This window comes from Diadema antillarum, unplaced genomic scaffold (assembly GCF_040938485.1).
Source record: "Diadema antillarum isolate AM-2024a unplaced genomic scaffold, OU_Dant_1.0 scf00000007, whole genome shotgun sequence".
NCBI classification, from domain to species: domain Eukaryota; kingdom Metazoa; phylum Echinodermata; class Echinoidea; order Diadematoida; family Diadematidae; genus Diadema; species Diadema antillarum.
The window spans coordinates 5,361,522-5,433,610 of NW_027270896.1; the positions used below are offsets into that span (position 1 = coordinate 5,361,522).

General features: G+C 38.8%; 3 protein-coding genes across 3 annotated transcripts; 2 read left to right on the forward strand and 1 right to left on the reverse strand.

Annotated features, from left to right (window-relative positions):
• Positions 1–981: 981 nt before the first annotated feature.
• LOC139717587 (uncharacterized) lies at positions 982–27,088 on the forward strand. The gene is made up of 14 exons (XM_071629100.1): positions 982–1,102; positions 7,088–7,178; positions 7,995–8,095; positions 8,756–8,988; positions 9,773–9,920; positions 11,223–11,381; positions 12,200–12,385; positions 15,083–15,168; positions 18,953–19,175; positions 20,444–20,504; positions 21,557–21,630; positions 22,408–22,631; positions 23,941–24,032; positions 25,918–27,088. Exons 1-14 carry the CDS (start codon positions 1,013–1,015, stop codon positions 25,932–25,934), a joined length of 1,785 nt encoding a protein of 594 aa, XP_071485201.1. The 5' UTR covers positions 982–1,012; the 3' UTR covers positions 25,935–27,088.
• Positions 27,089–36,249: 9,161 nt separating this feature from the next.
• LOC139716946 (uncharacterized) lies at positions 36,250–38,342 on the reverse strand. Its single transcript, XM_071628476.1, has one exon. It carries the CDS (start codon positions 37,828–37,830, stop codon positions 36,250–36,252), a length of 1,581 nt encoding a protein of 526 aa, XP_071484577.1. The 5' UTR covers positions 37,831–38,342.
• A 16,440-nt stretch (positions 38,343–54,782) lies between these two features.
• On the forward strand, positions 54,783–58,198 carry LOC139716956 (uncharacterized; the record flags this gene model as incomplete). Its single annotated transcript, XM_071628483.1, has 2 exons — positions 54,783–54,804; positions 57,125–58,198. Coding segments are annotated over exons 1-2 (1,096 nt in total), but the record flags the coding sequence as incomplete, so codon positions are not given.
• Positions 58,199–72,089: the final 13,891 nt, after the last annotated feature.

Here is a 72,089-nt window from a genome sequence, read left to right on the forward strand (position 1 = left end):
TAATTACACAACCCAGTTTGCTAATGATCTGTGAACTCAATCTGTGTCAAGACAATAGGCCTTATAATCCTAGGCCTATAGTGTATCGCCAAATCCATCACAGATAGGATCCTATATAGTGTAAAATAAAAATAACTGTCAAAGGTATGAAAAATGCAAACAAAGCAAACTGGATAATAAATTCTTAGAGAAAAAAAAAACCACCTCATCTTCGTAATTTCCATTAGTGTTATTAAAATCACATGATTGGAGAGGCACGTATAGGTCTGCCATTAGGACCTATTTCAATTCAATTTCAATTCAATGTATTTTATCAACCTTCAACTGATTAAAACAAGGTAGGGCCTAACAATTATGAACACTGTTGATAATAACAATCGTGATATTGATACACTCATGTTTACATAACAATATAAGTGCATGAACGATAACCATGCATGGACACTGAGAAGCACATAGATGAGTCCATGGAATTAGTAGGCCCTTCTTGCCAAAAGGTTACGAAAAATAAATGAATAAAAATCCTTCACAAATTCATTAATCGGATCTCTACCAAATTCAGTCATCTGTTCCTTGTATATCATTATCTACTTTCCCGGTTAAAGTTTCATCCAGTTCCGTTCACAACTTTTTGAGTTATTTTGCAAAGATACAAGAAAAAACAAACAAACAAACAAACAAACAAATGCCGAAAAAACAACCTCCTTGATGATAGTAAATTATCCAAACAAAATGAGCAATCTGATCCATGCTGGATTATACATGAAGTCGATCTGTCTTCTGACAAGATAGTGTTATTACTAAATGATTATTTGAGCTTGTGACACAGGAGCACCTTCTAGAAACCGCGAGATGCACACAGTTCGTACGTGCGCAACCTCCGACCTTCGCTCTACCTGCTGTCAAGAGAAAACGTGTGCGCAAAAACGTACGCGCTCATCCGGGTACTCTATAGCTCTATTCCCATTTGAAACCCGTCAATTCACGAGATACCGGCGTAAATACAGACAAAATGGCGTCAACAAGTGATCAGTGTACGGCAGATGACTCTCTTTATCCAATTGCTGTGCTCATTGACGAGCTTAGGAACGAAGATGTTCAGGTAAAGTTGGACAAACCGTATCTGATGCCAGAACAAATAGATTTTGGGTATTTCTCCAACACCGAAAGGAATTTATGTGCCTTGTAACTTCATGTGCGTGCTGTATAGGATCCACAACACTGTGCACAACACTGTGCACTCTGTGTGGCATTAGCAATCAGCGCGGTGCCGTGACAACACGGTGCTTACTGCTGTCACTGAGCGTATGTTTCTATGTGATACTGAGTCTGAGTGATTTACTGATGGAGAGATGATTTGATACATGCCCATGCAATAATGTCCATGACCCCAACGTTGGGTTCTAAATCTACACCTCTAACAACGTTAGAACATTGATTATCTAGATCTAGATTTCTAGAAGTGACTCCTTAGGATGAGCCGAGTGTGAGCAGAACACGAACAGTCTAACACTCTAGTAGAATTACCGGTCAGCATTGACCGAAAGATTGGTCTGTATCTTGTCGTCGGGGAATGTTCTGCAGAGACTGCGTCTGGCTTCACTAGGGGACCCCTCCGTATACAGACCGAAGTCAATGATTCCGGCTCCTGTGTGGAGCAGCTTATTGCAGTCGCGCACAGATCAAACGTTGCGATAAACCAAATTTCAGACAGCTTTTTTACATTCAAACAAGTTTGACATGGCATGACACATTATGCAGCAATATTTGGGGTAAATTTCTCACATTGTGCAATCAAAATACAGTAACTACAGCACCTGTACCGGTAGGTTATAACGCAGAAATTTTATCCATATCGCAACATCGCCGTTCGCTAGCTGTAACTGTGTAAGTTGCCATTTTGAATAGAGGTGGGCTATAGAGGGTGACATTTTCAGAACATGCTCATCACACCTTAGTTTGATGACTTTGTGCCTACTGACACCATTTTTGAAAAAAAGAACGAAAAAAATGCGAAATCCAGGGTGCCCCGGCCGAAATCGTTAAAAATCCAAGATGGCCGCCGTTTCGGCTTAAAAAACACATTTTTGGCTATAACTCGGCTATATTTTGGTCAATTGTGATGGTTTTGGTGTCTAACCCCATGTTTTAGGGGTCAAGGAAATGGAATATAATGATAATTTTAGTGTAAAACTAGATCTTCCACATGATACTAACCTTTTTCCCATATTTAGTGTTAAATTTTCATTGTCCTTTACCCCTACCCCATCCGCCATTTTTTCACTTTTTTTCTGTATTTTTTCAAGTCATGTTATCTACCATACTCTTAATAACAAGCTATCAATCTGGTCTTTCTTCCAACGATACAACAAGAAATGTACAAATAACTTTTATTATACATGTGTGTGTCATGCAGGGACCGGTATGTGGCTGGTGCATTCGGGATGCATGCTAACTGTGCAACCAGTGCTAATACTGTTTCTGCTTTATAGTGCCCATTGACATTTGGTCATTAGACCTCTAACATTAGTCAAAGTGTACAATTCTACTGTAGGTGTACAATTTTGTAAAATGACTTGAATAAGCCTTCTATATGTCAATTGTCCAGCACCATACTTGACTGGATGATTACATTGTATCTGCCATCTTGCCTAGAAAACACATTTACCATAACTCAGTCATTTTTTCATCTTTTAGCCTAGTTTTGGTGTTTCACCATCACCACTTGGTCCCTTATTCCTCATGCCCGCTTTTCCCTACCACGTACGGTATATTGCTGTACTTTTATAAAGCAAGAGTCCTCATGTTTGATGGGAAATTTGATACCATTTTTGTGATTATCCAACCAGTTCTATGACAAACAAATGTTATGTAAAATGTATGTTCCTCACAAAGCATCATATGGTAAAGTCATCATCTTTGATACTCTCTGTGACTGAAAGTGCCTAAAGCTGAGGTAATTAATATCTGTTGACTATATATGTTATTTCCAGTCCCTAGGTTCTCTTTTCCATTTCCAAAATGTGACCCAAGCACAACAAGCATTTAGAATACCAGTATGTGCATCTACAGGCTGTCTGTTACAAAAACGTAAAACATGGGGAGGCCCATTAATTAACAAAGTTGACGAACTCAAGAAATGCCTGGATACCCGAGATCTCACCAAACTCAAAGCTATTTTACGTGGAGAACTGTCATACCGCAGACTCATATCCCATTGAGATTATTGTGCACCCACACGTGTATGAGGTCTTGATACCAAATCTCTGAGGTGGAAATGAAGGTGAAATTGACTCTTCTAGTGACTGGAGGAGAGTCTGATAATCTCCCTGCCCCTGATCTGCCTACTGAAGATGACATGGTGAATGCATTCAATCTTAAGTCAATCAATGGTATCATACAACCAACTGCCCATTCCAACCTTGAAGAAACTGTTGATAGTTAAATGGGCATCAATGATTCTGCATTGCGATATTGGATTACATACAAAGGTGCACGAAACTGGCACATTTGGTATGTGTTGAGACCAAGAGCATGAGGCACATGGAATTGCAAGCTGATGTACAGACAGTACTGCTGATGCAGATTCTTCCATAATGTACAATATATAGGCTCATGGGATGCATCATCCAGCCGAAACATGACCTTTGTGCTGGACAATATTGGCATATCATAGAAGGCTTATTCAAGTCATTTCACAAAATTGTACACCTACAGTAGAATTGTACACTTTGACTAAGGTCTAATGACCAAATGTCAATGGGCACTAAATTGCAGAAACAGTATTAGTACTGGTTGCACAGTTACCATGCATCCTGAATGCACCAGCCACATACCGGTATCTGCATGACACACGTATAACGTATGTAATTTGTATATTTCTTGCTGTACTATTGTTGGTAGAAAACACCAGATTGACAGCTACAACTTGTTATTAAGAGTATGGTAGTCAACACGACTTGAAAAAATACAGAAAAAAGTGTAAAAAATGGTGGTTGGGGTAGGGGTAAAGGACAAGGAAAATGTAACCCTGAATATGGGAAACAGGTTAGTATCATGTGGAAGATTAGGTTTTACACTAAAATTATCATTATAATCCATTTCCTTGACCCCTAAAACATGGGGTTAGACACCAAAACCATCACAATAGAACAAAAAATAGCCAAAAATGTGCTTTTTAAGCCGAAACGGCGGCCATCTTGGATTTTTAACGATTTCGGCCAGGGCACCCTGGATTTCGCATTTTTTTCGTTCTTTTTTTCAAAAATGGTGTCAGTAGGCACAAAGTCATCAAACTAAGGTGTGATGAGCATGTTCTGAAAATGTGACCTAAAATTGACCCTCTATAGCCCACCTCTATTTTGAATCTGTAGGTTGCGTGTTTCTACTTGCGAGGTTTCTACACACGTACTTGTTTTTTTAGTGAAAAAACATGTAGAAACTACTGTACCTCGCACGTGATTGGCTAACGGATTCATACTGTAGTATGTTTCTGCAGTTTGAACGTAACGACGCGATGGGCTAGTTGATGTGTGTTTTACGTTGAAAATTCTACCAAAATGTTGGATTATTCATTATTAATCTGGTGAGTGTAGTGCATTCTTGAAATGTTCATTTTGCTATACAAGCTTAAATTTGCTGACCTAGGTCCGTGAATTAGATGCAATCGAGAAGGGTGAGGTACCTCACTCAATTTTCCATAGAGACAGTGGTTAAGAACATCCACACAGCGATGGGTACTAATAATACAGTACCTTCCGTCTGTCTACGGAGGAGAGCGATAACGTCAAAAATATAAAAGACTCCTCCGGACAGACGGATCTTTCTGTCTACGGTCAGTAGTAAACACATAATAATTTAGAATCTACATGATCTAGGACCCTAACACTAACGTTACAGTTATTACAGGATAAAATATGAATAGTATGGTTGGACCTACTATAGTCTCCACATCGACCGCCTAATCTTTATTTGCTTGATAAGAATATTTAACACTGAAATTCACGTAAAAACTTAACCTACGTGATTGAGAAAATCCAGCACTATCAAATGCCGTTCCCTTTTCAATTCGAAGTTTCAGTGCAAAAATATCGCCATCGAACTTGCGTGGCCTCGTTTCAGCTCCTCGCGATGCCGCTCCTTTTTTAGATCGACCGCTGTTTTTCCATTGACAGTGCACACAAACCGAGTTGTATTGAACACCGTGTTGTACGAAGCTTTTTAGAAAATGCATTGATATTACATTACGATTTGGTGAAAATATTCATTCGAAATTTTGTCCTTGATTAAAACCATTAATGAACAGTGAATTTTCGCGTTTTCCCACACATCCTCATCAATGGTCAAAGCCAATACATTTTTATGTGCTCTGTGCGCAGTGCAGTGCGTACTAAGCGTTCTGTGCGCCAAAACTATGTGGTCGGTTTTGAAAAGGGTGGTGGATATGTACACGTAGTAGACCTACCATACATTGTAAGTTAAGGCCTAACGTTAACTGTTAGACCTATCGGTCAGTACAAATTGCTCTTGGCAAAAGAGTTTTGGCGCTAGTACAGTTTCGCACACTGCCTCACAGGATCAGGATGCCAACTTTAACTAAATTCCAGTTTTATGGTTTAGTCTGCAAGAATCTTCAGCGCTAGTGTACTGTACAGCTGTAGTGTAGGTCTACTTAGGCCTACCTCATACCTGTTTGTCAAATGATCTCCAATTTCCAAACATGCACAAACTTGCTCTAAATATCCAACATTCACAGCCTCGAATATTTGCATCTGAGTGAGATTCAAGTCCAGTACTTGCCGTAGAAAGCTCAACTTGGACAGTAACGTCAATAAAGAAATTTTCACTGTTTCGACACTTTTACACTTGTTGGAATCCATGTCGATCGCAGCTATCTCGCTCTGTGACAACTGCGTTGCACAGGAGCAGACAGTGCGGCACGGTGTGCAAAACAGTACCATACAAAGCATGTTCACAGCAACGAGTGCTGCTATTGATCTGAATGTAGCTATCTCACAGCGATAAGAGCAAGTTCTATGGTATCTTTAAAAAGATCATACTCTTTTCTGCCTTTCTCAGCTCGTACTGAGTCGAGGTAGCGATTAAGATTCAATTGTGTTTGTTCATGGTGTGTGTGTGTGTGTGTGTATGCATGTGCATGCTTATGAGCGAGGGTGTGTGTGTGCGTGAAAGAAGATTTTGACAAGGGTGAAAGAATATAAAGCCTTAAAAAACAAAAGACTAGGAAATGTCACCAGCACGTTGAAGCCTTTGCAGTGGTGAACCATGACTGTAATGACTGCAAATCAGTAAAATTTAGAAGTTTTAAACTATTTTTGTTAGAGTTGTTCTAACTGAAGAAAAAAGCAGCAACAAAAGAAAAGCAAACGAAAATTGCATTGAATCTCATGGGAACTGAGAAACGTGCAAACCAATCAGAAGCGACAATGCTCCCGAGGAATCCCACAGTGCATCTGTGACAGGACTCACACACACTCACACACTCACATACAATGTACACATCATCTGTTCCTGTGTAAAGTTCATTTTTGTGCAGAGGGTTCAAATTTGACCAAAATCTGGAACTTAACTTTAAAATTAACCATGGATTTAATGAAAATGATTCATGCTTTCTTATTCACATCACCTCCAAGTAAATTGTACACTATTAAGCTATCACTCATACTAATGACAACTTATTTGATATATAGTTTTCAACCTATTAAGGATCAAAAGTGGGAATTTTTTTGTTTTTTGTAACACCTAATACAAGTACATGTACTGTAGATCAGTATGTACACTTATGTGTATCTCTGTCTATATTTGCAGTTTCATAGTAAATTATACAACGTAAGATTGTAGATTCTGTGTAAATATTCTGTATGTCAGAATGTGAATGTGTATGTACACTTTGTACCACTGGTATGGCATTGGTTCTGTACTGTACATTGATGTACATGTAATGTGTGTACCGTGGGGAGTTCCAATCGACCATCCAATTGCAGTATTAAGTGAAATGCTGTGTGAGCTTTTATTGATGCCTTCTGTTCTTATTTTATTTTTGTTCATTAATGTTTGTCTTTTTCAGAGGAGGCTAAACAGTATAAAGAAGTTGTCAACTATTGCATTAGCACTTGGTGTAGAGAGAAGCCGTGGAGAACTTATACCATTCCTCACTGGTGAGTTTGTGTTAATGAAGAGATTTTCTGTACATGTGTTTATTGTGAGATAGTATTGATTCTCTCTTTTTAATTAGTGACTCTCCTTATCATGTGAAAAAGGAAAGACAAATGATGAATAATATTACATTTAAAATATGCATCAATATGCAGCAATATGAAGTGATGGAGCTTGATGGTTATGGATGAGTTACAGTGTATGGATTTTATGAAGTTTCATTGCCACCACATGCTGTATGAGAAGATGTCTACTACAGTACAGCTTGTGATGTCACATGCACAGAGTGGTACCTAAAGAAAAAATGAAGGAGATTCAACATACAAGTACATCATATGTTTACTTTTCTTGCATGATAACAGAGTACTTGCCTCTTTCAGAAGGCAGGAGAATTACATGGAATACTACCTTGTCAGTAAGGAGTGGAGGGAATGTGTTGTACTTTTACTACAGTGTAAAGTTGAGACTGCATAGCATGCCAATTACATTATTTTCTTTACACAGAATCATTTCTCCATCAACCAGTTTTTGATGTGATAGATTATTTTACTTATGGATGGACTCTGCATATTCTGTGGTGATGTGTGTGCTCATTACATAGATTGCATGTAGATTTTTGTATTGTACATATGTATGTACTAACATTTTATGTGTGGTAGAAAGTTAATGACAGCTGTATGGGTCTGTTTCTACATGTACATGCTTGTACAAAGTATACATTGTATGAATTGATTTTCAAGAACTCTTCTGTTCTGTGACACAGACCAATACTTATTTAGTAATCACTCCCTCATGTCAAATCTTTTCTCCATGAACAGATACTATTTATGACGAGGATGAAGTTCTTTTGGCACTTGCTGAGCAGTTGGGCACTTTTACTCCATTAGTTGGTGGCCAAGAACATGTACCTTGTTTATTGGTAAGTCAAGACAATGCATGTGATCACCAATGAATACAGACTTTAAAAAAAAAATCTATAGTCATAAAGATGAAATAATTGTATTTACATTGTACATACATGTTCAAAGTCCCTCACACTCCTAATGTGACATAACTCCACAACACAATGAAATGACATTAAGTACATGTATAAAGACCTACAATTAAAATTATGCTGTAGTACATACGATAATTTTTGTATTGTGAATTTTTTTGCTTTAGTATCACTTTTCACTACTAAACTTTAGCAGTCAGGATTTGTTAGACAGTGTCAAGAGTGATTAACATCATAATCCAGAACTCATACGTGTTGTGGTGGAATGACAAAAAGTATTGTCCAATACAAGGAAAGTTAACAGTTTTCCACCCTTGAGATGTGAAGTGTTACAGAAAAATAAATTTGAGATTAAGATACATTGTATATGTTATTGATTTTGATTTTGTGAGAATCAAGGTGTACAAGGTTCTCGCACACACACACACACACAAAAAAAAAACTGAAACCTTGGTGAAATGTTTTGGCATAAACTGTACTTTGTTTATTTTAGATAAGATGTGAATGTTTTTACGTGGTGATACAATTGTAGGTGTAACTTTTTCTGTGACTGACAAATTTTCTGAACAACTTCCCCTTTGCTAGGCTCCTCTTGAGAGCCTAGCCACAGTTGAGGAAACGGTTGTGCGAGACAAAGCAGTGGAGAGCCTCCGGAAGCTGTCGGAGGAGCACTCCCAGGCAGATCTTGAAACACACTTTGTACCCATGGTGAAGCGCCTGGCGGCGGGTGACTGGTTCACGTCGCGGACATCCGCGTGCGGCCTCTTCAGCGTCTGCTACACCAGGTGTAATGCGACAATAAAGGGGGAATTACGAGCGTGAGTTTGTTCTTCGTCAAGTTTTTGTCTCTCCCACACAAACTGCATGTACCTCCTCTGTCATGTGGGGTGTACAATTGTATGACCACTGCCTGTCCAAAGCAGTGCAATTTATTAAAGGCAATTGGTGTGACAGTTTGCATGCATAAGCTGGCTCCTACATGTACATCTGAAGAGACTTAATGTATTCATGGATATTTCACTTTGATGGGTTTATACCCCTTGAAAATGAGGGGGAAAAAGTACAACAATCTGCTCTGCCAGAATGTGGCATCGATTTGGTAATGGGGATTCTTCCATTGAACTGTACACAATCTGCACTAAATTTTCTTGGTTTTTGACCTGAAATCAGTTAAAATCAAATTTATGCTTTCTGGGACATTAAATTAGTGTAGTATTGTATTTAGCCTACCAACAATGACTTCAAGGGGGAAAATTGTTCCAGTTGCTACTGTACATCATCAAACAACACAATTCTATTAAATATTATTGCGTATATCAGTTGGCGTGTTGTGAGGTGACGACATTATCTAATTTTTTTTGTGTGTTCGGTGAAAATATGAAACATTCAATTTCACATTAAACTGAATATATGTAATGTATTAATCTGAATATCTAATTTTGATGAAACTTTCATCAACGCTTTTTGTCTGACGTTAATTCAATCATTGAGGTCAACATAAACACAATCTGGACTTATTGTAAGAAAAACTGTTTAAGAAAAAATTAAAAAGACTTAAAGGAAATGAACACGAGACAAAATGTGTGATCATTCCCATCCCAGGATGTTCAACTGTTTATGTGGCGATGATACCCCTATGGTAAGGAGAGCAGCAGCCAGCAAGCTGGGTGAATTTGCCAAGGTCGTGGAGCCTGAGTATATCAAGTCAGACCTCATTCCTATGTTCAACAGCTTGGCCAGTGATGAGCAGGTAATGATACATGGAGTGTAAGGCTAGCAAATACCAATACAGAGCTCACAATTACAACATTGTTATGATGTTTTATGGTGTTTTTGACACAAACATACTGTCTCTCTTGGCAGTTTTAATCAGCATGTTTACTATGTGCGCTTTTGTATTTTTTTAACCAATATGAGTTTTGTTGTTGTTGTTTTTTTGTCTTCAGCAGCAGAAATACCATCAGGATCAAACAGCATAAAAAAAGAAAAACTTTTATTTTTGCTTCAATATAGTTTTATTCTTATCTGCAGGTATTGGCAGCCACCTTGCTCTTGTATGAAATAACTTTGTTGTCAGGAAAGTGGCATACTTTAGGTGCAAACTGTTTATCCTCAACAGCTGGTAGGACACTGGCCACCTGTTAGCCGTATACAGTGCACTCCTGTTATAACAAACACGGTTAGAACAAAATTCCGGTTACAACGAAGAAAATTTTCAGGCCGCAGAAATATCTGCGCCATGTTTATTATTGTTTCTTTGTTCTGTTATAACAAAATTTCGATATAACGAAAGAAAACTGCCGGTCCCGAGGACTTCGTTGTAACGAGAGTCCACTGTATGCTGTGTTTAGGTAGAGATCCATGCGTCTGCATGTTGAGGGAACTAAGAATGTGAATTTTCTGTATTAACTGCTACGTTCCGTACACTTGTATGCATTCATTATATGTGAGTGACGACAGTCTGGTGTCAAGCAGATAACTAGGCACGCTAGTATGGTTGAAATTTCACCAAGATAGAAAACCGAGTAGGATTGAATCCGTGCTTGTCACCTTTACAGTTCATAGCCAATGCATACTGCCTCCCCATGTTCACTCACAAAAAGTCATGTAACAAATTGAAAATATTGCCATGATTTGATTTTTTTTTCTTACCCAAATTTTTTGTCATTGCAGAGTGGGCAGGAGCTTGCTCTGACATTGCTATCTTATCATTTGCTGTATCACTTTGTACACATATTTAGTTGGAAATCTCATCAGGCCAAATCTTCGTCCTTATTCTCAAAATGGACACTTCTTGAGACTGTAGGGCTCTGAGGTCTGCCTCAGTGGTACTATTCTACTTTCAAAGGTCTCGGGACATTGCTTCTTTAACCCGTTGAGGACGAGTCCCAAGTATACTCGGGCAAATGTCTATGGGAAATGTGTGTTGTAGCAAAATCGGTCCATCCTCAAAGGGTTAAGGGAAACCTGCGATTGCTACCAGAAACAAAAAGACAGCCCATTATTTTGGTGTGTTGGTTTTTACTTTGCTCCCTCCCTCTTCACTTCAAAGCAGGACTCAGTGAGACTGTTGGCCGTGGAGGCCTGTGTCAGCATCGCCTCCCTTCTCTCCAACGAGGACACCGAAAATCTCATCATGCCGACGATGCGATGCTGCGCAGAGGACAAATCCTGGCGGGTCCGCTACATGGTGGCAGACAAGTTCAACGAGGTGACAGCTTGTGCTTTAGTATACACCTAGTATACACCTAGTATACACCTAAAGTATACACCTTGTGCTTTAGTATATACCTAGTATACACCTAGTATACACCTAGTATACACCTTAAGTATACACTTGTGCTTTAGTATACACTAGTATACACTTAAGTATACACCTTGTGCTTTAGTATACACCTACCTTCTGTAAAACCAGAAATTTTCATGTACATGAAAATTTCATGTATTTCGCAAGGAGCTTAAAATCATAAAAGTAAAATGGATGTGAAAGTGTTTTTTTTTTTCTACATGATGCATTGAATGCCAGCAGTAGTTCATGAAAGTTTCATACAGCAAAAAAGGCCATCAACTCCCATTTGCGAGAGTTACATGCGGCAGATGCTTCTGGTTTTACAGTATGTTATGTATGTTGGATGGGGGTGGGACAGAAAGAAAATTACAATAATTTGCCATTGCGTGGCATACATGTGTATCCAACTAAACCATTGTGGTTGTTTTGTGATCACTTGAATGTTATCTCATTATCCGTACAGTTATGTGTATAATGAATATTACCTACACTTCCTTCATATTGTATAATTTCCCACTGATTATTGAATTTTTGAAAGTTCCTTTCTGTCTTTATTTTACATAATTTTTAGTTCCTCTGACTATCCCCCCCCACACACACACAGACATACAGTGTTAATGTTATTGTTATAGCAGTGCATTATTGATTTATAAATGCATTATGGGGTACGACTTTGACCTTTGCAATGATTTCCTCATGTGCTGCAATGCATTATTTTGTGGACCTCTATCATCCGACAGCTGCAAGATGCCGTGGGGCCGGAAATCACCAAGCAGGACCTGGTCCCGGCCTTCCAGAGCCTTCTGAAGGACTGCGAGGCCGAGGTGCGGGCCGCAGCTTCCCACAAAGTCAAGGCGTTCTGTGATAAGCTCTCTCCGGGCGCGAGGGAACAGATCATCATGACCAGCATACTCCCCTGTGTCAAGGTGAGAAGAACTGAAGGGCCACTCCTTGGTAGCAGGCAGGGAAATTAATATTGATGTTATCGCAGGTGGATGACACAAAATTCCCCATTCGAGTGCCTACTCTATGCCAACCCACATGTAATCACAGGATGCATGCCATGGCCATTGGGTGTTTATGTCCACGTTTTTATGCCTCCGCAATGAAGTGGCCAGAGGCATTATGTTTTCGGGTCGTCCGTCCGTCCGTCCGTCCGTCCGTCCGTCCCGTTTTGTTTTTGTCGATATCTCAAGAACCGTGTGGTGGTTTTACATCAAACTTGGTATGAGGGTGTATCCTTGGGGGATAATACTTTATGTGGATTTTAGGGTCACAGGGTCAAAGGTCAAAGGTCAAAGGTCACAGGTTATTTTGTGAAAAAAATTGAAATTTCATGTTTTTCTCCATATCTCGCAAATGGTTCAAGGTATCTTCATGCAACTTAGTATATATGCTTGTACCGATGGGCAGTGATTATCTAGTGAAGTTGGGGGTCATGGGTCAAAGGTCAAGGTCAACTCCTCAAAATATCACTTCTTTCCTTATATTTATGCAATGCCTGAAGGTTTTTTTTTTTCTTTTTAACTTGATGTATACATGTATTACCCAGTATATATTCTGTGGGAAGTTTCTTGCCAAAAGGTCAAAGGTCAGAAGGTCAAAGGTCAAGTGAAAGTGCTGAATTGCACTTTTTCCTCCATATCTCAAAAGTAACTCAAGGTATCATCATGAAACTTACATATTTATGCATGTTCAACCTTACAGCGATTCTCTTTGGAACTGTGAGGTCAAAGGTCAAAGGCCAGGTTTAGATAATGCTATTTTCCCATTTGATACTAAAATTATACTTTTTCTCAATACCTTGAAAATTACTCAATGCATAAACTTATAAAAGGGTCAAAAGTCAAGTAAAAATCATCAGTTCCCCAAATACCTGCATTCTGACATTTTAGTCATTCATCCAATTGAACTTAGTTCTAGGAAAGTGAACATTCGGCACATTTGTGGCAAACCTGTCATTTTAATATTTTGCCAATTGTGTGAAACTGTCATCACACATTGTCAGGACATTGTACTATAGACCTATTAGGAGAACCATGCATTATGGCGGAGGCATATCAGTCGCCATAGCGATATATCTAGTTTCTAATGTGATGCATAAAAGTATGCATGGACACCCTTGAAGAACTTGACAAAACAGTCGGCAATAACATTGATATGAAATTTATCGCGAATACAATGTTTTTCATGAGTATGCCCCATCTTATGATAATCTGATGATCCAATCATAGTTGTTGCTGTAATTTGCAATCCTTTTTTTGCCCCCTGGACATGGAGCGAGTTAGTGCATTACAATAGACTATTAGCTTGAAAGTTCATTCACCAGGCAGTATCTCCTACTGGTTAGACTTTCCCTTGCTTCAGGTGAAAAGGGTCATCCAGCTAGGATTAGATTGATATATCATTTTTTTTTTCTTAAAACATAGGCATTCCCAGCAGAATGGAGCATTTTGATGTCATTTTAGGTTTTCATCACGTTTCCACACGTATGAGTCTGCTTGAAGAGGAAAGATGCTCTAGCACCTTGACTATGAGCGTGTTTCTACTGAGCGACGAAAATTCGAGGTGATGCCAGCCGATGTGTGGTGATACCGGCCGATGACGGCCGATACCGGCCGATGCGTGGTGACACCTCGAATTTTTCCTCAGTAGAAACAGATCTGGTAGTGGCCGATGCCGGCTGATGCGAGGTGCTCCGTCGTCCATCTATTGAGGTGGTCGATGCGTGGTGACGCGAAGGACGATTCTCAGTAGAAACACACCGGGTAGCGAAATTCGTGGTGTATCGGACGTCTAGAATTTCTCCCCGCGCTTTTCAATCGGTTTATCGCACACATGTGTACAAAATACGTGTGTACACACAACGACCGTGTTCGCATCATGCTTTGTTGGTACCAACTCTCTTGTGTATGTGTTATAGGCCCTATACGTTACGTTACATGTGAATTGTGGCATTCATCGCCTATTGTTCGCGTGATTAACAGCCTAACTTATTGCATTACTAAGCCCTCATCACTTACTTGATTTTACACCGCGTTATTTCATTTTATATTGTCTCGAATCGCGAGAGTACCACATTAGTATGTCGCAGCCTTGAGAAAATCTCAACTGGACCCTCGATCTCCAAAGATTTCTCATCAGTCAGTGGCAGGATACCAGTATGTTAGCTCGGGGTATATTGGATGGGAAGACGAAGAGAAAATGGCTAATCAAAAAATAGCCGACGCAGTTGTAGCAAAGCAGGCAGGGTTCGGATCGTATTAACAGGCAGTGCGCGCGTGACCCAAATCTGTGACTTTAAAAATACCTGACTTCCGGAATCGCCGCATTTGCACGTCACCTTTGCATCACCTCGTATTTTATCGCTCAGTAGAAACAGCTCGAGTGGTCATAAAATACGAGGTGCTGCGTTGGACAAAATTCGTGGCGATGCCAGGGATGTGAGGTGCTCTCAGTAGAAACACGCTCAATGTGTAGTTAGTTCGTAATAGACATTAAACATCTGTAATGTTATTGTGCATTTGCATGCATTCTTCTGAGCTTCTGGATTCCAACAGTATCGTGGCAGGTCAAGTTATGAACTTATGATTGAGATGTTCTTGCTACATTTGTTCCAACAGGACTTGGTTTCAGATGCTAACCAACATGTGAAGAGCGCCCTCGCGTCTGTCATCATGGGTCTATCACCAATTCTCGGCAAAGACAAGTAAGACAACTGAAGTACATGTACTAATGAACCGAGAACACCACTAGAATATAACAGTTGAAGAAATTAATATAAACTTTCATGCTCGTGCCTAAATGGAATTTAGTTTCTCATAGTCAGGTGTTTTGGGCATTTCAGAGAGGTGTTGATAACTTGGCACTGTACTTTGAGCATTATATTAGATGCAGTTTTAACCCTAAAAAGACTGGGCTATTTTGGTAGCTCGAAAGACTGGGGGGGGGCCTCAAGGGCCCCCCCAAGATCTCGGCCGTGGATCGCGCGATCGCCGCGGAACTTTGCACAATGGTAGTGTGCGATGTAATCTACAAGATCGTGTTTTTAAATTTTCCTAAATAGACTTCTGTTATTTTATTTTGATTAATTATGATAATTTATGCAAGAAATCAGCATCTTTCATCTAAATCAGTAAATAAAGCTCCAAAAGTGCTCATTTTTGGTATAATTAATCTTTGTGGCATTCTTAGCAAATGTACTTGAAAAAAAATTCGGTATCAAAATTAATTTCTTATTTATTTTATTGTTTCATGAATTTCTTTTGTATTTCTTTGTTTTTTCGACCTTTTGTTTCTGTTGTTTTTTGTAACAAAATTTGTCACAGAAACTTTTTGAAGCATAATACTCCTAAAACAAACTAATTTTAGCCATTGAGAGTAAAAATAAGCATATTTATATGAACTATGTGAAAAAACTCAATTTGCATTGACTTTGTACACAAAATCACATTTTTTAGCCATTTTTGGCCTCACGTGCATGTACAAAAAGTCATGTAACTTCAGAACCGTACCCCCAGGCGTCACAAATTTGGTGTCAGAATGTGCGGGAAACTCAAAAGAAAAAAGTCATGGAGCATCGCGGCGAGAGCATTGCGTGTTGCAGAGTAATCGTGCGAAATGTCAAGGGGTGGGGGGGGGCTCCGAGGCCCCCCCCCCCCAAGAGCAGTTCGGGTTAATGTTATAGATTCTTGATGCTGGTGGTATTACTGCTATTGAGCGGTTTCATCAATATTACACATATAGAGAATACAAACATCTACAACCTATGTGTGACCCAACCAACCAAAAGTTGCCAAACATGGTTCCTTAGTAAAGGACAGATTCTAAAAAAGCAGATTCTGAGCTTTGAAATTATGTCTAACTCAATATGAATGGGCTTTCCTTTCCTTTTGTAATGATGGACAGAAAGTACACTCATTGGAAAAGTGTTTATTGAGAAAAGAAGCTTTGAAGTTTAGATTCTATTCAAGTGCTTAATCTCACCAAGCTGTGCTCTATACAGGGAACAGGACAAAAAAAAAAATAATAATAATAATAAAAAAGGATGTAAAACACCATAACAACCACAATAAAGGGATTATCAGATTGCATTGAAATTTTGCACACCCGAGAAATACATTCGATTCATGACTGATATTACCTTTCAAAGCAGTATCATCTTCTATAAAGTTATTAGAATTGAAAGTGAAGTGTTAAAGGGTTTGAGAAAAATGAAAAGGGGCCTGTAAGATATACCTTATCACACTCTTCTACAGCACCATGTTCTAAAAAAACCTGCAAAAATCACCATTTCCCATTTGTTCCCTGTTCCGAAACTTTATAACTTTGTCGATGAGTTGCTCTCATAGAAAGAATAGGAAAGTAAAGATTGTCTAGGTTGCCCATTTCACCTATTTTGAGTGCGAACATGAAATTGATTCATGCAACTTTTTGTTGGTTTTGTGATACATGGTCACATATCGTCGCTGGGGTGACAAGACCTTGTATCTGCATTTTTTGGTGAAAATGACTTTTTTGGATTAAAGGTCATATGATGGGTTAAGTGATGTCCTGTCCAAATCCCAACTGTCTTGCTCCAAAAATGAAGCCACCATGGCATGTCAAAGGAAAGGCTTTCCCATTTGCTCCAGTGCTTTGGCCGCCATGTTTTTTGGCTCTCCTGAACATTTGACATTTTGTAGATACGAGGTCTTGCCGCCCCAGCGACAATATAGTGGTGGTATTTCACATGCGACAACATAGATAGGTATTTAAAAATACTTAGTCATAGTATGGTTTTGAGTTTTACTATTGTTTATGCCAAGCCTCTGTGACCTTTAATAGCGTAATGACCCTGAACATTACTCAGATTATTTTGCACACCAGTATACATACGGGTACATGTGCCAGGTTTGCAACAGAGCATATTATTCCCATCAAAAAATACAGTCAAAACAAACTTGAAATTTGATTTTATTTTTTTTTGTATCAATACACTAGAGTATTCAGATGTACAATCAACAGAATGAATACAACTAGATCTGTAACAATCTGGCAAGCCTATTTCACTTTTCCTTTTTCTTTGTTTAACTCCAAATCTCACTGCAGACTGTAGTCATGCTGACACATTTCAAGCCACACATGCAACAAATGCCCCCCCCCCCCCCCCAAAAAAAAAAAGAAAAGAAAAGAAGAAGAAAATCAACTTGTTGGACTGACTGAAATTGATGTACAAATACTGCTAGATTTTAGGATGTGACTTTATTCCGAAAATCAAGCGTAACTCCCTGGATAGCACATAAAGGATGTTTTACATTCCTAAAATAGTTAACACATAAAACATAAAGAAATGAAGGTACAGGATATATGCCAGTAAAGTTTTACCATGATTCACAAAACATCACTATTAAAAGCTAGAAAATGTGAAAATATCTCATTTAGAAGTGACTCTTTAAGGACAAGTCCACCTTCATAGACACATGGATTGAGTGAATGTAGAAATATTAGTAGAACACATCAGTGAAAGTTTGAGGAAAATCGGACAATCTGTTCAAAAGTTATTCATATTCAAAGTTTCTGCGCAGTCACCGCTGGATGAAAAGACTACTATAGTGCATGTTGTCACATGCGTAGAACACACACAAAAAAGGAAAATGTGAAGAATTCCACTAAATTTCATATTTTGAAAAAAAGTACACATTACCTTGACTTGTTACTGTCATATGTTATGGATTATATTATTCCCCCTGCCTTTAGAAAGAGGCAAGTCAAGAGCTCTTTTACTATGCGAGAAAAATGAAAATAATGTTGAATTTTCTTTATATTTTCTTTATGCCATTCTACGCATATGACATCACAAGCTGTAGTAGTCTTCTCATACAACAGTGGCAGCTCTGAAACTTCAAAAATTCATAACTTTCACTGATGTGTTTTACTAATATTGCTGCAATCACTTGCCGGTAATCCGCACGTATATGAAAGTGGACTTGTCCTTCAAGGGAGTACTAGTCACAGCTGTGGAAAACCAAAACATCGATGAGTTTCAGTAGTATTTATATTAGCCTACAAATGACTTCATGAAACACCACTGTCAAGTCGCATGTTAGCTAAATGTGACTTTGGCAAGTTATGAACCAACGTTTCTGCAGTTACTCAAGGCTCTTCATGAAGCAGAGCCTAGAAAAGCCATGAGATCTTTCAGTTGTTAAGATGGAGGGGGAAGTAGTTGGGAAGAAAGAAAACCCAAGTTGAAACAAATACCTCCTCATCCATCCCCAACTACTGTAAAACATGGTATTTTCGTGGCATGACATTTTCGCGAATTGGAGCCGACGGCCTTATTCGCTGCATGAAATTTTCGCAAGTCGCCTCTAACATTCAATGCGTATAGTGTTGACAAGAACTTTCATGTGCATTTTGATTTCGCAAATCTTGGCTCTCACAAAATTCGCGAAATTGAAATGCGCGTGAACATTCCTCGTTTTTACAGTACCTCTTGTCTCTACCCCCAGCACCATCCAGCACCTCCTGCCCCTCTTCCTGGCCCAGCTGAAGGACGAGTGCCCCGAGGTAAGGCTGAACATCATCAGCAACCTGGACTGCGTCAACGAGGTCATCGGTATCCAGCAGCTCTCCCAGTCCCTCCTCCCCGCCATCGTCGAGCTCGCTGAGGACAACAAATGGCGGGTGCGCCTGGCCATCATCGAGTACATGCCCCTGCTCGCCGGCCAGCTGGTAAGTCAAATTGCAACAGGCCAGAGCAGCGTTTTGGCCCCACGTGGGCAGGCTGGGCAGACCACTTGCTGTCAGCGTGGAGTATGTTTTTTGGGGGAATTAGGTATTTTTGTGCAATGTAATAACAGTGGTACCTCAACATAGTAAGGTAAGGTATAGTGTGATACTTCATAGAACATGGTAGATTTGACAGTCCAATTCCTTTCGTTACTTTCTTGTCGTTATGCTGGAAATAATGAGATACCCGATACAATGAGGAAATGTCTGGTCCCAAGCAGCTTGGTTTGACACTTCCTTTAAACCAATGTTGCAAAAATACAAAATAAAAAATAGCACAATGTTTAGATAATTTGTTTACTCTGTTTTAATAACATTGAATCAAACTACTGCTGTTAGATCTAACAGATGACAGATTTGGGCATCAGATTTTAATAATTTCATCAAACATAAAGTCATGTCCATTGATCTTTGGTGAAATTTCAGATGTGAATGAATTTAGAGTTAACTCATCTTGATATTACTGCCTGTGCATGCGAACTCCTGTAATATCAAACACGGTTATATTAAACAAAATTTTAGTTGCAATGTAGTCAAAATTCAGACAGCAACATTGTCCACTCTGTGTGTTTTTATTGTTTATTTGGTCGGTCATAAAGAAATTTCGATATAACAAAAGAAAACTGCCAGACCCGAGGACTTCCCTGTAATGGGAGTGCACTGTATCTTGCGAGAACTTTCTCACGTTCATTCAAGCCAACGATAATAATAGTAGCAACCACATATACGCCAGTAAGATGGATATGAAGATAATGTTATTGTCACCCAATGTATCTCATAGACACATTCCTCATAAGTCTAAATTTGACATGAAGTTTGACATAAAATCAAAGTGCATCCTTCTTTTGTGTCAACAGTAATCTAGCAATTTGGATTTTATTGATGTATTTGAGGTTCCATCAATGTAGTTGATGAATTAAGTGAAAAGAAAAAATGTGTGTATATGTATTTTTGTCATAATGATTACATTTTGCACAAGACAATGTCTAGCACATCAGCAGCCGACGTATGCATGTATACATGTGTAGTTTCGACCATCTTCGGTACTTTATGAAAACATGAGAAAATTGAACTTTCCAAGATTTTCGAATCTCAACTCTGAGTGTGGGTTGGTAAAAGTTCCCCAATTCTCTTTGTCTGATTTTGCTGAACTTCTCAAAGTTGATTTGATCATTACACTTGTGATGTCACTTGTTATTTCTCACGTACAGGGTGTGGAGTTCTTTGATGAAAAGCTAAACTTGCTCTGCATGCAGTGGCTTGTAGACAATGGTGAGTGAAATACTCTGATTTGCCGAAGTTCAGGTGGGGGGGGGGTGGAGTTGTTATCGAGAAGACCCTATTTCCACTTTTGTTTTATTTTTTATTCCTTTCTCTTTACAAGTGAGGTGAAATAAACAGTCAGATGAACAGATGTGCCAAAATGACAAAAAAGGACAAATGTATGATATTCAGTTGATATGTGTTGTAGCAGAATGGTTCAGTACTGAAAATAGAAGTGTGGAAGAAGCATGGAAATTATGTGGCAAAAGCAGTAGGACCAAACAAGGAAAAAATTTGTTTTTATTTGCTTTTTTCTTCTTTTTTTTTGGCATAGATTTTGAGTGTATGACCATTGGCATTTGCCTGATGTAAGGAAGACTTTAAACTACCTCCTGAAATGAATGATGAAATAAGGTGATAGAAGAGTGATTCAAGGCACAGAACAAAAATAGATAAATGAATAAATGAATGAATGGATGGATTGATTGATGGGTTAGTAAATGATTATATGAATGAAATCATGAAGGAATGAATAAATACATAGATAAATAGATAAATACAGGTACCCATCTAGAGATAAAAGGGAAGGGCACAAATGGCAAAGTGAATTTATGATATTCTAAATTCATTTGCAAAGTGTCATCACTTTTACATAGGTGTGTGCATTGTACTAATGTGGAGAGAATCCCCGAACCCCCCCCCCCCCAAACACACACACACACACATATTGATATATACGTGTAAGCCAGAATACCTAATCAACCTAGGTGAACATATGGTGTGAGGGTATTGACAGGTGTCTGTACATACTTTGATGTTCCTGACATGTTTTCAGATTACTTTAGAAAAAGCTGGTTTGGTTTGTGCACTTTGATACTTTTGGATGGTACTATGAGTAGTGAAAGTCCACTTGAAGCCAACTTTTTTTTCCTGTCTTCTTTTTATGATGTATTTTTTCCTTCTTCTTCTTCTTAATCTTAAATGTTATTATAGAGAGAGTAAAATGCAAACAATTTAAATTTTGTTTATGTTGTTTCTGTCCTATTTTTCCAATTTTCCAGTGTTTGCAATCAGAGAGGCAGCAACAAACAACCTGAAGAAGTTGGTAGAGAAGTTTGGGGCATCATGGGCAAAGGTAAACACAGTTTTTGCTTCTGTGATGATGTAGGCAAAAAAGAAAAAAGAAAAAAAAAAGAAGCTCTTTCTTCCTTTTTCTATTGTGGAAAATTGGCAGACAAAATAAGCTGTTAAAAAAAAAAAAAAAAAAAAAAAAAACTAGAAAGGGAAATTGAAAGAAGGCATAGAAATATGGTATGTGAGAAATCTTTGAAAAACCCATGAATTACATCTCGTTCGTATTTGTATGAACCCTAATTTTTAGTCTCATTGCTGCCAGATGAAGTGCAGTTCTAGGGAAACAAAGTTTATAGTTGTTTAAAGCATAATCTCGCAATGTGTTCATATGTCTATATTTGCTTTGAGTGATGATTGCTGCAGGAGAAAACTCCATTACACACTGGTATAGATAAAGTAGATATGGTCCATGGCATCATTCTTATAATGGACTTCTCGTGATACTGTCATTTCTCAAAAAAAACCTCAAAGTGAGATATAAAAAGCTACACTGTACACTCAAATATACCTTCTACTGTAGTGAATGATTATGCAGTACCAGCTGCTTGCTATAAGGATTAGAACCAGTACTGCTATCAAGCGGAAGCTCAGTGGTCTAGGGGAGATGACGCCTGTCCAGTGATCAGGAGGTCATACATGTAGGTTTGAATCCTGCTTGAAAACGTATGCCCATGATTTCTTTTATCATGGATGGCTACGACTAAAACACTGATCAATTCAGTGCTTACTTTCATCATTGTACTAAAAATTTACCTGCATTTGAATGACTTCATTGCAGAGGACCGTAATTCCGCGCATTTTGGAGATGTCTCGAGACCAGAACTACCTACACCGCATGACTTGCCTCTTCTGCATCAACGTCCTGATCGACGTCGTCGAGTCTGAAGTACTGAGCAAGGACATGCTCCCCATTGTCACCGCACTGGCCACCGATGCCGTGGCCAATGTCCGCTTCAACGTGGCCAAGACCCTACAGAAACTTGGGCCAAAGGTTGATCAAAGGTATGCAGTCTTTGTATTGCAGGAGAATGTTCCTCTTTGTCCTGCTCTGCTTTCATTTGAAGTAACTGCTGCTACTGCAGATAAAGTTTTGTTTACTCATTTTTTTTATTTCTTGGTCTAGATATGGCATTATGATAGAGCTGGCAGGTCTTCCATAGTTCAGGACATTTCAAGGGAAATATATATGTCCCGGCAAGATAATATGTGACCCTGCACCTCAAAACAAACAAAAAGTCGCCAGACATGAATTTTTAGTTAAGACCATATTCTAAACGAGCAGACTTTAAGCTTTAAGATGATGTATAACTCAAATCAAATCTACTCTCCTAACCTATCTAAATATTGGAAAGAAAGCACAAACTCAGGAAAAGTGTGAACTGAGAAAAGAGGCTCTGAAGTACAGTGTCTATTCAAGCGCTTAATCTTTACCAAACCGTGCTGGCTGTGCGATGAATAGGACAAAAAACAGGAAGCAAACCACCAGAGTAGCAACAATTAAGGGATTATCAGATTAAACTGAAATTAAGCATGCCCCATTAACACATTCTGTCCATACTTAATGCCAACTTTCAAAGAAGCAGCGCTATCCTTTCAAAAGTTATTAGAGTTGAAAGTGAAGAGTGTGGACAAGGTTTTTCAGAAATGAAAAAGGGATTCTAAAGACACACCTAATCACACTACTCTACCAAAAATGTTCGAGATAAACTGCTAAAAAAATACACTTTCCTGCCCGTTTTATGATACAAAATTTTAGCATAATGTAAAAGAAGACCCGCTTTTTCAGAAAATATGAAAAAGTCAAGTTCGGCTAGGTTGACCCATTTCCCTTATTTTCAGTCCCCACGCAAAATCAGTGTGTGCGACTTTATGTTCGTTTTGAGGTGCACGGTCACATATAATACCCACCCCCATATCATACCGTGTACGCCAAATATTTCGTGAGGTTTTTATTTTCGTGAATTTCGTGAGTCAGTTGGTATTTGCAAAATTAAAGACATGCGAAAATATTGACTGTGATCAAGCTATGAATGTGACATACGCTTATACATTTCTCCATTCGGTACAGGACTCCACGATTGCGAATTTAACCACTCGCGAAATCGTCGGGAAGTTCCGATTTGCAAAAATTTAGACTTGCTAAATATATGGCGTATACAGTAGTTTGCTGTGTTTGTACATATGTTTATCATTTGAGTGGATTGTTCATCCTTGCAATTGAATTGCATGGTTTAATGATTCCCACACCCTGTTTAAAGGAATTGTCGAGTATAAGTCTGTATTTCCCCCTTTCATTTTCATCATTTTCTAGTCTCTGCGTGGCCCACGTCAAACCTGTGCTCGAGAAGCTGAGTGGCGATGGTGATGTTGACGTCAAGTTCTATGCTGAAGAGGCAATGGCAGGTAAGACTTTTCAAACATTCTCTACCAAATGGTGCAGTGGAACCTCAGTGTAGCGAGGTTGCATGCAGCAATTGCACATAAATATGCATATGAGTATGCAAGCTTTATCCTTTGTTTATTGTTTAACAATGTGTTGCTATATAGACAGCATACCTTAAATGGAAACTGTACAAAAATACCAAGAATTCTGCGAACTCCCTCAGTTTTTGATTACTTGACTTGAAATGTGGCACATGTGACTGCTATAGTATGCAAATTTGCAGTCTTTATTTTTCGTTGGAGGTTACTGTCAGAGAATGTGTTACCATTAGCAAGAGTATATTTTATATGAAAATCCAAAAAATAATTTGGATTCAGCAATTCCCTAATTTTTTGGCAATTGGCTTAAAATTTGGTACATGTGACTGCTAATGTACGTAGATTTGCAAATTTCATCTTTTGTCTTTGTCAAACATGTTGCCATGGTAACAGCATATTTTGAATGAAAATCGTAAAATCGGTTTATCAAAAAAATATGATTCTAGGTTACTTCCTCAGCTTTTCAACATTTGACCTGAAATTTGACACATGTGACCACTATGATTTGTAGTTATGCAAACTTCATCTTTTGTTTATGTCAAACATTTTGTTGCCATGACAACATTCTTTTGTTTAATGAAAATCATAGAAATTACCAGTATGTCCATCCAAATCACTCAGTTTTTGAGTATTTGACTTAGAGATATGGCTCATGTGACTGCATGACGTCATTAGCTCACTCATTCTACTATTCGTAAGGACTGGTAAAGAAATGTTTAAACAAAATTTACATTTCAAAATTATTTTATTTTTGTCTTATCTGATTTTTGTTGTTTTTGAAACATTTTTTAGGGTATTTTTTTAATCTTATTCTGTTGTGGTTTCTTTATTTTGGAGATGGATTTCCACTTTGACATTTTTATGCAGTAGTTGGTGAACACATGTTAAAAGAATTTCCAGGAAAGATCAGAAATGGGTGAAGGTACAAGTGATCAGCTTTAATATTAGTCACCCAGATTACTCATTGATGTGAGAAAGGAACACCATCTTTATTTGCTCTGTAACTCAGAAGGAAATGCGCAGGATGCTTTGTCAAAAAGGTGTGCTGTAGACATATAAGGAGTTGTGTGACATCATAACTTCTTATCTTGTTCCCGACACTTTATCTGGATACTGAGTTCTGGATCTAAAGCAGAATGGGGAAGTTTGTAGGTTTCATGACAAATTCACTAACTGCAGTTGTAAGATGTTTTGGTTTCTAAACCAACTAGAGCTGCCTTGCGGAGGGATGTGTTCAGTGAGCACTTTCTACCAGCTTTAGACAATTCTATAACTGATGAGAAAAAGTCATTGCACACTTTTATTTTTTTTTTCTCCATCGGCTGATGCAAATTAAAATCAAGCGCAACAGGGATCCAATTTGAAATTGATTTTTTTATATACCAGGGCCCCATTTCATAAAAAGTTGATATGATCGCAGCTCTTGCTGGGATGGCAATTGTCATGATAACGACAAGAATCCAGCTTCCTGATTGGCTGTTGCTATTGGAAGTTCCCATTCCAGCAAGAGTTGCTATCCTAACATCTTTTTTGAGATGGGGACCTGAACTACATGTACTGTAAAACCAGAAATTTTTGCTCGCATGAAACCTCAAATTTTGCGAGGAGCCAAGATTCTTGAAAATGATATTCACACAAAAGTTCTTATGTAACAAAACCAAATTCTTAGGTCAGCAAGTTGTGGCAGTTTCATGTAATCAACAGCAAAACATTTCTTTATTCGAATGTTTTCCGCATGAAACGAATGTTTGTAGTATATGTGAATTTCGATGTCTGTATGTCTACTTTTTTGTTCTCTCACTCACAGCACTGTCTATAAAATAGAAGTGCAAACCCATCAGAGAGAGTGGTGATCTACCCTTCCTCTGCTTTACCACAACGCATTCTCTCTTCATTCTCCCAATGCACACAGCCTGCTTCTAAAGAAGGAAGAAAGGATGGCCCACCTGTCTTCTATTCTACAGTGGTAAAATAATACACACAAAAAGGAGAAAAATAACAGTGTAAGAATGATAATCATAAAGTAAATAATACTGGTTAAAGAATTGGCTAGAATGCAAAAAGTACACCAAACTGAAGTGAGTTGATTTACTCTGACAAATTTTGATGTTCATGGTTTCTTAAGTGTTGGTTTTGAAAGCCATGTATTGGTATGCTGATGCTACAAACGAGAGATGTTCAGCACTGTGCTGATCAGCAGCATTTTATGTAACAGTATTGTATAAGCAATTTGATCTCATTTCCACTACTGGACGCATTTCATGTCAGATTCAAAACAGCTTAATATCTTGGATGCTGTAGTCACATATCCTTTCATGTGTTTTTTGTCATCAATGTTAGAGGGACTTGTATGCAGCTACATGCCGAATTATATTCAAGTCAAGAGTGCAAAGTAACTCTCTCAGTGATACTGTATGATGCCATTTGTAGCCATTGACGAGTCCATACTTATACAGTGTGAAGAGATCTTGATGGATGTTTATATTTAGTACTTTTTTCTTTTTTTTCGCGAGTCTTGAGCTTGTGTACACTGTCACATGGCATCATATTTCTCGTACAGATATATTTTCGTATGGCACTTCTTTGCACCAAGTGTTCTCCAAGTTTGGCAAGAATCGGTTTTGCCACTAGGGAATTGTGTAGAAGTGGCATGCTGTGTGCATTTTAAGATGTAATTAAGAAGCAGTGTGCTCTGTAAAGAGTAGAAACAAACCTACAGAGATGAATGAAGAAGAGAAGAAAATGTTCGACCCTATGTCACAAGATCTCACTAAACTATTATAGATAGATTGACTGAGGATGGAACACGGCATGAATGCTCGGAGAGATTTAACTGACAATAGATAACCAGTCAGAAGAAAGTCAAAGTTGGAAAAGATGAAGAATCGGTTTACGAGTAGATGTCTCGAGAATAGTGCATGCTGTTGGTGTTGATGAATTGCACGCAGTAATGTGATATGCACTCATGCAAAGTACCTCAAACCTGTCTTAGCGGCCACCTGCTTGTAGCGGCTACCTGCTGTATGTTAAGCCACTACATTTTCACTGGAGATGAATTATGTGTGTAAGGGGCAGCTAGGCCAATTATATACATGTAGGCAATACTTACCTGTTTACAGCCACCACAGTGACCAGATTTAGCCTCATCTGCTAGCACACCAAATTTTTTTTTTCTTCTTTTATTTTTTTTTTTCTTCCCAGCCAGCTACATTATTAGCTGAACATAAAACCAAAACAAAATGATGCACACTGTTGTTGGTTTTGTTTTCACTCATTAATGTCTTGAGATATGACAGTTTATCAAGCAGCATGGTTTGACGATTTGCATCCATGTGTGTATGAGAGACTTGTGACTGACATCACAGATATAATGTGATAAAATCAGATTGCCCACATGCCTGTATATCGTGGCCACGTGTCTTCAACTGCATATTACACATAGTCAGTAGTCCTTTAGAGTACTATACACTAGTTTGCAAAGGAACTGTCACTGTGTCAGTTAGCATAGAATGCATGCTACTGTGGGTGGGGGGGGGGGGGGGGGATTTGGGTTGTTGTGGAAGGAGACACAATAAGCCTTGTCAGTGCAGTTTGTGATGTAGGATTCGCTCTACCTTTGAAATAAAGTTAGACTTAGGGCTGGAGAGGTCTTGTTTTTTGATTGAATGTTAAAAAGTTATGCAGCAAAATATCATCTCACTAGCAATGATCTTAAACTGTTTGAGGAGTGTGATCATTTACACAAACTTAGTTTTGAGTACTTTGAGTGTTTTTTTTTTTTTTGGGGGGGGGTTATTGATGATTATACATTTTTCATCTTTGTTTCCATGTTTGTTTGTTGTTGTTTTTTTCTTGTCTTTTTTTTGTGTGTGTGTATATAACTTATTTTCTGTCCGGAGGACTGGAAGGATGTGGACAAAACAATTTGAGCAATTACTGTGAAGTAGAACATAGAAGCTTATCAATTTAGATATCATTAGCTATCAGTAGGGTAGAAACAGAGGCCGATTTGAACGTAAAAGCACCTGGGGGAGGGGGAGGGGGAGGGGAGGGGATGGCAGGGGGTCCCATCTTGCAGCTTCATTCTATATTTCCCCAATGACTGCAAAAAGACAACAACCTGACAGACACCTGGTGTTCAACTCTGTCCTGTAATGAAAGTGGTATTATCAGAAGCAACATCACATCAGTTTGGGTAAGTCAAGTATGGACCTTTGCTAGAAATTATCGAAGAATAGCTGCAACTTTGTTATAAGAGGTGGTGTGTGGAGACAGCCATGGAGAAACATGTTTTTATTTTAATCAAGACCCCTCAGAAGTATAAAGATTACTGGAGTATTTCAGTTCAATATCAAATACCACACTTGATTGTTGAACAGGGGAAGGTTGTGTATCTCTCCCTTTAATAGCAGGAGAGTGGTATTATCACACTATGGCTATCCATGCTGAATATAGCAATCCCTCAGTTGGTCTTTTATGCCACTGCTTTTCCTTCCTTAGGGTGATGACACCTTTAAAGTGTTGTTACTAAAGGCATTGGGATGACCACCAATGTAGCATTTGTAGTAAGAGTTGGTTGGCATCCCTGAAATGGTAAATGGCATTAGGACTTGCGTAGGTGCATCCAGTGAGTATGTTGCATTAAATGTGAAAAACAAAAACAACTTAACAAACCAACAAAACACAAACTTCTAGTCTGCATTTATATTTGCATGGCACGTTATACATAAGTTACAGTGGATTATGGGAGTAGCCAAATGAAGGCTCCATGATGGCGTGGTTGTTCAAGCATGAAGAAGAAAAATACTGTATGTAAAATTATTAGTACTACAGGTTCAGAGCAAATGAAGGAAGTCAACAGGAAACGAAAGACTGTAATTGAAGTGCCGTGTCTGATGAATGTTACAGTAGGAAAATCACGTATGTGGCGTGCCAGTTCCTACGAATTTTTGGCATAGCAGAATAACGTATATGGCATGCCAGCTCCTACAAATTTGTGGTACTGTTTTGAAACAAATTCATGGCATGTACGGGCTTACGTTTGATATTGCTGGTCAGAGTTATGTTATGCTAGACATGCAGGTACTCAAACTCTTTATGGTGGTATCGTAGTGATTACATGTCAAAGTGAGCATTCATCATCGTGTACAAACTATGAGGATTTCTCCTCAGTTCAGTGCTACAGCTGGATGTATTATAAATGCAACAACTGATGCACTGTTCAGCTTGTGTGTTAAGTGAAGTGCATATAGCACAGTGCCAGTTTAAACTGTTTGAAATGTGTAGCTTTGCTCTGATTTTGATTGTTTATCAGTATTAATATGTTGAGGAATTTGTAGCAGTTTTCTCTGTGTTTGGCTTCTTGTCTACCACACTGCAATTTACGTCAAGTTGTTCATTGTCACTGTCAACTGTAGAGGACTGCAAATTCACTAGCTTTGTACATTGCCGCGGTCCCACATAATCAGCTCCATCCAAATGCTCGTGAATGAGGTTTCATATTAAAGCAGGGTTACTTTGTAGTGTACTTCTTGGAAAATGCAGCTGAAGGCAGTTTGTTCACAGACCATTCCTGAGAGTATTGCTTCGTCTCTTTGGTGATTTAAGTAACAAAAAGTAACAAATGGGTCACAACAATAAATGGGTGTAGTACGTACACAGGCACACACGTGCACACACACACACACACACACACACGAAAGCAGTGCTTGTGTGCTCCAGTAGTTTTGCACCTAGAGAAGCAAATGAACTTTGGATAAACTTAGAAGCAGTGGCTGCAATGAGCCTCTTTTTATTTTTCATCTTCTGTAAATGCTATCCTTGTAGTAGTAAGCAGACAATGTTGAAACCAAGAAGTGGGGGGGGGGGGGGGAGGATTAGTGTGCTACAAAACAAGCAAGTGCATATTAAACCAGATTATGAAAGTGAGTTCTGAGCAGCAGTTTCCATCCTAACATGTTGTAAAGATATTGTGATCAATTTGAGTGAATATGTGCAGGGAAGATGAGGTTATTCTTTTATTTCTTTTTATTTCTGTTCTTTTTTTGTCCTTTGTGTAATCAATCAACAGTGATTTGATGAAGTTTTGACTATAGATGCAGGCAGTTTTGGAGACAAGCTAATAATTCTAGTCTTAAAAAGTTTTCAAGATGTGATATTTGAATTATTAAATGTTGGTATGTTTGACATTTAAGACCAGTTAAAATCCAGTCAGTATGACTACCGGTACTTGCACCTAAAGATTGCTAACACAGAAATGTATGTGTGGGTTCAGTGCTATTGTCTTGAGTGAGCACTTAGCATTTTTCTTCTTTTTTTCATTTATACTTGAGTGCCATTTTAATGCTAGTAGGAGAGGTGTTGAAGTGTGTGTCACCATTTAAAAAAAAGGACTTCATTTTTCAGCACTTTGCTTTATTGGCAGATAGACAGCTTTGCATTTGGCATCAGTAAAATAACAAAATGGGGGGGGGGGGGGCACTATCATGGAGTGTCATTCAGTGGAGTTACAATGTAGTGTGTTAATCATCAGGTCAAGCATTTTATACATTAATTCAGTTAGATGCCTGTGAATGCACTGCATGAACTCTACACTCTTTGTAGAGAAATATCAGAATACAAGTAATTGAGAGATTGGGAGAGCCAAGTTTGCAGCAGATTAGATGTCTTGTCAAGGGGTTTGCAGTGAAGTGTTTCAAGATTATTTATTGGCCTTCATCTTGGAAGGAGCGATGGGGAGGGGTTGGGGGAAGGTTGTCAATTGCTGTGCAGTATGGACATAATCATTATCTACCACAGAAGATACAGTATGCATTTGTTTTTAAAGCTTTGCCAAAGTTGCTACAAAATTCTCCATCGTAAACCCATTCATCAGTGGAGGAATACGTGCAAGAGTGAGGAATAAAAAGGATTCATGGCGTACATTGTAACTTGATGTGTAAAATGACTGTCCAGTGCTGCAAAGTGATTTTTTTCCCGAGGCAAATAGGCAACAGCTGCGCGGTTAAAAATTGTATGTATGGCGTATGAAGCAAGTGTGATCGTAGGGACGCGTACATACATGTCATGTACATGTTCTCCAAAGATATTTTCCCAGTGAGTAGTTGTCTAGAGTATCTTTAAGTATATCGAGGATTGGAATGCCAATCGATGTGAGATGGACGTTTCGGGAGTGTAGGTTTTGGACAGACAGCATTGCACTGTTGTATGATGAAGATGTGGTATTCTGATTGAAGTTGTCAGAATATTTTGTATGTGTAATATACTATCTGTAAGAATTCATGTTTTGTGTAAAACTCTTTGATTTGTGTTTGTTTTTTCTTTTGTATAAAGACTGGTTAATGAATTTGAGAACCCGCGTTGTAATTTAAAAAAGAAAAAGAAAAGATAACTTAACAAAGATTGAGACTTGTTGCAAGGCTAGTCATACATTGTATTGAAATTTGTGATATGCAAGCAAGTGCTGTAAATTACCAAAAGTTGTGAAAAAAAAACAAAGATTTTGCTCTCGATCCTAGACATGGTTCATAGTTAAGATTTTCTGTTCATATCAAAAAGAGCATCTGTGTATGTGTGGTAGTCGGCTGTTCATAGGCAAGCAAAACCACCCTGTTTCTGTGTAGCAAATGACATTGATTATCTATAATCTATCAATAAATATTCAGTCTACCACCACAGTACAAAGAAAGGTCCTTCATTGTCTCTGTGTTGTCTTTTTGTTTCTTGTGCATCTTTTATTGTGACTGTTGTTGCAAAGCAAAATTGCAATGTAGGGCTTTTCTTTAATGAAAGCAAGAGATTATCGAACAGAGGGGTGAAGGTGGAAGTGTGAGTTTTCTTCAGTTTGTCTCCCTCAGCAAATGGAATTTGTATGATTGCAACTCCTTATCTATAATTTTAACATACATGTGTGAAAAAAAGGAACCATGGGACTCAAGCCTGTCATCTATTGCTTTCTGGGCAGCGACACTACCACCAGGCTATCCCTGGTTGTCGGCAGTGACATGGTGAACTTGGAACAAATACCCAAGCCCCAAAATTCCGATATTGTTATGAGTGGTCCAAGGCGGACAAGGTATTAATGAAAGCAAGAGATTGTAAAGCAGAGGGATTTGTTAAAGATCAGCAGTTGCGATCTTGATACAAATTCTTTTATAGAGGGAGACAAATTGAAGAAACTCACACCTCAGTGCATATCTGTACAAACACTCTGCAAATTTGTCCTAAACATATCACACAAATCTTCATAAAGTTTGAGATTTCCTCATTATTTTTTTCTGACTGCTCATGCTCAGGGGTCAACCCTTGACCTTTGACCTAACTGAAAAATGTGGAGACTGACTGGACAGAGTGAGATGTCTCCACGTAGCAATACCACTGACTGACATAATTAAATGAGGTAAAATCAAAGTTTCATGAAATTATACAGAAAATACACAAAGTTCTGGAACTTAGAAGTTTTAGTGAGATGAGTAGGTGGATAAAACAATGAGATGAATGCAGGATGAAAAGAAAGGGAAAGATAAGAGACACAGTGAGAGTGTTGGTTGTGAGAAAGGTATAGAGATACAGTACATATATAAACTAAAACATATCCCTTATGTGCATTCAAAATTAAATCAAGTAAATTATACCCGATTTTAATACACAACGATCAAATTCAGGCAATTCAGCACATCAACACACACACACACACACACACACACACACACACACACACAAACAAACAAACAAACAAACAAAATAACAGGAACATGCCAAAGGCATACAAGTCTCACCGGAAATGTAATCTTGCACTGCAAAGTAGAATAACCATTTCAAAAAACAAAACAAAACAAAACCTTTAGACAAGGAGGTACATATATTCCCTCTTGGGACCAGCCAATTTTTTCATTGTACACATATTAATCATTTAATATGTATTTCTTAATCAGTATAGGAACCATAGGAAACTTGTTCCACTGTGATAACAAAAAAGCAACAACAACAAAAAGAAAAATACAAATTACTTTGTCCAAGACTTCGTGAATTAAATCTCTAAATTTTAACTACGTGTGTGTGCTATCATGAGAAATGACATAGTCAGCGTCTTGTACACTGTATTAATGTGGCCTAAATCACTATCAGGTGTATCAAACTCCTGTTCTGTGTATTGCAAATATTTGTACAGTTGTATAGTACATAAGTGAATGTGAAAGGGACATAGACTTGCATTTTGCAAAACAATGCATAATTGTCCAGGTTTGTGAGTTGTTTCCTTTTTTTTTCATATTCATATTCATACAAAAAAAAAGATCATTCTTTGATGACAGAAAATGTAATGAGTACCTATTAACAAGTCACCAAATTGACATTGAATTACATACATGTGTAGACCTGTTTGGTTTAGACACTGTTTTTAATGTTACATCTATTTTTGCCATAACTTGGGCAGGGCTTCAGTATGTCTACCGGCAGTTAATTTACGCACTGATATAGCAATGCACCTGACTCTATTGCATTTTAACCCATCAAATCGTCTTTACTATTTATTTTGGAAGTCCCCCATTTATGGCTGGCATGAGTTGCAGAGTTTTAAACAGTATAATAATGTTGCTAAAAACATTTGTGACCCTGTAGGAATCTCACACAGATGTCAGCTCTACACGGAATGACAAGTATTTGTGCATAAAATGAGTAGCATCTCTTTGTACCTGTAGAAACATGCTAACAAGAAAATCAGGAAGAATGACACTGAAGTGTACTGTACAAGCTGAAATTTTCGCATACAGATATATTTACGAATTGCTACTTGGAGGACATTTTTGCGTGTTGTTAATTTCGCGATTGCGAGGTTCTTTAAACTGAACTTAGTTATTTGCACATTGCTATTTTTGCGTGTTGTTATTTTTCGCGGTTCAAAGGCGATTCGCGAAATTCGCGAAAATAAAACCACTGTGAAAATTTCAGCTCCTACAGTATGTTACACCTTGCATATTCTTTCTGTGTCTATAAGCCAGTTCAAAGTTCCGCTTTGAAAGGTCATTTTTTATTTTGCGACAACAGGAATGTTACTTAAATTTCACAGAGCTCTTAAGGGCCTAAAGTACCATTTAATGTAAAGATTATCCATGTTTCCTTTACATTTGGTGCTTGCAAGCACATCCATCTGACAGCAGCAGAGCATGTCATACAAAGATGATTACAGAAGACCAAGTTACAGGAAACAAAGCCTAAAACCATTTTTCTCTTCTCTTCTTCACTGCGCTCCTTTCAACATGATTTTTCTCACTACCAATAGAGGGAAAATTATATAATACTGTCTGTAATAACGTGCGCTGCATATATGCTACCCTCTTTAAGAGTACAAATTGTACATGTAATGGTGGACTTCACACTCGTGTAACATTCTTATAGTGTACGTACTTGAACTTTTGAGCTTTTACATGGGTACACACTCCTTGATTTGGCTGCTCCTCAGTTGCTCATTATGTTAGCATGTTAGCACATGGGGTGAGCCTACCCTCTTGTCTCCCCATGCAATCACAAAGCAATTGTATCCAGGGCATATGGCCAGTAGGGATTGAAGCACACTAGCACATAGTCACATGTTTTTACTTTACATGTACACGTATAAGGTCTACCATGGCTCCTTTAAAGAAATTGGCATTAATTAGATTTACAAGTCTTCAGTTAAAGACAGTGCAATGGAATACTTTCTGGTAAGAATATTACATCAGCACAACCTGATCAAAGGTAGAGTATTCCATGACAAGTACCACATTTTGCCCATGCTTTAACCATACTCTTTGGCCAACAGACAGTCACTTTCCGTCATGACAATTAAAAAAGTCAGTACAGTAACAGCAAAACTTGCATCCACAGAAACTGTCAGTGTCTAGTTACAAATAATCATCTTCATGGTAATGTTGGGTGACAGACTTGCAAAAAGCAAATATATTTAGAAGCACTTCAGATGACATTTTAAATGGCAGTTTGTGAATATTACAGCCTCAGTAGTGACTTGGCAAGTCACCTTCTAGTTTCAAGCTCCTGCGTGCTGCATGGTGTACCTACACTTGCACTCATGGGTGAATAAGTGGCAATCAGCTGACACTGAACTAACTTACATGTAGAATAATTATAATATTATAATAAAACTTAGACAAACAGATGTTATTTCAAATATCTGTAATCATTACCTTATGTTGAACTATGGGTAAACTTGTGAAGAAAGTTATAGATAGGATACTCCCAAAGGTGAAGAAATTAACTTGTGAGATGTTTTATAAGGTTTAAAACAAGGGTCTTCTGACTTGTTGATTGATTTTAACCTAACTAGCCAGAACTTTGGGGTTTAATACATTGTATGGTGTACCTATACATGATTGTACTTTAATACTGACACTCAAGCAAATATGCCATATCATATTGAGTGAGAATTCACAAACTGAAAGTACCATATGAATGTTGTTGGTCAGTCCTGAAAAAAGTACAGCTTTTGGGGGCAAAGAACAGTTTTGTACTACTGTCTACAATATTGCACGTTCTACTCTGTAAATGACACGGTAGTTTGCCAAACTCAACATGTTCCAGATTGCTAGCCTGGCCTGTGTTTACAAACACATACAAAAACAGCAGTGTAGACCACATTGTTCCTACTATCAACCGATATGAGTACCTGTATGAATCAAACAAGACACTATGGGATATATCATTTTTCTAAGAGACCAGATGAGCCACACAATTAACTTCGGTGAAATTGTCACGCAAAAATGATCATAAGGCATATTCAGTGAGAATATCATAACTAGCAGTTAAAAAAATTGTAGCCTGCCTGATTGAAAAAGTGCATATTGCCCCCTCTCCCTCCCCGCCCCCCCCCCCTCCCACCGATTTTAAAAGGCCCAGTGAGGCCCAGTGAGTATGGCTGTGCATTGCACGTTTGTTTGCTTATGCTGCCTTCTAGCATAAGGCAACAGTAGATGATAATAAATAAAATCTGAAGTTTGGTATTGTCTCTCCTACCATGTTTTTTCTTTTGTTTTTGTTCCCCATACTCTTACACCCTAAGAGTGTTTCCTATACCACACAGTAGCCTACATCTTATGCATGATTCCACAGGGACTATGGGGTATCAATCTTGGTCCGAATCTGTCTGTCAGCTGGAGCAGTGCTGTTGACAGTGAGACTTAGCATGTCTATCTAGAGAAGTCCTCCGAGTAAACGTCTTGCCACACTCCTGGCAGACAAATGGTCTCTCCCCCGTGTGGATCGACTCATGCCGCTTGCAGGTCACCTTCTGCGTGAACCGCTGGTCACAGAACCGGCACTGGTGCGGCTTCACACCGGCATGGATCAGGCGGTGCTTCTGGAGGCCGTTCTTCTGGGTGAAGCCGTTGCCGCACTCCGGGCAGATGTACAGTTCGCCAGTGTGTGAGCGCTCATGGCGCAGGCAGGTGGATTTCTGGATGAAACTCTTACCGCACTCCCGGCACCGGAAAGGCCGCTCACCAGTGTGACTACGGCTGTGACGAATCAAGTTGCTGCGCTGGATGAAGTCCTTGTCACAGATTGGGCAGATGAACAAGTGAAACTGTCTAGATATGTGCGAGCTGCCCCTTATTGATGAAGGCTCAGATTCTCCAGCAGGGCTGTCCTGAGGTAAAGTTGAGTCACTGCTGGAAGAGGGCTTGTCCAAATCTCCATTCGGTGAACACATTTTTTCATCTGGCTTACTAGACATCACATTCATCTTTGATGTTAAGTCAACTTTTGTTGACTTCAAACATTTCTTGTCTACTCCTGTTTGACCAATGGCACACTGGTCAGTGAGACTGTGAGTTGCTTTTTGGTGCTGCTCTAGCATCTCAAGAGTTGTAAATCCCTCTCCACATTCTTTGCACACATGCGGCTGTGTCAAACGCATGTGCGTTACTTCATGTCTTTGTCGCGTTGCCTTCTGCCCAAAGCATTTGCCACAGAATCTGCAGGCATAAGGCTTCTCTCCCGTGTGCACGATCTGATGGCGGCGCAGGAGGGATGGGATGTTGAAGACTTTCCCACAGATGTTACAGGGAAATTCCTTCCTCTTACCCCGCGTTGACATTTTGTAGTTTTGCTCCAGCGCGTCAGACTCTCCTCCGTCTGGTCTCCTTTCCTGGTTGGCACCCTTCACAAACTGTTCACCAACTTCCTGGAGGCAGTTCCGGACATGCTGCTCTCCATCCTTGAGGGGGAGGGACCTCTGGGCGTCCTCACACCCCTCCACCTCCACTTCAGTGCTCCCCATCAACATGTCACCACTGCATTTTTGTGATTGGTCAGGCTGCGACTTGTTCTCCTCATTGTCGCCTCCTGCCATCCGATCTTGCTCTCCTGCATGCGTCTTTTGGTGCATGAGTAGGACACACATCTGGTTGAAGCTGCGTCCGCACTCCTCACACGTATACTCCTGTCGCAGGTCCATCTTGCTCATCATGCCAAACAGTTTTCCTCTCGTTTTCCCAACAGTACAGCCGGCATTCAGTGCCTGGAACCGCCCTCCTGGGGCGGCAGACCATCCGCATGTGTCGAGATCATTGCAATCAGCCCCATGCTGCTCAGTGGCAGCACTTGCAGTTGATATTTCCCCACTTCCACCTTCTGTGTTGTCATTGTGATTTTCATGTTCATCCTTCTCCATGCCAATAACATTATCAGGCCAAATTTGAGCTCTCAGAATCATACATTCATCATCCATTTTCAATGCTTTTCAGGATACGCAAGAAGCCTCATTTTAGTCTCTTGTCAGTATTGTCTTCCTCTAATAATCTCTAGCTGCACCAAATACATGTACACCTGTAGCTATCATCAAAAGAGCTACTTAAATCTCGCTCTTTTGTGTGATCACTTGGGCAAACTTTGTACAGTTCAGATGTTATCACTCTCAAAAGTTTCTTCCATCTTCAGTACAGCCCCATGTATCGTACTTCATATTCAGCAGTTCAAGTTCATATGATCAGCATCAAACATGTTCCAGCAATACACTGTATGTTGATATTGCACGCATTGATACTCTGCTCAAATCACTCTTTGAAATGTCTGTCAGGTTAATACATGTTGCACAACTTCACTGTCCTGAATTTGCCTGCTGAAAAACATCATCTGTCATATACAAGAAACTGATTACTCCGCCCACTTGAAGGCTTGTGATGACATCTGTTTTTGTTGCTTTACTGTGATTGTACCTCCAGCTTTTTTGATGCCATGGTCGGTTCCTGCATGGATGGAAATAAGAGAAAACATAATCAAATTTAACATGTGTATAAATACCTGGCATTGTCAATGATAAATAAAGAAGAGGATGTCTTTCTTAATTGGGTAATTTGTAGCAACAAAAAAAAATCGAGGACTGCTGTTTTTTGTTTAGTTTTTGCTTTTGTTTTTTGCTTGCCAGCCGATATGGGGCACCATGGCCGTAATTTGTATAAAAAAATGTGGTTTGCTTGTCACTGACTGTCAGCTGACTAGGCACCACAGATGGTTGATACGATATAACAATAACATTAATTTCATGGCAATTTACAATAATTCTGGGCTGCCTCAAGCACAATCCCATTTTTCACGCTGGTCGCACCAACATGGCACAGCAACTAATGGTCATAGACGCTGTGCGAAGCACGTTTTTAAAGCGACTGGGCTGTGGGCATAATCGTGATATACATGTATAGTCCCCACCTTGCATCTGTTTAGGATTAGGGTTAGGGTTAGAGTTAGGGTAACATTGATCTCGGTGTCCTTAGGTAATATCAATGTTACCCTAAGTATAACCCTAACCCTAACCCTAATCCTAAGCTGGTTTAACATAACTCTAACTGTTTAATCCTAATACCGGAGGAACATCTGTTTCAAAATTTGTAGTCAATTTCATATTGCATCATTCAGTGAAACATGGTTAGATAACACAATTCCAGACGAATGCATCAATGTAGATGGGTATATAACATCGTTAGGAAAGATAGAAACAGGAAAGGAGGTGGAGTTGCAATCTATGTGAAAGATGGTTTATAGACGATGTGATTTTAAGAGAGGATATAATGCATGATGTAGAGCTTGAGATGATTGTACCGTACTCCAAATTGAATTAGCCAATCAAAAACCATTTCTTGTTTGTGTATGGTTATCGTCCACCCAACTCCCAGGTGTCATCTTTTGATAAGTTATCCCACCCTAAGTAAGGTTAGAGGTCTAATCCAAAAGATAGAGGCAGTAGGCCTGGATGTACTTGTCATGGGTGATTTCAATTGTGATATGCTCAGATCAAACATTAGTTGACATGCTGCATCTTTTACGTCTTAATGTTACCAAGGATTTTAGTCTTATAGGACACAAATTCTACTCTAGACCTATCTACTAGATAAAGCAACTAGACTAGGGAGAACTACCGCAACGTTAGAGTACAAGCTGTTCGTTTGCTCTGCTGATTGATTTGATATTTACCTCCAACACTGTAAAGTTACACCATACCATTACGAGTTATATCATCATGAAAACCAAAGTATTAGTCCCTAGATGGGACAATACTTTCATTGTAGTCCCACTTATTCACAATCGCGCTGTTAGTGTGAGAAGTGAAAAGACTCGACCACTGAACCAGCCTGGCGGCGCCGCGGCGCGCCGTCGACATCGACGACTGACACCACTTTTGCCTGAGTCAGTTGTTGCTACCAGTACCAAGATAGAAGGTTAACTTTACATATCGAATCTAGGCCTACACATAAATATTAGGACAATTTGCACATTGCTTTGTCACATAACAATCATTGTCCATAGCCAATAGCCTTATCATAGGCATAGGAATTTTGATAACTAGGCCTAGATAGCGACATGTCATTTGACATAACGTTAGGCAGTCAGTAAAAACTTGCCTCTCCAGTAGTAATAATCAGATAATACTTAGTAGTAGCTAACAAAGTTAGAGTGGACTAACGTTAACGTTAGATCTTCCTCAGGTCAGGCTCGACTCATAAGAGCTACAGTAACCAGTAGTAGCAGTAACGTTTATTAATTAGACGTAGTGTGGGGCTAAACTGTTGAAGCATGAAGGTTACTGAGTACTGCACTGGATGGAGTCAGGACTCACAGCACAGGATCGCAGGAGGAGACTCAGATTTTGATCTCTCATTCATGGTTTATTTCATAGATTTATTGTTGAAAACATACCATGATTGGGCAACATGATTGAGTAGCACAGTTCAGAGCACAACGCATCTGATTCAGACTCACCACCGTCGGCGTCGCGTCGTCGTCCGTCCGTTAGATCCGTGGACCGGATGGGTTGAATGAAGTCCGTCCATCAAAATGCTAGTTCCCGATCCCGATTCCCGAAACCCTCTTTTCCACATCCCATCAAATGATGGCGCACTTTACGGCATTGACATGCCCCAATCACAGAACTCTTACACATGTGTAAGAGTTCTGTGGCCCCAATCTGTGCCGTCTTAAAAAAAAAAAAAAAAAACGCTGACGGGAGAGAGAGAGAGAACCGACGAGAGAGGCCGGGACGCGTCCTGTCAATGTTGATCTCTATGTACATTTCATGCATCATTGTAAAATTATTAAAGAAAAAATAAATAAAACATCTTGCCGGATGCATGGAATCTTCGCGAATTTCGCGAAGTGCCAAAATTCTCGGAAATGAAACGCAGTAGAGGTTAGTGGAGTTCATCACTCTAAGACTGGTAATGTCTATAACATTGCAAATGCCTGTGTGGCAATTCGCGAAATTATTTCACTCCGCGAAGAAAAAAAAAATCGCGACAATGTCACGCTGCAAATATTTTTCGGTCATCCATATTTTTCATCTGAACAATGATAAACCCTGTGTTTAGAACACTGTATTTTCATAACAAAAACCCATTTTATAATCATGGGCGAGTTGGTTACATAAAGGCCCTACTACATGTATTATTATTATTCCGAGAGCATGCTTTTTAACATTTCCCGAACACTCTGCAAAATCTGTGAAATTAGGTCCTACTAATAATTCTTTAAAACATCGTTATTTTTAATAATCATTCGATGTAATTTCTATCAAAATCGATCCCCTTGCTTTTGTTTGTTAACAATGTTATTGTTTGTTTGTTTGTTTTTGAAGAAAGTTGACTGTAAACGAATGTGGAATTATAATTCAATTCTCCATTTACCTTTGAAATCGACTTCGTTGTGGTATTGACTTATATCCCTTATCACTGGAATTTTATAGCCACATGCAAGACGATGTCAGTTTATTCTAAGGCTGCTGTTTATGGCACTCAAATACCACAATATTTTTGCAGGGCTGATAATCATTCTTTTTGTGGAAAGCATAGAATTGCTATGGAAGGAGGCAACCTATAATAGGTTTATAGATTTGGATTTACCTCGATCTGTGCCATCGATGGTACTGGCAGTACTTGAAATGAAAAATTTAAAGCAAGTTGACACTCGGAAAGCAAAATAGAGTCAGGGCTGCCAATATCTAAAAACATCGAAAACAGGGAGGCTCGGAGCAATCAGTGAAATGCATTTGAACTTATGTTATATGCATGTTATATCAATGGAAAAAAAAAGAACTCCAAAATCAGGAAGATTTTAATATTAATTTTCCTTCTTCAGGCATGAAGAGATTTTCGCAATTTTAGGAAGCTCATTGCAGAAGAATTAGGGAGACTTGGCAAACTCTGTCATGCACAGTGCACTTTTATGTAAAGGGGTTTGGGACATTTTAAGGATACAATGTTTATTGTGATTAATTTTAGTGCAGAAAACTTCACTCAAATACATATATGAAGAGTTTGTTCGCAAAAACCGATAAGTCCATTTTTGAAGATTTTGAAGTACGGTCTCTGTCATAAAGAACAAAATAATGCCTTTTGAATGATATATTGGTCACTACATATAAAGGTACATTTTTGAAGTTATGGTCAAAAGAAGCAAAAATTTTCTCATTATTCTCTTTATTTTTCCTGACCTTTAATCGCAAATATCTCCATTTGGCAAATATGGACTTATCGGTTTTTAATGCGAACAAACTCTTCATAAAATTATGCATCACAAGCACAGACCATAATGTCACTGGCTGGTTTGAGTATACAATGTATACTATAGCGCTTATTGATATTATACAACAGCTAGAAAGAGCTTTTGATGTTTATTCATAACCATCAAACGCCTGTCTCTTGTTTCCAGACTTGTGGTCATAAATAACATTCTGCTGTATAACGAACCCAAACACATGCATACCAACACACTGTGTGCAAATCAACAAAAACTACATGTAATTAAACAGATCAGAGTTGTGCAAACGTTATGATCTACTGCTCTGAAAAGGGAATTCAAGACCTGCGTAAAGTTATTCTGGTATGAAAATTATTGTATACATTTCAAAAGTAAAATGGGGAAATTTTGAATAAAATCAGATAAAAATTAATACTGCATTGCCAATTTGTAAAGTTTTACATTTTCACAAAAGTTATAGAGACATTTATAATATAAATATTTGAATGAGTGAACTGGTGATATACAGTATATTCCTTCACCACATCATACACACACACACACAGGTGTATGTACTATACTACATTATTAATACATATGAAGAGTCTGTTCGCTAAAACCGATAAGTCCATATTTGCCAAATGGAGATATTTGCGATTAAAGGTCAAGAAAAATAAAGAGAATAAGAAAATTTTTGCTTCTTTTGACCATAACTTCAAAAATGTACCTTTATATGTAGTGACCAATGTATCATTTAAAAGGTATTATTTTGTACTTTATGACAGAGACCGTACTTCAAAATCTTTGCGTTTTTTGCGAACACTCTTCATATATATATATATATATATATATATACATATATATATATATATATAGTTTTACATAGAGCTTCTAAAAATGCAACAGTGCTAGGTTGTTTGTTCAGTTGCAATATTATGCCCCATTGTTAAACACTCCATCTGTTCATTACATGTATCTTTAATTTAGGCAGTCAAGAGTAAGATTATCAGTTTACACTTTTATGGCAAAATATATATACATGTACAAAATGTATTATATATTCTGCTACCTTTTTGTGAGATTATTGGAACTTTGTATGGTGATTACAGTATCAACTCATTATTTGCATATTCATATTATTTGTTCAATGAACTGTTTTAAAAAAATATTCAGTAGCAAAAAAGAAATTCACTCATACAATTTTATATCTTCCTTTTATCCTATTTTATCTGATTTTGACAACATTTCCACTGCTGTGCCTATGATTATTTACTCTTGCTTTTCAAATTAACTTTAAACTGGGCTGGATTTCCATTCAAAGACTACAACATATTACACATATCGGAACAAAGAGACCAAAACACAGATTAATTCACAAAAATTAACTTTAATAAGCAAAATAACATGAATAAATTTGCTCCATTCTGGAGACATTCTTATACGATGTACATGTGCGTACAAAGTACGTAGTCCCAAATGAAAACGAACAGATTAAGCAACCTCGAAGAATCTTCTTACAACTTGCAATGCGATCACTTTTTTCCCCTCTGCCAAAAGAACCACCCATGGCCAGCAACTGGCAAGAAAAGAAACTTGTCAACTTGGGGGTTGTTGCATTGGAGAGTGCAGTCGAATAGGACACTACTTTTTCCCACAATCTACCTGTAAGCCCTTTACTTGGTACATTATCAGGTAAACTGCTCTTATCTTCCTAAAACCTCAAGAAAACCGGGATGTCCCGAGATCTCGCAAGAATTTAAAAGAGTGAACTTGAGCCAGTGACTGTTTTCGATATGACGCATAGGGTGGGGAAGAGGATATGGAAGAAAAATGACTGGCATTGAACAACAGAGTGAAAAGGAGAACAGCAGTTAAAGATGAACATATAGTCAAGGGGGGGGGGGGTGGGGTGAAATCAGTACACATAGAAAAACCTTTATCCAGTCTATACAAAATGGATTATTATGAGTTGTGCTTGCCCCTTTTCAAACCTGCCCTCCCTCCCCCCCCCCCCTCCCCCCCTCCCCCCCCCCCCCCCACCCAGTATTATATATCCTTCAACAACACTTTCATATCAGGCTGTTTATTACAATATCATAACATACAAGTCACCATTTGAGCTTAATCAAAACTAGACCAAGTTATTTCGGCAGTTCTTATAGCAGACGTTGGCAGAAGCCTCATAACAGGAACCTTGTCAGACTTTCTCACATACAAAGTGTACAACTGTGCCACCAGATAGCATTGCTGTAAAGCTAAATTCTCTGAAAGACTTCTTGAAAAGTGCAAAAGTGCAACTGTAGCTTACAACACCGGGGTATCTGGCATGGAGAAAAAAACAATTTAAGGGGAAAAGTGCACAATATACATTTCTTCAATTGAACCGTGGCAACATACATCTTCACACACATATTACATGAGTTGATGTGTACACACACAAAAATAAATATGTCTACAGAAAAGACCGCCAGGTATAAGTTTCATGGTAGAATGCAGAAATCCTTCTTATTCTATAAAGGCAGATGCATATTTTACTGTAGCCATAATACAGTAGTCTTAAAAGATTACAGCGGGTACAAAAAGCTGCCAGAATTGGAACCAGTACTTGTGGAAACTGATGATTTGTACACATTCAAGAATCCCACATCTGGCATTACTTCATGCCAACTGGAGTTCCTAGAAATTCAGGCATTTCCCAATATTGTCTTCTTCTGCATGTGAAAGGGATCGAGAGGCATGGCAAGTGCTGCACTTACAATTTCAGAATGTCTTCCAAAATGAAATCATGTCTGCTTTCACAATATCTCCATTTTAAATCAGTACAATCCATTGTGCTCTTTCAAGTTAGGCAGACATTATACCACGTATAAGTCAGAATTCATTGCAAAGCTCCAGATACACTGATACCTGCATGAGTCTTGTATATCTGTAAGAATTGTGAGACTCGCAACTTCTGATTATGGCATTCCTGTTTATCCTAATAGGTGAAGGCCAATCTATAGAAAGGTCAGCACACTTTATCACTGCTCTCATGGCAGAAATCTATCTCTTAAAACTTGCACACACAAAAAAGAGATAGAAATTAAAAAATAGGGGCATGCAATGTCAAGAAAGAACATCAGGGCAAGATAGGTTGTTTGATAATGTTATTAAGATCATATTGACTGTGGTCTTGGATGTGTTTGAAGCTCCCACACATACAAGACAAAAAAAAAAAATGTTCAGCAGTGATAAAGATGGGCATACTGTAACAGAGGCACGCCAACGTCTTTACCATTGTGAAGAATGCAGACCCACGAGGTTTCGACCGGGTACATGTATCACATTAGAAGTACATCTGCATAGTTGTGATACTTGAGGCTGAATAATTGTCACCAAGCATTCAGCTTCCCCGCTTCATCTCTGTTGCTGTCCTCCACTCCTACAAAGGGGCAAAATAAAAGAACAATTTTCATCATTCTTTACATTACCCAAATCAGTGCCATTTTTTAGAAGACCTCCAGTTACTGCATGCAAATCAAATAAACTAAGATTAAACAAAAAAGGGGATAATGGCTCACTTTTACTCTCCAGACAAAAGTGCACATAGTCTTTCACTCGATAATACTCATTGCTGCAAGTTTATTCAATGTGGAAAGCATAATCTTATGGCATAATCTATGGCTCTTGTATCTATAGTCGAAGGTAAACAAACAATATATTCTATGCTGCTCGCTACTGACAAATATTTTCAATTTCTCTCAGGAAAGGACAAAATGTAAACATATGGGTCTACAAACCCAAGATGAACAGTACAGTACAGGCTGTACTTCAGCAAGGTAAAGAGAAAATTCCCTTTCTGTTTTTCTTTTTAGTTTTGTTTTCCCTTCCAGTCCCAGATGATAACATAATACCCCAGCATCCTCCAAAGAATAGACACACACAAACAAACACATGCAGGTTGGCGCACACACACACACACATATCAAACAACAACAAAAGTGATGAATTGCATACATAAGACTGCAGATAAAAGCCACCATCAAGCACAGCCTGTCATTCATTGTAAATGTCCAAGATCACTTGTTCCATCACGGCCAACTGGACTGCCATCTGCCACTAGGTCTTCTGATGACACTCGGTGCTCCACTTTCCATGCTTTGCAATGCTCCTCCAGTAACTCAATGTCTCTGGCAGTTAAATCTGTCTGTACTGAGGTTTCTGTGGAAGGCTGTCGGTGTGTGATGTAGTCATGGTCCTGAGGTTGGGGTACCATTATGTGTACATCCTGGGGGTCCTGCAATAAGTTCATGTCTATAGAATAAGAAAGGGAAACAAACATTCAGGATTTAATCAAGATAAGAAGTAAACACAGGAACATAGAACAAACTATATGAACACAACAAAAGCCACTACAGTATCCTATTGGACTGAGATTTCACATGTGGTCTACAACACCTACATTTCAACCAAACTTCACTGAATTCCATTGAATAATTTACTTTTCTTTGTGGTATTTTCTTTAAAAAAGAAAAAAAAAATGCTACATCCTGCCTATTCGGGTGTAGGCCTATACCTAAACAGAAAATGAATAACTCCTCTTATAATTCATCTTCTCTTTTAATATGCTGTTCAGATATTTTTCATGCCTTTGCAGCACTTGGCCAGGGTTGTGAGGGGTATTAACAATACCCTATAATTATTATCAACTTTATTTGTCAACCACCAAGAGACAATGCCCATTCATCTCATGTGACATGCTTGATATTCATTGTACAATTGCTGTCCATTATTTGTGTTTTTGTTTGCAGGGATATTGAATACAATTCAATCAAACCAAATGCCTTGTGTAAGCATACATTGTATTTCACTGTAGAACAAGGAATGCTTGCATGCATTTTACTTTCAAAAACTCCACAAGAGGAAAGATTCACAAAATTACAGCAGACACAAAAGTTCTTGTCCACACTGTATGCATTGAATGTCAGTGGCAATTTGCGGAAAGTTCATGCAGTAAAAATATGTTTTACGGCAATCATTCTCAAGACTTCAAAAATTTTTGCCTGGCACAGTGTGTTCATCAAAGCAACTCACAGAACCAATGCAATTCAGATCAACCAGCATAAATTAGATTATGTATACTTTAGCAGTGTACAATGTACAGTATTCTATGTATTCAGATTACAAATCATGATGTTGTGCAAACTAAGAGCTGCTGTCTGGGATCATTATACCAAAGTTGCTGCGGAAACCCAATTCTGAGTACACTGTATTATCATATGTATGTCACATGTTTCCATGTATGATGTTATCTCCCAGTGTGATACTGCCCCAGCCAGCAAAACAATTTTGGGCTAGTGTTCGGCAAACATCTGACAAGACATTATTTTTGGGGGGCCTCCATCATTTCTTGACATTTTAACCCATGGAGGACGGGCTGATTTTGCAATAAGTACAACAGATTACACATAATTTCCATTCTAGACACTTGCCCAAGTACTGTATACTCATTGCTCGTCACAAATGGGTTGATAGGAAAATGTTAAAATGTCTGCTGGACCAATGTTGGTCCAAAATCTTTCAGGACATTTGGTCAACATACTTGTTGTTGGTCCAATATCACAATTTCAAACATTGGGCCAACGTGCACATTGGGTGCATATTGTGCCCCCCATACAACGTTGTTATTGCTTGATGTATCATTGTTATATTTGGCACGGGTAGAGCAACTCATACTCTACATGGCCGCACAATTGAATCTTTTTCAAGGTCACCTATAGAGGGCACTATTTACCAAAATACAATGTAATTTTACAGAAATACATTATACATACACTGTAGGAAATATGCCAAAAACATGATTTTGTTTTGGTATAATCTTTTTTCAATCCCCAGTATGTGTCTTTATTAATGCTGATGTACTGTAGGCATAATTATATAAATCAATGAATTTTCATACAGTACAGTATTTGCAACAAATGATACTGTATAACAAGTCAAATCTCATTATTAGTTATGATTGAAATTTCTCATGGTCACCACATGGGGGCGCTATTCATAACAAAAAGAAATACAATGTACATTACATTGTATGAGACCTGTGATGCAATGGTTGTGTGCCCCCCCCCCCCCCCCCATATAACTTTGTTAAATTGCTTGATGTATCATTGTCATATTTGGCACAAGTTGAAGTAGAGCAACACATACTCAGCACTCTACATGGCCGCACAATTGAATTTTTTCAAGGCCACCTATAGAGGGCACTATTTACCAAAATAATTATACAGAAATACACACTGTATACACTGTAGGAAATGTGCCAAAATCATGATTTTTTTTCCAATTTAATTTTTTTGTTATCCCCAGTATGTGTCGATATTAATACATGTAATGTTATATAGGCCTACAGTATAAATCAATGAATTTTCATATTTGCAACGAATGATTTGTGTACATTTTAGGAAAAGTCACCAAATTTGGGTGAAATTGGATGTTAAGAATTAGAATAGCCAACGTACGTCCAACATTTGTCTTGTCCTGGTTCGGGCACTGTTCAATCGTAATTTCACCAGCTATAGTCATCTTAGTAGGCCTAAGAGAAATTAGGCACAGACGCGGGATCGTCGGCTTGCTGTACCGGTACGTGATGTTGTTGGGCCTGGCAACCGGTTGCGCGCTAGCGGCCAGCTGCGACCCTGCCGGCCGGAGTTCCGGGCGAAATGGTACATGAGTTACCGCCCGATTCCTCTCTGTAATAGCGGCCGCGCCGGCAGAATCCCGAGCTTGACTCTGCCTTTGACCATACCCATAGTTATTCCAGAAGAAATATTTTGGGACACCATCTGCATAGCCAGTCCTTCCAATCTGCCATTCATCGAAATGCCTCGAACACAGACGCGAACGGCAAGTCGGTTCGAAATTGTCCTTCCGTCGCAGGAGCTTCTTCCACGCCGACCGGGCAGCGGGGTCTTTCGGGAACTTGACAAAGCTGACATCAGTCATCCACGGGTATTTGTGCAGATTTTTTTTCTTTTGTGTTGCCGACCAACACATACTCGCTGCACAACAATATCCCATATTTTGATGTGGTAATCACTGGAGATGAATGGTACTTTGGAGCCGGTACTTTTGAAGTTTTGAGGAGATTTTGTAGTCGAAAAATCAACTCATTCAGCTTAGATCCCAACATGCATTGCGTGTGTCGAACCGGAAGTAATGATTCTACAAAATTATAGCACCACCTACGACAGGATACTGTCAAAATATTGCACTTATAATAAGCGCTCACCTAAAAATCGAACTGACTTCGTGGTTTTATATGGCAGTGGAGTGCCTGCCAAAGGGTTTATTCATTATCTATTTATTTTTCATGTCTTTCAGCAAGTTCACAAAGAGACTTGTGGCGGTCAAAATTTGATTATTCAGGAAAAAAATAATGACAAGATAATGATTTTCGTCATGATGATCCATACACTTCACTGGGCATGAGAAAAGAATAATGGCTTTCGCTTTCTCTGTAAGAAAATACATTGTTGTAGACATTGTTAAAGACAAAAAGAATTGGCTGTTAGATTCTCATGCTTTCAATCATTTCACTTCAAAAGAAAACACGATAGCGCTTAAAAACTACGATCTGCATTGGAGTGCGTGAATGAACAGAAACGGAGGTGGGGTGGTGTAAGATGCTCACTGTATGCATATGTCCATAGGAAAAATAATGTTATTGACGTCAAACACAAATTATTATGTCTTATGACCTATACTATAGTGCATCATCAGCAATTCATTTTTATGCACTATGTCTAACATAATGGTATAACAAATTCTGTATTTTCCGCAGTTTCTTTTTGTGCATCGTCAATTGCATTCACTATAAAAGTAACAAGCTGATAATCATAAAGGCTATTTACTGTAATATACATATAGTTCTTATCCTTGCATTGCATATTCATGGAGAAGAGCGAGAACAGGAGGAGAAGCCATGAGAAGAAGGAAACTCATTGTATATCAATCATGATATAAATTGAAACAAAATGTATTACAATAGTTACACTCCCTTGTTATATATAAGACAGCTGGGATAAGGGTCTTGGCTTGATGAAGTATAAATGAGAAGGCCTAACATTTTTTTTAACAACAATTTTATGCCCTATAAAGATGACTGGACGACGCACAGCACAGAACCGATATAATTTTCCAAGCGAGACAGTAGTAGGTATATAGCGTAAAAGTCGAGATAGGTCTATAATACAGTAATTATTGAACCTAAAGGGCAAATCCACGCAGTCCAAATATAAGTTAGTCTGATATGAAAGAGTACCACAACGGTAAAACTTTGATAAAAATTGGGTAAAACAGAAGAAAGTTTTGGCTTATTTTTCAGGAAACAGTTCTTGAACGGTCAATATGATTTTGTTATTTGATTATGCAAAATAATGGCAAAGAGAGTATGTCATCCCCTCGCAATCAGCCATATATTTTGTAGGCCTTACATTAATTTTGAAATTTCCAGTTTTTCATTAAAATTTGATTTGATTCATTGTCTGTATCCCATTTTTTTTTCAAATACATCAACTTTCTGCAATTTCATTAACTAAATGTAGGCCTAATGCCCTATAGGCTCAAATTCTGCGGATATCTATACCTGATCACTGTATACATGGAAGTTATTTAACCAGGAATAAAACATCATGCTTCAAACTTCAAAGACAGAATAATTGAGTTTTCATCATTTGATCTTTTCTTTTTGTACACGATCAATAGAAAATTGTGAGGTTATGACATGTTAGCTCACTCATTTGCATATTCATACCCACTGTACAAGATTTTTTTTTTTTTTTTTTTTTTTTTGCTTCAGAATGGTCTACAAGCAATGTGCAGTTTAATGTTTCTAGGTTAGCATGCCTGTACAGTGACGGGGGATTAAACTGCACATTACTTGAATATGAGACCGTTCTGAAGCAAAATGATTTTCATACAGCAATAGATATAATGTACTCTTCAATGAATCCCACAAGAATTGGAACAATTGAATGATCATCCCCCAGCATTCCCACTGATTCCCACTAATCAGTTGCTAGCCATCCCCTTTAATTCTATTTCAGTCAATTTTTTACCGTTAAACTTGTAAGATTTTACTAATTTTTGTCAGAACTTATATTTTGACTAGATATTTTCAATCATAGTTTATTTCCAATCAACGAAAATCAAAAACATAGTACAATGTATACATGTCATTAAATGATATTATATTGTTCAAACGCTTGCAAAAGATTCATGTAATATACGAGACAAATTATAGAACAACATATATGTACAATGATAAAGAGGAACACTGTACAAATACTACGTGGGCGAGCGGAAAATAAATTCGATCATGGAAAATAGTGATCCACTAAAAAGCAAAGCTTGTCGGACTTGGATCGCTAGATAAATAATGAGTGAATGATACTATTCTATAACGATATACATGTAGTTATTTTGAGATACACAGGTCGGGAAAAAAAATATTCTCTTTAATCTCTTTTGTATTTTCAAGAGCTATATACGGCACCCAGCCCGACCAACATGAAATGCCGTGAGCAGCAGCAGCAGCAGCAGCAGCAAAAAAAAAAAAAAAAAAAAAGAATTATATAAACAACAAATCAATAACATAAACATCAAACGAACGAACCAAAATCCTACAGACCTGTAAGACGTTGTGTATTATACTTAACCCTATATTTAAAGCACAAGGGGGCAAATTGTGCCCCCTACCAGATTTTCATTCGTCACTCCTTCGCCCTTAATCCAATTTTAACCAAATTTGGTGACTTTCCCTAAAATCTTATTCCAAAAATTTTGTTATATAATTCAGCTATATTTGATAATGCTGGTTGCCATGGCAACCATAAACTGACAACCATGTCAGTCAGATTTTGCGTATTTTTCTGTTCCAATTCCAGTTAACAATAATGTATAAAAAGGGTGTTTCTTGACTGAAATTTGCTGAAGAACCAAAATGTGAAGTAATTATGGCCCTGAAATGTTTTTCCTATTATTTCTTTTGTTTTTCTGTGACAACGGCATAAAACAATAGATATAATCATAGAGATACTTGAAAATAACAGAATTTTCCAAAGATTGATTTTGATTTTGATTCCTTCATCCAAGTTATACCTATATCATTTGTTTATCACATCATCAATCTGCAAACGTAGGCCTACCTATCCCAAACAATACATCACAGGTCTCATAATGTATTTCTTTATTTTGTTATGAATAGCGCCCCCATGTGGTGACCTTTGGAATTTTCAACCATGAACATTTTAATAATGAGCTTTGACTTGCACATTTTGTGGGAATATGAAAAATATCGGTCTATGATTAAGACTATATACTGCGGATAAAGAACTTATACAGAAAAATCCTGTTTTTAGCATATTTCCTCTGTATTTCTTTATATTGTGGCAAATCGCGCCCTCTATGGGTGACTTTGAAAAAAATTAAGTATGCGGTCACGTAGCGTATGAGTTGCTCTACCCATGTGCCAAATATCACGGTGAAACATCAAACAATAACAAAGTTATATAGGGGGGCAGACTGTGCCCCCCCCCCCCCCCACCCTTGGGCCTAAGTGTCAAAATAGCTTGAGCTTTATAGGGTTAAACTACTAGCTGATTTGATTTGAAAATAGTTTCTGTATTCTTTTTTTTTTTTTCATACAAGAATATACAGGAAGCCCACCGGGCAAAGTAATTGAGTAAAATTTTAATAGTTAAATCTGAGTACAAACAAGTAATATTGACTCAAATGCACAACACTATCTTTTATAGTGTACAAAATTACTGTGCCCTATAGTGTACGAGTTGCTGTATTTTACGCATCAATGAAGTAAAAAAAGAAAAAAAGATCACCAATAAGGTACCTGCTGTCTGCACAACAATTCAGATTATTGTCAAAAGACATTTTTTTTCCAGAGATTTTTTTTTTCAAGCACAGCTGCTAGGCAACTCTGTTTTTTCTAAAGTCACAGTGGATTCGAAACGAATCCCACGTCATTATGAAAAAGATAGGCCTATCCTTTCGTCATTGCTGTCTCATAATGGCGGTAATATTATTATTGAAGACTTCGCAATTGGTTTTATAATGGGAAACTTGTTGAGTTGAAGACATCATCACTTTTGTCAATTGAATATCAGTGTTTACGATTGATCTGATCACCGACTGATTTTGTGGACCACCCCCCCCCCCAAAAAAAAGTTTGAAATTCCATTTAGGCCTATTGATTTGGCAACAACAATTAACAACAACAACAACAAACGCTACCCACTATACACTCTGTATGTTTTTTTTTTTGTACATGAATATTATGGAAAAGTCCATTAGACCTACATAATATGCACTCACAATACATCATCTTGCACAATTACAGGGTCATCGTTTCACACTGTGCATAATCAACTGATAATGTTAATTTGAAAATCATGGTGTGTATATCACGGACCTACAATAATGGTAATATCCTTTAGGACTACATGATATTCATGACTTAAAACACTTATTTAGAAGAGGCAGAATTAGGAATAGAAAAAATCCCCGGTAGACATTATCTATGCACTTAGGAAAAAGTAACGAATTGCTAAATGCAACATTTCACTCTTTGAAGCTTTAAACAGTTTAAGATTTTACACCAGGCCCTCAAAGATGTCGGATTTGCCATTCCATTTTAGTTAAAAGAAACGAAATGATCGCATACATCCAACATTGTAAGTATGCCTAGATATATCATATAAAATGCTTGAGGGGTGACAATAAAAAACAAACAAACAAACAAACAAACAAACAAACAAACAAACAAACAAACAAACAATGAAACAAACCGTAGAACAAATCATAACATATTTTCAGAACCTCACAGATATAATGCCCAGATGGAGTGATAACCATTATAATTTTTGATGATTAACACCGAATCATTTAGAGTCTATCACTCATTCGTCGACTCGAGGTTATTGCGAAATTAGCTCTCACGAGGTTTTAGTGTTTTCGCAACATTTACATCTATTTTCATAACTGGTACAAAGCTCCACTAAACCGTACTATATCCGGTGTGTGTATATATCCGGAACAGGGGCCGCGGAACGTTTTTCAATTGGGGGGGGGGGGGGGGGGGGGTGTTATGGTCAAGTCCCCCTGAGGGAACTATTGATTTTTCGGAATGTAAGTGATACGTCTTGTGCACTCAGAATTATTCAGAATCTTAAGGGGGCGACCGTCCCCATCGGCCCCCTTTTTTTTTGCTACGCCGGTGCTTACTCGGAAACTTTATGTAAGTGTGGAATCTTTGGAAATTCAAATTTATGAGTGTTGTGATTTTTCCTCCGATTTTTCCTTTTTTTCCCCTTTCTTTCTTTCTCTCTTTCTTCTTTTTTCTTTTCGTTTTTTCACGAGCCAAAAGTGTGTGTGTGTGTGTGTGGGGGGGGGGGGGGGGGGCTGCAGCCCCCATCAGCTCCCCCCCCCCCCCCCGGTTCCGCGGCCCCTGCGGAAATGCTATAGCCTAATATGATTCCTCAACCTAACACTCTGGATCCTGAATGCTGCGATGGATATCTACTTGTAAGTGACATCACCAGGCCCGTCGATATAGGATTTTATGGGAGAGTTCAGAATATGAACTGAAAGTGGACCATTTTTTGTTCAAGTTTATGTGCTACAATGGAGGCGCATCGGTTGACAGGTAAAAGAAAAGAAAAAAAAATAACGGTTTCTATCAAGGGACCGCATTTTTCTTTTTATTTCTTGTAGTTTTTATTTGTTTATGTTTTTTCTGCTGACCAACAAGGGGGGGGGGGGTGGGTGGGGTTCTGCAACTCATTTTCTTTTTTTTTATTTCTTTGCTACTGTCAAAGGGGGGGGGGGGGGGTGGTCCCGTGCGGAATCCTATGAACACCCCCTCCCCCCCCCCTCCATTACTGGCCTATTATCACATACCCTCTGATACAATACATATGCCCATTATACATGACACGCCATTTGCAGGTTTGTTTTGTTTTGTTTTGTTTCCCAAGGAGTAGTTCACATATTTTGATAATTTAGGCCACTTACCGCATTGATATTCCTTGAATATTCTTTTAAAACAACATCCACCACCACCACCTGGGATAGTGATGGATACTAGTAATAAAACCAAACCAACAACAACAGTCAACACGTGGTGGTGTTGGGGGATATAGAATGGGGGGGGGGGGGGGGGGGTAAGGTTTGGGCGGTTGACTCGGAGGATGGGTATGGTTGGAAGGTATGAACGAGGATCTTTTTTTGTTGTTCATTCATTCATTCATTCATTCAATCATTTATTTTTCATTTCCAACATAAACATATAAATAGGCCTACATTACAGAAATTGAATACAAGCACAGCATAGAATTTTCATCATAATACAAAATAAAGGATAAGTTTACAGGAAAATTGTTAGTTTATTAAAATGTTATTGCTGTTGTTCTATTAATAAATTATAATAGAAATTCCATTTTCTGTTCTTCTTAGTAGTACTTGGCTAAATTGCCTACAATTGCAGATGTATCTTTTTATTTAGTTAAAAAGAAATTGACCGGATAATTCATCCTATTTTCTTTCTCCTGCATAATATTTCTGCCTCAGTTAAAGCCCAAACAAAGTTCTGGTAGGCCTGCAAAAGTTGTCAAATTTCGGTCCCAAATGTGAACGTATGCTTAGGAAATGTGCAGGATAACGATGTTATTACAAGATATTCGATGGGTAACGACGAAAATACGAAATATTAACCAAAAAGGTTCAGTCTCAGAACTTACCCGAACGGGTCAGACTAAACTCGGACTCGGGGATAACTCGGCTTCGCTTTGACGGCGGGGGATGAGTTGTAATGGTTGTCCCTCTGATTGTACAGTGTTGTATGTGGATGTGTTGTACTGGAGGACGGACGTGCCGGAGCGGAGCTCCATCTTATGCTCTGATTTCAGCGCCTTTTCGCCTCACCAGAGAAACTTTTTCATATGCCTGGATTGCACTCATCACGCTGATTCCGCGGATGTCTGGTATGTGTTGCGTAACTTGAGTGTTTGCGAGTTTTTCCGGGTTTTCTCTTCGTTTCTGGTCGTTTTTGTCGAAGAAGTATAATAAACTTAGCGTCCAACAATAACAAATATAAACAAAAATACGCTAAGTAGACGCGCAAATAGTCCTACGCAAGGATTTCAGCCTACTATGACGTCACCATAGATATCAACATTAGTATTAGTATCGCGTACCAGTCAACAATCCTCAGTGTGACGTCCCATTTACAGTGCAGTCAACGCAGCTTTACTAAGAAACAAGGCGTATTATACGCTAGAAACATGCAACAAGTGCGCATCAGCAGCCAACAAACCTCGTTGTGACGTCATCCCCTTCAGTCATCGCAGCTAACTTTCAGCAACGCACACAAAGCACCCGTAAGCAGCCAGATTTGACGCAATTCATTATTGTGACGTCACAAGAGCTAAAGGACACGTCCAATTTTTTTCTCCTTTAGAACTTTCAGCTATAAATAGCCTTCGAGGCGATACACACGAATATCGAGTAGCACTGAATAGTGTTTGTGGGTCCGTGTTGTCAACCTCCTTGTGGTGGGCCCGGGGCAACTGATCGATCAGGTGACTGATTCATCAGGCGAATGACAACAATCTGAGACAGCAGCAGCAACAGTAAAGCTCCAAATAAGATGAATCCTTCATGTCCACATCCTGAAGCTGACACAAAGTTATCAGGGCAAGCATCTTTTGATGTCATACAGGAAGGCGTCTCCGTGCTGCAATTAAACGTAGAAGGCCTAACCAAAGCCAAGATCAATGTTATTGAACAGTTACTTCAGACACATAAAGCAACAGTAGTTCTTCTACAGGAAACTCATGCTAAGGACAGCTCTTATCTCAATATCCCTGGTTTCACTCTGGCCGCACATACAGTAAGCGAAATTCATGGGATTGCAACTTTTGTCAAGAGTACTCACAGTTGGAAAGCATTGGATTCATGTCCATCAGACTCACCAGTGGAGTGGACGGCAACGTTAGTTGAAGAGGTTACCATTATAAATATCTACAAGCCACCCTCATTTCGACTCCAGCCAAATACCCTTCCTATCTTCAGTGCTCCTTGCATCTATGCTGGAGATTTCAACAGTCACAGTACTTCATGGGGCTACTCATCCACTAATCCAGATGGTTTTGCACTAGAAGATTGGTCCTCAACAGCTGGTGTCCAATTACTGTTTGACCCAAAACAGCCAGACAGCTTCCACTCTTGCAGATGGAATACAACGTCAAATCCTGACTTAGCCTTTGTCAACTTCCAAGGCCCATCACCTCACCGGATTATCTTAGACCCCTTTCCCAAGTCACAACACAGGCCATCACTGCTCATACCAGTAAACCCAGTCCGACCAGTCACAACGAAGCCTGTTAAGCGTTGGAATTTCCGCAAGGCTGACTGGAAAAAATTCTCGAACTTGGTAGATGAAGCCGTATGCAACCTCCCTCCACCAACTCCCCGTGGCACCGACCAAGCCTACTCAGACTTCTGCAATATACTTATCAAGGCAGCAACGAATTCCATCCCGCGCGGTTTTCGCCGACACTACATCCCCACCTGGGACGAAGAATGTGATGCTATCTACAACCAGTTCTTGCGATCTGAACCTGGAGACTTGGCTTCCACCAAAGCCTCAGAACTGACTGATTGTCTAGACAGGAAGCGTCGTAAACGTTGGGAAGAAACCGTGCAAGGGATAGACTTCACTCACTCTAGCAGAGTTGCTTGGAAGACTCTCAAACGCCTCACTGGAAACAGTACCAAACCTAGAACATGTCCTGTGTCAGCCAACTCCATCGCGGAACAACTTGTTAGCAATGGGCGATTCAAGGACTGTGACAAGGCCCACACTCGATCTGTGAAACAGGAGACTACCAACCTATGGCAGGCCCCGGGAGTGGATGGATGGTTGTCGGCCCCCTTCTCTCAGGAGGAGTTAGCTAATGCTTTAGCCCTACTTAGGAGTGGAAAGGCCCAAGGTCCGGACAACATCCCACCGGAATTCCTTATTCATTGCGGGGTCAAATGTCAGAAGTGGTTAACAGATTTCTATTCTTGCTGTTTCACCAACCAAGTCATCCCTAAGATATGGAGAAAAGCCACTGTAATTGCTCTCCCAAAACCAAACAAACCAGTTGATGACCCCAAGAGCTACAGACCAATCTCCCTTCTCTGTGTCCCTTACAAGCTTCTGGAACGTCTCCTTCTGGCGAGGATAGAACCTGTGATTGACCCACAATTACCAGATGAACAAGCGGGCTTCCGCCATGGTCGGAGTACAGTCCACCAAATTGTCAAGCTGACCAATGACATCGAAGACAGCTTTGAGAAGAATCACAAAGCTGGCGCCATCTTTGTCGACCTCACTGCAGCCTACGACACTGTGTGGCACCAGGGTCTGACTCTGAAATTATTAAAGACAATCCCTGATCGCCACATGGTGAGGTTCCTCTGCAACATTCTAGCCAACAGGAGGTTCGTTCTGAAGACTAGTGATGGACAGTCCAGCAGACCACGCCAACTGCGGAATGGAGTTCCTCAAGGCTCTGTACTATCCCCCTTGCTCTTCAACATATACATCAGTGACATCCCCTTCACAACCTCACGACAGTATGGCTATGCAGATGACCTTGCCCTTCTTCACTCTGACAGAGCCTGGTCAAATGTAGAGAATACCCTCACTACAGATATGTCGCAAATCGCGAAGTACTTCAGGATCTGGAGACTCAAGATTAGCATGTCCAAGACAACGGTAACAGCCTTCCACCTGAACACCAAGGAGGCTAATCGGCAACTCAGTGTCATTCTTGATGGAACACCTCTTCCATACAATGCTACACCAACCTACCTTGGAGTGAAGTTGGATAGGCAGCTGACCTACAAGGAACAACTCAAGGCCATAAGTGCAAAAGTGTCTTCAAGGAACAACCTCCTTCACCGACTTGCAGGCTCAAAATGGGGTGCCAGTGCAACCACTCTCCGCACTAGTGCGCTAGCACTGGTATACAGTGCCGCGGAATACGCCTCCCCTGCGTGGTGTAGGAGCTCTCACACCAAGAAACTTTCAGACTCAGTTCTGAATGACACCATGAGATTAATAACAGGATGTCTCCGGCCTACACCAACAGAATTCCTACCTGTTCTCTCAGGCATCGCTCCTGCCCCCATGCGCCGAGAACATCACACACATAGGCTGGTAACCAAGGCCTCCAGCAACCCGGACGACCTCCTCCACGACGTAGTTGAGGGCTCTGTAACTCTGGGTCAGCGGCATCAGCGACTGAAGTCTCGCCGCCCTTTCTCCCGCCATGCAGCAACGCTGAGAGGATCAGACTTCAACATCTGTCAGACATGGAGAACAAGCTGGGAAGACACCCAACGACCTGCCCAACTCGTTGTCACGCCCGATACATCTGTCCCCCCAGGAGCAAACCTCCCAAGGAGTGAGTGGCTTTTGGGCGTTTCAATGCAGCCATGCATCGTTGGGGGCTACGCCCGTCAGCAGCTTGCCAGTGTGGTGCACCAGAACAGACTGCTCAACACATCTTGAGTGAGTGCCCTGATCTCCGACCTCCTGACAACATGGACCTGACACACCCTACTCCACAGACTGTAATTTGGCTACAACAACTGAAGGACATTACTTAGATGCTGCTGCCTCATAAGCAAGAAGAAGTGTTGTCCAATGGGAGCAGCCTGTATTTAAACTAGCGCTTCGTGTTCTGGCTACTCGCAGTAATGGTCCGAGTTGTTACAACACGCGCATCAAAAACCTCTTTTGCGCGCATGCAAAATTAGTGTGCGCCTATCAAGCACCTCTAAAACAATCAAAGGCGCTTGATAAACAACAACAAAAACTCCAAAGACCGCGCGTCTCAGCAACTGAGGACCGCGCGCTGTCATTTTTGTTTTGTTTTGTACAGGATTACGTTAGCACGCACTTTCCTGTCCATTCAGTTAGGCCTCATTTGGTATTATGCAGTGGCCAGTAGAATGTGGCGATCACTTACTGCGTGTGAATTGTCTGAAGTAGGGTCGAATTTTTCCCGATCGAGACCGAGTTAGTCTGGAGCCTTCTGGAATAAAAGTCGGTTTTCCTACTATATTATTTTTCTCAAAATACTCTAAACCGACTCATCATTCCGGCAAACCGCGTCAGCCAGGTAAGTTTCTTAGTGGACTCTTTCGATATATTGCAAGCAAAAATGAAATGGTGCTAGACGGGTTCTCAAGCACTTACCGAAACTTAGTTTTCACTTTAATGTTGTTGTTGTTGTTGTTGTTTTGTGTTAATATGAATTGAATGATTATTCTTGTTTTCATGGAACATGTTTCATACATGCATGGACATTAACGACAAACATGTCATGTATAAGATACACTTGTACATGTATGTATTTTTTTGAAACTGTTATATTTTCAAAGGAAATGGATTTAATAAAAAGATCACGGAAAACAAAAATAGAATGGGCCCAATCATCCGCGAAATCACTGTGTACAACAGGGGCCCCGTCTTATAAAGCCTTCAAATCAATCACAAGTCCGCAAATCAATCGCAACTTGCATTGAAGCTCACATGAAACTTGTGATTGATTTCTATCACAAGTCTTTAAGACAGCCCCCCCCCCCCCCCAGGGTCAGGAAACTGATTGTATCAAAATTGCACATGTATTGTACGCATCTCCCGCGCCTTGCAACCTGTATCATCATACAGTGGAAACTCGATATAACGAGATGGTCGGGACGGAGTCATTTTCCTCGTTATAGCCGATATCTCGTTATATCAGTAGGCATAAAAGAAGGCATGAAATAATGACATTAATTTGCACATGTGGGACTACCCATCATATTTCAATCAATACTGAAAACTTGATATTGTGTGTGAGGGAATTACTCACCTTTATGGGTAAGAAGATGTTTTTGCCAAAGAAATCCAATATCAAGAATGTGTTTCTTATCAATTGTAGATGTTTGAATTAATACGCTTTGTAAATTTATATAGCTTGCGATTGTATCAAGATCGTCTGTGGATTGGTATGTGCATGGTTATCGTATGGGTGTGTGTTGTGTGGAAAGCTTGAATATGGTCTGCACAATGCTGTGTGTGTATGTGACACATTCTGTAGGTACATTATGACTGCGTGTGTGTGAAGACGGGGAATTCCCTAAGTAGAAGGCCAATCATAGCATCAGATTGCCTCACACCTGCTAAAACGTCATGATGATGTCACGAGTATCTCTTTTAGGTAGAAATGTGCGCTCTACAAGAGTCTCACTATTATTATTATTATTATGTATACATATGGCTTGTACCATCATTATGTACAGACTAAAAACGTTTGTATGTGTGGTTTCGGAAGCTGCTGCTAGGCTCCGGCTGGCGATTTTTTTTTTTCCGTAACCCTAACGCGTCGAAATTGCCAATTGTGTCACTTGAGCAAAGACTATCGGTGAACAAGTTGGTTTTTGTACGCATGTGCGTGGACTTCGCATGACTTGGGCAGTTTCGTAGCTCCATGGTAAGGCCAAGGAGGTACTAGGCGTTGAGTTTGTACTGTATATCTACAGTACCACTGGCATGGTCGTCTGCTAACTACAGAATCAAATTACAATGTGAGAATGGGACGCCGTCCTTCAAAAAGAAACATAACAACGGGTTTATGGGTATATGGGTATGTGATGCGTGTGTTTGTGAGTTTGTGTGTGTGTGTGTGTGTGTGTGTGTGTGTGTGTGCGTGTTTCCACTTCACATGTCATCGGCATCGCGTTCGCCTTTGCCTTAGCTTACGTGGTATTTCTGTGGTTTTGTTCGCCGTCTGCTGACACTTTTCCTGTATCTCGCAAGACTTGCGTTTCTAGGATGCATGCAAACTCGACGTTGTCATCAATATCTTGCAAAAAGTAAATTTGAAATCTAATTGAAGCTTGGAATAGATTAAAATCAATATCTTGCAAAAAGTAAATTGGAAATCTAATTGAAGCTTGGACTAAATTAAAATCAATATCTTGCAAAAAGTAAATTGGAAATCGTATTGAAGCTTGGAATAAATTATAATCAGAGTATCATATTTAGGCCAACAGCTGCAGCATTGCTATTGTTATCAACATTGATCATGTTTATTAAGCCCCACAAAATCAGATTCAAAGTGGGCATTGGGTCTTGGGTAGATGAACTACTGGGTTAATTTGGGTTTATCCTCCGACTTCACGATGATTCAGAAAGCCGTAGTATAGGCTCCTTTTTAGTTCAGGTTCATGTATATCAAGATATATGATTACATTCTCAATAATATAACATCCAAGATGAAGATGGGGGAGGGAAGAGAAACTGTGGGGGGGGGGGGGGGGGGAGCTATAGTAATCATCGATTTTGATCGATAATCTCTCTATAAATAGTTTAATTTAATCAGCTTTAAAAGGGCATTTTGGATCGGCCAAAAATCAAAAGATGTGCTATTTCCAACAAATTCTATTCATTTTCCCAGTCCATACATGTACAAAATTGTTCTAGTATCACGGTTTGAATTGCTCTATCAATATTTTTTTTTGATTTTCACTTTATCATTGCCAACCCTATAGTCCTTCTCATCACGTACCATCGTCACCTCTACCACCATTGAAGGAAACCAAAACCCAAAAAGAAATGTGGATTGAGTGAAAGCAGCAACATTAGTAGAACACATCACTGAAAGTTTAAGGAAAAGCGGGCAATCAATGCAAAAGTTATAAATTTTTAACGTTTTGATGTTGGAACCACTGGCTGCATGACATCAGGGGTGGGCAACAACATAAAGAAAATATAAAGAAAACAAACATGTTTTCACTTTTCTTGAGTAATGGAAGAGCATTTGATTAACCACTTTCAGAAAGTAGGGGGAATGATTACTACCCTCAACATAAATTATGTCAGTATCAATTAAGTGAGGGAATGTGTAATTTTATTGATTTTTTTTTTTTTTTGGTGTGGAATTCTCTTCATATTTTCTTTACATTGTTGTCCACTAAAGACGTCATGGTCTCTAGTAGTCTCTTTATTAAGTGATTACAACACCAAAATATAAAAACGAATAACTTTTGATTGTCCGATTTTTCCTCAAACTTTCACTGATGTGTACTGCTAATGTTGCTGCGTTCACTCAATCCATATTGTTCTTTGGGTTTGGTTTCCTTTCCAAGGTCAAAAAACCAGTAGAAACCAGTAGAAACTAGTCAGCATTTTTAACTGGTCGTTACTGGTTTTAACTGGTCTTAACTGGTTTCAACTGGTTCCAGTTGAAACCAGCAAGGTAACTCTAACTTTCCAGTAACAAAATGAGCAATTCTAATTGAAACCAGTTGAAGACGTACTGGTACCAGTTGATACCAGTTTAAACATACTGGTACGAGTTTATACCAGTTGAAACCAGTAAAAGTCTACTGATGGCCAGTTGTAATACCAGTTCAAGCCTCACTGTACCAGTTGGTAACAGTTTCTGTCGGTTAAAGTTTTACTGCATGGTATACTAGTTGATACCAGGGGGGGGGGGGGGGGGCGTTTCATCAACGAGTTCGTCGGAGGTTTTCACCGACAAATTTGCTATCAGCCAATCAGACGCAAGGATTTCAGTAGCTTTTAACAGTTGTCGGAAAAACGTTTCATGAAACACCCCCCAGTTCAAGTGTCATTTTGTACCAGTTGATACCAAATGAAGGCTACTGGTCTATTATAAGTTAATACGAGTTGAAGTTCCCAGTTGATACCAGTTCAAGTCTTAATGTGTACAACGGTACCACTTGATATATTAACCAATCATCACTATACCATCATTGCTTTTATCGGATTACCATGCACGACCATAAACATCATTACTATCATTTCATCTTATCATCATCACCACGATTATCACTCGTATTACCATCGTATACATATCACCACAAGCAATGAATCTTCCACCACTATCAATATTTTTTTTCATGTCATCAATCCATCAACAACAACTTCACGAAATCTCTTTCAAAGTTTTCAGCATCTTCATCATTATCCTCAGTCTAAATAAGCATTGCGACTGGCAATACATTCCTATACTCGATCCCTCCCTCCAATGCCCACAGTATATGGCCTAGCACCCTTTATTGAATTGATGAAGAGAAACGATTGAATATCAAAACACTGATTTTTTGTTTGTTTGTTTGTTTGTTTTTGTATGAGTACTAGCTGATTTATTCAAAAGTCTTAAATGGATGACACGACGTTTTGAGTTCAGTCGCCAGTGCGTCCATAACTTAGCACCTTCGTACCTTCAGGTGCACTTAGTTAAGCCTAGTGATGTACATGAACATCATATACAAGGCTAATAGACAGTGGAAATCTACATGTGCCAAGATTTCGCTCTGATTGTCACAAGTGCAGCCCAATCGTATCCTCCTTGAATGGAACAGGCTAGATCATTCAATTAGATCGGCTTCTTCCATATATTCATTTAAGAGATTGTTTAAGCAAAGTTGTTATTTGTAAGTAACACACGAAATTTATTCTGGGCTAGCTTAACATTCCTGTATAATAGCGTTTTAATTGTTATTTCGGCATTCTGGTGAACTCTTGCTGTGGCATGTACTTTTTTATGTTACTTTGCAATGTACAATATGCTGGTATGTATCTACACTGTATAATTATGTCATCTTCTGTATATACCTTTTGCTATTTAATGTACATATGTTCATCATTCAGGGCTCCATGGAAGACCAATATTTATTGGTGAATGGGCTACCCTGACAAAAGATTAGAAATAAATAAATAAGTAGATAAATAGATAGATAAAATAAATAAATAAACTAGCCGCATTCACACGTACAAAATAGCTGGTTACCGAGCGCGCTTCAAAACTCGAGTTCTTGTTATACTCGCAACTTTTTATGAACTTCATGATGATCGATATATTATAGAAACAAACACCTGGCTTTAACTGGTATCAGATTCCCAGGTGGGTTCATGACTTTAAATGTGTATAAACCATTTGTTGTCGACCGACACCCGAAAAAGGAAGCCATGAGTGATTTGTCGTCTCGAAGTCGTGCAGTATCGTACACATAAAAAGTGATGAGATATTAGAGCTGTGAAAGAAGTTTACCAGTATGAAGTTTATCAATATCAGCATAACCATTATGTCTACTATGTGAGAGAGAGAAAAAAAAAATCCAACCCACCAGCTCCGATTCTCAATTAAACACATTTGTAGAAGAGATTTGAAACGATCGTTTTGTAATGTGTTATGTGGCACAAAATAATTGCACTTATTTTTAATAATGGTAATCGATAACCAAATGAAAATCAATTTGCCAGATATTAGCCAATATAAGATCTTTTCATTTAGTTGGAGTAACGAGCATCAGTTCAGAGTCACAGAGGCTACTTACGAGCTTTTATAAAATGCATTCATAGGAAACTGATAACTACAAGTTTGAACGATGATATCACCCATTATGATGGTTACAGTTCGTTATTGAGGTGAGTATTCCGAAGGTTCGTTATTCCGAAGATTCGTTATTCCAAAGGTTCTTTATTCCGAAGGTTCGTTATTCCGAAGGTTCGTTATTACGAAGATTCGTTATTCCGAAGGTTCGTTAATCCGAAAATAAAACAAAGCTCGTTATTCCGAAGGTTCGTTACGGACCCTATTTCATTGTCGGATCAACGAACCTTCGGAATAACGAACCCTATATTTTATTTCCGGATTAGCGAACCTTCAGAATAACGAACCCTATTTCAGTTTCGAAAAAACAAGCCTTCGGAAAGCGAACCCTATATTTTTTTTTTTTTCGGATGAACGAACCTTCAGAATAACGAACCTGCGGAATAGCGCCAAATATGTTCGGATTAACATAGGCCTACCGTTTTTTTTATGTTAGGAATAACGAATATCCGAAACACACAAATCCCCTATACCTAGAGGTTTGTTAACCCGAAAATCAAGAAAGGTTCGTTAATCCGGACATTTGTGACGTTATTCCGAAGGTTGGTTAGTCCGAAAATAAAATAGGGTTTGCTATTCCAAAGGCTCGTTTATTCGAAAATGAAATAGGGTTCGTTATTCCGAAGGTTCGTTAGCCAAAAATCAAACAAGGTTCTGGAACGGGTCACAAGACTTTTTGAACGTTCTTAAAACGTTTTTAAACGATCTAGAGGGCTTTCAAAAGTTATCTGAATGTCTATAACGTCCAAACGTTTTTCTGTCGTCCTTAAAAATCATGTATAGTAAGGTTTTTAATTGTTATTTTTTACGTTTATGAAACGTTTTTATAACGTCCAATTGAAACGTTATAAATACGTCGAAAAACCTTCCAGAAAAATGACGTTCTGACAACGTTTTGACAAAACGTCCAAATAACGAACTTGGAACGTTTCAAGAACGTTTAGAAAACGTCCAAATGTTAGCTAGGAACCAGATTTGTATCATGGTTGTCTTAAGGTGCTCACATGCACTTTATTAGACCTTAACCGGCCACGATCTAAAAATGACATCAAAATCACGTCCATTTTCCTTGTTTATTTTTCCTGAAAAAGGCGTCTTTCAGACATCTTTCTTGTTTTCTTTACCAATATACATCAAAAAGGCATGAATTGACGTGAGATGACGTGCTCATGACATTATTCTGAAGTACATCTTGTCTTTAGAATTGTGTTTTACACATCATTAAGACGACTCTAATGACCACCAATGACATCTTTGGGACAACTTCCATTTGAGCAAAAATACGACATATTCACGTCAGTTTGAAATGTTTATATGATGCAATTGTATCTGCCTGTTATTTTCGTTTATGAGACATTCAATTAGTAATTTACACGTCTTTACGATATCTTTGTATAACCAACCAGGCGTCAGAAAGACGTCACAAATATAACGTCTTTTAGATGTCTTCAAACAATAATACGACTTTTTGGCCTTAGGTTGAGACGTCTAAGTAGCGTCTGTTTTCTTTGCTTATTTAGTAATACGTCAAACAAACGACAATTATTACGCCTTTCTGAAGTCTAGATAATGAATTCTCTCGATGTCTTCCATTTGAGCAAAAAAAAAATCTTATTTTTGACAGTTGACTGACGTGGAATTGTCGTCGTTGTGACGACAGTATAATATAATACTGATAAAACTCTGTAAAACTATAATTCGTAAGCCTTAATTATATGAAGTCACAAAGACATCGCAAAACTGACGTAAATTTAACGTCACGTCATTAATATGACGTGGTAAATAGGTTGCAAGGCAGCGTAAATTTTATTTCACTAATACGTCGTAAATATAAAGTGGATAATACGTCACAAAACTGACTTGAAATTTACGTCTTTACCCAGCTAACAAAAAGACGTTTTCTAAACGTTCTTGAAACATTCCAAGTTCGTTATTTGGACGTTTTGTCAAAACTCTTTTAGAACGTCTTCTTTCGGAAGGTTTTCGACGTATTTAAAACGTTTCAATTGGACGCTATGAACACTTCTTTTAAACATTAAAATAACACTAAAAAAAAACCTTTCTAAATTTTTAGGACCGACAGAAAAACGTTTGGACGTTATAGACATCCAGATAACTTTTGAAAACCCTCTACAACGTTTAAAAAAGTTTTAACAACGTTCAAAAAGTCTCATGACCCGTTCCAGAACCCTGTTTGATTTTCGGATTAACGAACCTTCGGAATAACGAACCCTATTTCTTTTTTGAATAAACGAGCCTTCGGAGTAGCGAACCCTATTTTATTTTCGGACTAACGAACCTCCAGAATAACGTCACAAAATGTCCGGATTAACGAACCTTTCTTGATTTTCGGGTTAACAAATCTCTAGGTATAGGGGATTTGTGTGTTTCGGATATTCGTTATTCCAAAGGTTCGTTAATCCGAAAATCAAAAAGGGTATGTTAATCCGAATATTTGTGACGTTATTCCGCAGGTTAGTTTTTCCGAAGGTTCGTTTATCCGAAAAAAAAAAAAAAACTAGGGTTCGCTTTCCGAAGGCTCGTTCATTCGAAAATAAAATACGGTTCGTTATTCCGAAGGTTCGCTAATCCGAAAATAAAACAGGGTTCGTTATTCCGAAGGTTTGTTGATCCGACAATGAAATAGGGTCCGTAACGAACCTTCGGAATAACGAGCTTTGTTTCATTTTGTACTCTCTTTGCAACTTGTTCTGTGTTTGTTATTTGTTGTATATCATTGCATATGTTTGCATTTTCGCCGTGTGTTTGTATACTTTGTTATTCTATGTGAAACACGGCCTTGCTGAAAAACAAAAAATAAACTCAACTCAACTCAACTCATTTTCGGATTAACGAACCTTTGACAAACGAAACTTCGGAATAGCGAACCTTCGGAATAAAGAACCTTCTGAATAACGAATCTTATGAATAACGAACCTTCGGAAAAAAGAATCTTCTGAATAACGAACCTTGTAGATAACGAACTGTAACCATAATAATGGGTGCTATCATTGTTCAAACTTGTAGTTATCAGTTTCCTATGAATGTATTTCATAAAAACTCGAAAGTAGCCCCTGTGACTCTGAACTGATGCTCGTTGCGCCAACTTAATGAAAAGATCTTAAATTTGGCTAATATCTGGCAAAGTGATTTTCATTTGGTTATCGATTACCATTTTTGAAAATAAGGGAAATTATTTTGTGCCAAATAACACATTATAAAACGATCGTTTCAAATCTCGTCTACAAATGTGTTTTACTTGAGAATCGGAGCTGGTGGGTTGGATTTTTTTTTTCTCTCTCTCTCACATAATATGGTTATGCTGATATTGATAAACTTCATACTGGTAAACTTCTATCACAGCTCTAATATCTCATCACTCTTTATGTGTACGATACTGCACGACTTTGAGACAACAAATCACGCATGGCTTCCCTTTTTGGGTGTCGGTCGACAACAAATGGTTTATACACATTTTTAAAGTCATGAACCCACCTGGGAATCTGATACCAGTTAAAGCCAGGTGTTTGTTTCTATGATATATCGATCATGAATTTTATAAAAAGTTGCGAGTATAACAAGAACTCGAGTTTTGGAGCGCGCTCGGTAACCAGCTATTGTGTACGTGTGAATGCGGCTAGTGTTCTTACAAACAAACAAGCAAACACACAAACAAACAAAAATCAGTGTTTTAATATTCAATCGTTTCTCTTCATCAATTCAATTAAGGGTGCTAGGCCATGTGGGCATTGGAGGAAGGGATCGAGTAGGAATATATTGCCAGTCGCAATGCTTATTTAGACTGAGGATAATGGTGATGATGCAGAAAACTCTGAAAGAGATTTCGTGAAGTTGTTGTTGATGGATTGATGACATGAAAAAAAAGTATTGATAGTGGTGGAAGATATATTGCTTGTGGTGATATGTATACGATGGTAATACGAGTGATAATCGTGGTGATGATGATAAGATGATATCCAGTTGTGAAATGATAGAAATGATGTTTATGGTCGTGCATGGTAATCTAATAAAAGCAATTATGGTATAAGTGATGAGTGCAGTTGTTAAGAAACCAAAACCCAAAGAACAATATGGATTGAGTGAACGCAACAATATTAGCGTTACACATCAGTGAAAGTTTGAGGAAAAATCGGACAATCGATGCAAGTTATTCGTTTTTATATTTTTGGTATTGTAATCACTGAAAAAAGAGATTACTATAGAGACCGTGACGTCTTTAGTGGACAACAATGTAAAGGAAATATAAAGAGAATTCCACACACAAAAAAATCAATAAAATTACACATTCCCTCAACTTAATTGATACTGACAAAATTTTTGTTAAGGGTAGTAATCATTCCCCCTACTTTCTGAAAGTGGTTAATCAAATGCTCTTCCATTACTCAAGAAAAGTGAAAACATGCTTGTTTTCTTTTTTCTTTATGTTGTTGCCCACACATGATGTTATATGCAGCCAGTGGTTCAAACATCAAAACGTTAAATATTCATAACTTTTGCATCGATTGCCCGATATTCCTTATACTTTCAGTAATGTGTTCTACTAATGTGGCTGCTTTCACTCAATCCATATTTCTTTTTGGGTTTTGGTTTCCTTCAATGATGGTCGTGGTGGTAGAGGTGACGATGGTACGTGATGAGAAGGACTCGATAGGGTTGGCAATGCAAGTGAACATCAAAAAAATTATTGATAGAGCAATTCAAATCGTGATACTAGAGCAATTTTGTACATGTATGGACTGGGAAAATAAATTGATTTTGTTGGACATAGGACTTTTTTTTATTTTTAAATGCCGATTCAAAATGCCTTTGTAAAGCTGATTAAATTTATAGAGAGATTTTATCGATCAAAGATTACATGAACCTGAACAATAGGCCTAAGGAGCCTATACTACGCCTTTCTGAATCATCGTGAAGTTGGAGGATAAACCCAAATTAACCCAGTAGTTCATCCATGTTACCCAAGACCCAATGCCCACTTCAAATCAGTTTGCATGCATCCTAATTGGGCTCACACCTGTACAAATAAAGTGGAATGTCCCAGACCCCTTCACAAATTCGTACCAAAGATACCAAAATAAAAGAAGAAGAATTAATTTAAAATCAATGATATTGTTTGGCAAAAACTGAATAGCTGTAAATATTGAGTATGAATTCTTCTACAAACTGCATTTTGGTTGGAAGATGAAAGCTTTTCTGATTGAATTTGAGGAGACTTTATTTCATTGGCTGCATGTACAGAAAAGATGTGATTTTTTGAGTGAAGAGAACTCGTAGTTTGGCTTTGCAGACCCTTGGACAGAATTTAAGCCGAAGAACCCACCTGGGAAATTTGATGGATGACAGGGTATATCTCACTTATCCTGGTTAGTGAAGATGAAACATCTCATTTCTTCCAGCTGTTTTACAGAATTTTTTCTAAGGGGAATTATTTACCCGTGTGAGCCCAGTAGACACAGGAAAAATGTCAGTAGACGGCGATCAAAACCACAGAAATACCTACAAAGGCGAACGCGATGCTGATGACATGTGAAGTGGAAACACACACATACACACACGCACACACACACACACACACACACACACACACACACACTCACACACACACACATACCCATACACACAAACCCGTTATGCTTCTGTTTGAAGGACGGCGTCTCATTCTCACATTGTAATCTGATTCTGTAGTTAGCAGACGACCATGCCAATGGTACTGTGTGTAACAGTACAAACTCAACGCCTAACTGCCCAAGTCATGCAGTCCACGCACATGCGTACAAAAACCAACTTGCACACTGATAGTCTTTGCTCAAGTGACACAATGGGCAATTTCGACGCGTTAGGGTTACGGAAAAAAAAAAATCGCGGGCGGCGGGGGGGGGGGGGGGGGGGGGAGGAGTTGCGCCAGCTTGTAGTTTTGAAAAGTCGCCTCCCTGTAATGCAAGGACTGGGTTTTGCCATCAACTTGTGGTTGACGCAGTCGCGGTTCTGAGAGAGGCGGCGCGGCGCCCCGGCTCTCCTACTTTTGCTATAACAAAAAGAAATAAAATGAAATAAAAGGAAGCTGGTTGCGCAAGCTTTTGATTTTGAAAAGGCGCCTTCCCTTTACGGAATTCCTGGATCTTCCCCTGTGAAACGTTATGACATTTGCAATAAATTAGGAAATTTTGACATTTCTGGTCGAGGTGTTATGACATTTGTGATTAATCCGATTTTGACATTTGTGGCTGACGCAATCGCGGATCGAGAGGGGGAGCATCCCTCTCTTGTGCCCCGTCTCTATATTTTGTTCGCGTTATGACATTTGAAGTAAATTTGAAAAATTTGACATTTTACATATGTGGTCGACGCGTTATGACATTTGCGACGCATGACATTTTGTGATTAATTTGATTTCAACATTTTGTCGTCGACGTGTTATGACATTTGTGGTTAATCCGATTTTGACAGT

Coding starts and splice junctions, on each gene's coding strand:
- LOC139717587 (XM_071629100.1), top strand. CDS start 1,013: ATGGCGTCAACAAGTGATCAGTGTACGGCAGATGACTCTCTTTATCCA. Junction 8,096..8,755: donor AACATGTACCTTGTTTATTG/GTAAGTCAAGAC, acceptor CCCCTTTGCTAG/GCTCCTCTTGAGAGCCTAGC. Junction 15,169..18,952: donor CCAATTCTCGGCAAAGACAA/GTAAGACAACTG, acceptor CTCTACCCCCAG/CACCATCCAGCACCTCCTGC.
- LOC139716946 (XM_071628476.1), bottom strand. CDS start 37,830: ATGGATGATGAATGTATGATTCTGAGAGCTCAAATTTGGCCTGATAAT.